The following is a 67,456-nucleotide window of genomic DNA, read 5'->3' on the forward strand; positions in this document are numbered from 1 at the left end:
AGGACCTGTTCACACATACAACCTTTCCGGAAAATTGCCGGCAATTTTCCGGAAAGGTCTGTATGTGTGAAAGGGGCTATTCTCTCTAAAAATGTAAGGTCATGACTTATTATTTGCAAATAATAAAATCATATTAGCAGCAAATGACTGTCACAGTACATTGAGGTAAAGTTGGTTTTATATTTACACGTTCGTTCAGTGACAGCTCCATACATTGTTTACCATGGTACTTTGAACATAGGGTGTAAAATCACATGCAAGTATGACTTTAAAACAACATTGGCACTATTTAATTGACTGTCAACAATGCTGCACCTTGATGACTGTTGACTGCTAATGTGATTTTACTCTTTAGAATTACCAATTAAAAAAAAACCAACTTTACCCCAATTCAAAGTAAAGCGTTGTTCACAGTCAATTGGGCAGTGCTGATGTTGTTAACAAGTCAAACTTGCATGCTAATTCCGGTTGAATATTCAAAGTAACACGGTAAACAGTACAGATACTGCTAAATGCACGAATGTGCGATCATAAAACCAACTTTACCTCCATCATGTTGCAAATCAGATTTCTCAGATAATCGGAGGAAATCTGATCGAGGTAAAGTTGCTTTCGTATTCACGCATTCGTCCGTTTTTGAAGAGTGACAACTTTGAATGGCGTAAAGCCTACATTGTTTAGGCTATTATCATGAACAATATATGAATCTGAAATCGCCGGTGAGACTGATAGCAACAGAGCACCACCAAGTAACTTCATTGACTGTAAACATGTCTCATATGCTAATATGATTTCTCCACTTAGACTTTGCAAAGAATCCTGCCTGAAATCATATTGGAACGGTCAAGGTCCGAATGTGTGAATATAAAAACCAACTTGACCTCAGTGGAAAGGTGCCCATATTTCATAATTAAATCGGCGACAAACAAAAAAACAAACAACCAAATTGTGTTTTCTGCGACATATAACAAAGTTTGTGAGCAACGCGGGTGATCTGTTTTGCCAAAAAGTTTGGGCAAAATCTCATTTTAACAATTTAAAGGTCAAAACAATTGTTTTATTTACTGTAATCAAATTACCTCAGGTCGACACGGTGGGCAGAGTCAATAGATTTGATTGACAGCCTGAACAAGATTTACTAACAAGCTTTTTTTTTTTTTTGATGTTTTTGCCTAATCTATATTTGTAAAACAGACCGCCGTAAAAGGTGAACGACAGCATTGATTTATTCATGTAAAAAAAAAACAACAACAAAAAGGTATGCACGTCGCAGGTTAAAGGCATAGACTGTAAAACATATGGACGTAGTATCCGTGACTTTACCCATAGGTTTCTGAAGAGTGCAAAAGAAGCCACAAGTAGGCGCGGTTAACCATCGCCATTTTGTTTTTACAAGGGCAAAGAGGCGAAGAGTGAGCTGAGCTACAGACACTGTGCTGATTCGCCTTTATTTAATCACCCTAATTAAACAAAGATAAAATCAGGATCCTCCCTTTGCTATATTTGTTAGCTAGAGTTCAGTTAAAAGATCGTCTTTAGAATGTATTTTGCAAAAGAACAAATAAGATTCATACTTTACCACACAGGGTAACTTTGATGGGTTCTGGAGAATGAATTCAATGTCCACTCCAGTAAAGATAAGAAATAAAATATACTTTTATTAATAAAATTAAATCTAGGGAAAAAGTAGAATAAATAAAAAACCAATAACAGAAACAAAATCCTTACTTTATCCACCGTTGAGGATAAAGGGCAACCAACCCCAGTATACAGAAGTCGGAAAAGCGCAAAGCTGATGAGTACATGTCAGCTTTTATACCCAGTGTCGCAGTGACAGTGTTTATAAATCAACCCTAAACAAAGGTGCACAAACTACTTAAATCATACATTCAAGGAGCATGCTAAATCACTTGAACAGTAAGAAGACAGATATATAGTCAACAGAGTACATTATATCATATAAATCAACATTTAGGCAATTTAATATCAGCCTTGATTTATAATGTTCTATAAAGTTATGCACTTAGATTCAGGTGTGCGAACTCGGTAGAAAGTTCTGCAAAAGTACGAGTAGGGAGTTCATTTAGAGTTTGACTACGAGCAAGAGGGTCATCAGAAGTAGCAAAGGGTTCACGGAGAGTTCGTCCAGCTGGTTTGTTGGCTCGACGCGCCCTCTGCCGGAGACGCCTCTCCTTCCTCTTACGTTTCGCTTCATCATTAAGAGTTGTGCTTTTACGCATAGGAATATCAGAATACATCAGTGATTTTTTGTGTCTCATATGATTAATGTCATCAGACCAATCAGACATGACAACGGATGCCTAAAATGTTGGAAACGCATCACACCTTAAGTCAGTGAAGAAAAAGAGCACAGCTTGCAACTCTGGTGGGACTCAAACCCACAACCTTTGAATGGCTCAGCTCACAGCCTAGAAGTCCAATGCAATATCCATTGCGTCAGAGAGCCTGAGTACTCTGCTGCCTCTAGCACTGTTGCAGAGAAAGCACTTTTTGGTACTCTCTGGCCTATGAAAAAACAGCCAACTGCGGACAAGGAACTGCTGGAATTCAAACCTAGGATCTCCTGTTTACCAGACAGGCGCTTTGACCAACTAAGCCACAGCACCAAACAACCTTGACAGGGGCTAATTGTTTAATCGAAAAAAGAAAAAAAGTAACAACGGTAGCGCTGCATGTGTGAATGTCTGGACTTGAAATATTAAAGTCCAATTGGTTAGGCATTACCACACTATGCTATATAAAGCCATCATCCAAAGCCCTCTTGAACAAGCAGTGTTCTTAAGGATTTGAGTTTTGTTAAAAAAACGACTGCAAAACATCTCGCTGCGTAAACACTCGTAACTCTTAACAAAAAGCAACCCTGGCACCTGTACATTAGGCACTGCTGGGATTTGACCCCCAGATCTCCTGTTTACGAGACAGGCGCTTTGACCAACTAAGCCACAGCGCCAAACGACCTTGACAGGGGCTAATTGTTTAATCGAAAAAAGAAAAAAAGTAACAACGGTAGCGTTGCATGTGTGAATGTCTGGACTTGAAATATTAAAGTCCAATTGGTTAGGCATTACCACACTATGCTATATAAAGCCATCGTCCAAAGCCCTCTTAAATGAGCAGCGTTCTTAAGGATTTGAGTTTTGTTAAAAAACCAACTGCTAAACATCTCGCTGCGTAAACACTCGTATTTCTTAAGAAGAAGCAACCCTGGCACCTGTAAATAAGGCACTTATTTTATTTTATATTAAAGTAAACAGGTACTTTGACCAACTAAGTCAAAAGAAGTTAAAAGAAGGCAAGACGTTTTTGCACACAGAGACTAAAAAAAGACAGCAAGTCTAAAATGGCAATCAAAGAGGTTGTTTAACTCTATTTGTCGCACTATTAATTAGGCCTCAAAGCTATACAATTTTATTATGCATTCCGGTAAGCTCTGTAAAACAAGCACATTCACCACCTGGACTAAGGCGCTGATAGGATTTGAGCCCAGGATCTCCTGTTTACAAGAGAGGCGCTTCGACCAGCTAAGCCACAGCACCACAATAAATGACCTTTGGAGACATTTGCCCGATAACAAAAATCGAAGAAGAATAAACCAATACACAACAAAAACCAGCATGTCAGGATGCAGAAAATGCTGACAAGACAGACGTGGTCTTTTAGAGTCGGGATGATCCTGTCTCAAACCTGACCAGTAACCTGGCCTCTGTTCAAGATCAAAGCAAAAAATGCATTGATTTATTTTTTATTAATCTACCCTTAATCATGTGTTAAGTGTTTTTTGGAATCTCCAGTTTCATTACATCCAAACCCAGATTCAGCTCGGAAAATGGAAATCTGAGGGAAAGGTGCAATTTGGATTTGAACCTAGGACCTGCTGTTCCCAAGACAGGTGCTCTGGCCAACTTAGTCTTAACACTAAAAGAAAAAACCTCTGCATACGATACTTCCAAACGCAGTTTCATCTAAGACAGTGGGGGAAAAGCAAAATTTACTATGCTTTCTACTTAGTTACTTTGCACATGGATAAAGAGGCTCTTGTACGACAAATCCAAAAGGCTTGATCTCAACAATAGGTGGTAGACACTTTTGCCCAAAACCACAGGTTGCCTTTGAGTCATTCCTTAAGCTTACTTGGTCCTGCACCGTTTTCTAATCTCCCTTATTTAAAACAGCTCAATTAAGTCATCGGCTTCATTGTAGAGTACCCCTAGTATCTGAGCCTGCACTGCGCAATGAAATTAAAAAGCAGAACAGGATGGACAGATGCCAAAAATGTTGGAAACGCACCACTCCTAAGTCAGTAAAGAAAAAGGGCAAAGCTTGCAACGCTGGTGGGACTTGAACTCAAAACCTTTAAATGACTCAGATCACAGCCAAGAAGTCCAATGCACTATCCATTGTCTTAGATGAAATGATTTCCATTTTCCGAGCTGACTCTGGGTTTGGATGTAATGAAACTGGAGGTTCCAAAAAACACTTGACACATGATTAAGGATAGATTAAATAAAAATAAATTAATGCATTTTTTGCTTTGATCTTGAACAGAGGCCAGATTACCGGTCAGGTTTGAGACATGATCATCCAGACTCTATAAGACCACATCCATCTTGTCAGCATTTTCTGCATCCTGACATGCTGGTTTTTGTTGTGTATTTTTTTCTTCTTCGATTTTTGTTATCAGGCAAATGTCTCTTACAATTAATTTTTGTGGAGCTGTGGCTTAGCTGGTCAAAGTGCCTACCTTGTAAACAGGAGATCCTGGGCTCAAGTCCCAGCAGCGCCTTAGTTCAGGTGGTGCGTGTGCTTTTTTTTATAGAGCTTAACGAAATGAATTATAAAACTGTATAGCTTTGAGGCATAATGGATAGTGCGACAAATTGAGTTACATTTGAGAGCTCATCTGATTCACAACTAGTTGACTGCACACCCATGTTTTTAAGTTGTTTATCTCCCCCTCCATATTCTCTATTCCTCAAACCTATTGAGGATATTTTTCCTGACTGGAGATGAAAAGTGTATGACCGAAATCCAAACACACGTATACCCCTTCTCCAAGCTATAGCAGTTGATGCTTTTCGTGGCTGGATTTGCCATGCAAGGTGACCTTTCCCCCACTGCTTGGCCACACCAATACAGAAAAGAGAATGCAGTATAGCTGTTTTTTTATTTTTTATTTTTATTTTTTATTTTTTTACTGTAACTGTATTTAGTAAATACTTCTGTTGATGGTATATGTAGACCACAGTTGGTTGGGATGAACACTGTGTACGCTGTTTTTGTGAGGAAAATACAGTAAAATATATTTGGTATTTGTTTGTTTTGTATAAAAACAATTTTCGAAAAATTTTACAATGCACTTCTGTAGGTCTATGTACTGTCTGTAGTAAGTGTAACACTGAACAGAAGAAGGCTTACAGAAAGTCATTATGATGAATAGAGTAGAAGTGGTCATAGTGTTTTACATTAAGCACATTAGTGTTCAACTGATCTTATGAATGTCTATTAATGTGATGGCTTGTGTGTGTCATTTGAAAACAAAATAACTTTTTGAGAAGAAATCACATTGTTTTGAACTTATAGTTTCATTTTGCAGAAGAATTGACGAGTTTTGCCCAATGTGTGTGTGTTTTGTGATTTGTGTGTAGAGTTCTGACAATATGACACATGCTTTCAGAAAATGTGTGTAAACAACTGGAAAAAACTGTAAACAACCTCTTTGGTTGTCATTTTAAGACCTCCAGGAACAAGTTTGGTGACCCCTGGCTTAAAAGCATAGTTCTCTCAGACAGCAACTTTACAGGGCAACACTATATGCTGAATGGCTCAACCGAAATTTTAACCTGTTATTTCTCACGGAATGAACGAGAATCATACTCCTAGACAAGCAAGCCACTATGCAAAGTAATGTTTTGTGGCGACACTATATGCTGGCAAACTGGAATTCTTCGAAAGACATTTTTATGAAAGACATAATGTGCTGTAAAACGCAGGACACCTGCAAGGTCTCATCCAGTATTTGAACCTGGGACCGCTCACACCCGAAGCGAGAATCATACCCCTAGACCAATGAGCCCCTAAAGTGACAGGATTTCACATGGTGTCAGGAGCATCAGATAGTCAGAAATCTTTCTCTAAAGGGAATCAAGGGCACCCTAAGCGAGAATCATACCTCTAGACCAGGGGTTTTCAAAGTGTGAGGCGCGCCTCCCCAGGGGGGCGCCAGAGCATGTCAGGGGAGGCGCGGGAAAAAATATTATATAATAAAAATATAATTATTAAGTTGAATTATTATATCTATTTTAATATATTTAAACGTTTTAATTAAACAAAGCTAAAAAAAATAATATGTCAAAATAAGAATACCTTTTTTTACCCAGAAGGCCATAGCTGTGAGTTCGCTTCTGTTTGGCAAGCCCGCCAATACAGATATAACGTTATGCCTTTTAATAAAATGGATCGGTTTCTGAGACCCCCCGATTCAAAACCTTCAAGTTCAGGGCTTAAGCCCAAGAGACGACGATATGACGATCAGTATCTGAGTTTGGGATTTACATGGACAGGACCAGCTGATGAACCACGACCTTTATGTGTGGTTTGTCAAGATATTTTGGCTAATGACAGCATGAGACCCGCTAAACTTCGGCGACACCTTGAAACCAAGCATGATGAGGTAGCAGGAAAACCTCCAGAATTTTTCAAGAGAAAACTTCAAACCCTTCAAGGTCAGAAAAAAATTGTGGAAGATTTTGTCAAATTAAATGGAAAGGCCACTGAAGCTTCATATCGCGTTGCATTGCGTATTGCCAAGGCAGGCAAAGCACATACCACCGGGGAGACGTTAATTCTGCCGGCAGCTAAAGACATTTGTTCTGTGATGCTAGGAGAGGCAGCGGCTTCTAAGATCGATTCTGTCCCACTCTCTGACAACACAATAAGTCGGCGCATCTCAGATATGGCACAGGATGTGAAGGAACAAGTTTTAGACAGCGTCAGACACAGCCCATTTTATGCACTCCAGATCGACGAATCCACAGATGTGGCCAGCTGCGCTCAGCTGTTAACATATGTGCGGTACGTGAAAAACATGGACATTCACGAAGAGTTTCTATTTAGTAGTCCTTTGCCAGCCCACACAACAGGTGAACAAATTTTTAACCAGCTGAACGAATTTGTGAGAAAGAACGATGTAGAGTGGGAACGCTGCTGTGGCATATGCAGCGATGGGGCAAAATCAATGACGGGCCGCTACAGCGGTCTCATGTCGAGAGTTAAAGAGGTAGCTCCGAATGCCATATGGACCCACTGCACTATTCATAGACAAGCCTTAGCTGCCAAGAAGATGCCAAATGATCTTCGGAGTGTCCTCGACGAAGCTGTGAAAATTATTAACCTGATAAAAGCACGACCTCTAAATGCTCGTCTTTTCCACATTTTATGCGATGAATTGGGAGCGCATTACAAACAGCTGCTTTTGCACACCGAAGTCCGCTGGCTGTCTCGGGGCAGAGTTCTATCATGACTTTTTGATTTGCGTGAGGAAGTACTACTTTTTCTGTCAAATGTGCAATCCACTCTGGTGCAGCACATGAGTGATTTGAGCTGGATCGCAAGGTTGGCTTATTTGTCGGACATATTCGAACGCCTCAACGCGCTTAATTTATCATTGCAGGGCAGAGACTGCAATGTGTTTTCGGCATTTGAGCAAGTTTCCTCGTTCCGGAGAAAGCTAGATCTATGGGCCACTCGTGTGGAGAAAGGATGCTTAGACATGTTTCCCACGCTGGCTGACTTTATGCAAGAGGCAGGGTCAGTGGTTCATATTCAACCTTTGGTCGCTGAACACCTAAGGGGGCTGTGTCAGCAATTCACACACTACTTTTCCAACGAGACAATACTGGATGAGTGGATTCGCAATCCATTCAAGTTCAAGCCAGCAGAAAGTGACGTACTGTCTATCCAAGACGAAGAGGCTTTGATTGATCTGACTAGTAATCATGAACTGCAGCAAATGATTACACAATCTTCCATTGAACATTTCTGGCTCTCCGTTCAAAATGAATTTCCTGAACTTACACAAAAAGCACTGAGGAAACTTTTACCATTCGTTTCAACGTATTTGTGCGAATCAGGATTTTCTGCTTTGACTTTCATCAAGAACAAATATCGTTCACGTCTTCAAGTGGAGGATGACCTTCGTCTCTTTCTGACGTCACTACAACCACGAATTAGTCTTCTCTGTGCAGCAAGGAAACAACTGCATACTACCCACTAAGGTAGGAATATAATTATGTAAGCATATTAATCAATAGTAGAGATATTTAAATTTTGGCATTGTTTAAAGTTCTTTCCCCACTCTGTTACAGATCATCTGACTGTTTTGACTGGGATGGACAGTTCTTGGATCAGTTCTATTCATATTAAACCATTATCCTAGTTTTAAAAACATATTAAAATACTTGTTATTACTCTGTAAATAATTGCACTTTCATTGATGATAAAAGTGAGTTAACAGTCTGACATCTGTCTGTGTCTTTATATATATATATATATATATATATATATATATATATATATATATATATATGTGTGTGTGTGTGTGTGTGTGTGTGTGTGTGTGTGTGTGTGCGTGCGTGCGTGCGTGCGTGCGTGCGTATTTGGGAGGAGGGGGGCGCCAATGGATAAGTTGTGTCAAAAGGGAGGCCCACTGTCTTAGACTTTGAAAAACCCTGCTCTAGACCAACAAACCACAAAAGCTTGAATATTTCACAAGACTTCAGAAGCAACAGATGGTCAGAAATCCTTATCTAACAAACATTGAAGCAGGGCTTTTGCTTTATTTGGACCCGGGACTTCTGCAATGGTTCGTCCAGGATTTGAAAACGGGACCTCTCGCACCTTATGCGAGAATCAAGCCCGTAGACCAACGAGCCACTGCAAGACAGCCACTTTACATGGCAACACTATCTGCTGACAAACCGGCATTCACAGAAAAAAGGCCTCTGTGTAAGCCACAACGCCCTTACAAAACAAAAGACAACTGTAAGGGTTCAACTGAAATTTGAACCTAGGATTTCTCATGGCATGAACGAGAATCATACTCCTAGACCAGCAAGCCACTATGCAAGAAATATTTATGTGGCGACACTATCTGCTGACAAATTGGAATTCTTTGAAAGACGTTTTTACGAAAGACATAATGCCCTGTAAAACACAGGACACCTGCAAGTGCTCGTCCAGGAATTGAACCTGAGACCATTCGCAACCGAAGCGAGAATCATACCCATAGACCAACGAGCCACTAAATTGGGAGAATTTCACAAGGCGTCAGTTAGTCAGAAATCTTTCTCTAACGAATCAAGGGCACCCTAAGTGAGAATCATACCCCTAGACCAACGAGCCACTGCAAAACAGCAACTTTATATGGCAACACTATCTGCTGACAAACTGGCATTCTCAGAAAAAAGGCTTCTGTGTAAGCCACAACGACCTTACAAAACAGCAGACAACTGTAAGGGCTCAACCGAAATTTGAATCTGGGATTTTTCATTGCATGAACGAAAATCATACTCCTAGACCAGCAAGCCACTATGCAAAGGTATGTTTTATGTGGCGACACTATCTGCTGACAAACTGGAATTCTTCGAAAGACATTTTAATAAAAGACATAGTGCCCAATAAAACACATAACATCTGCAAGGGCTCGTCCGGGATTTGGACCCGGGATCTCTCACACCCAAAGCAAGAATCATACCCCTAGACCAACGAGCCACTAAATTGAATTAATTTCACATGGTGTCAGAAGCATCAGATAGTCAGAAAACTTTCTCTAATGAATCAGGGGCACCCTAAGCGAGAATCATACCCCTAGACCAACGAGCCACTGCAAAACAGTAACTTTATATGGCTACACTATCAGCTGACGAACTGGCATTCTCAGAAAAAAGGCCTCTGTGCAAGCCACAACGCCCTTACAAAACAGCAGACAACTGTAAGGGCTCAACCGAAATTTGAATCTGGGATTTCTCACGGCATGAACGAAATTCATAGTCCTAGACAACCAAACCACTATGCAAAGGAATGTTTTATGTGCCGACACTATCTGCTGACAAACTGGAATTCTTCTAAAAACGTTTTTTATGAAAGCCATAATGCCCTGTAAAACAACAGAATAACTGCAAGGGCTCGTCCGGGATTTGAACCCGGGACCTCTCGCACCCTAGGCGAGAATCATACCCCTAGACCAACGAGCCACAAAAGGTTGAATATTTTACAAGACATTAGAAGGAACAGATGGTCAGAAATCCTTATCTAACAAACATTGAAGCAGGGCTTTTGCTTCATTTGGACCCGGGACTTCTGCAATGGTTCGTCCAGGATTTGAAAACGGGACCTCTCGCACCTTATGCGAGAATCAAGCCCGTAGACCAACGAGCAACTGCAAAACAGCCACTTTACATGGCAACACTATCTGCTGACAAACCGCCATTCTCAGAAAAAGGCCTCTGTGTAAGCCACAACGCCCTTACAAAACAAAAGACAACTGTAAGGGTTCAACTGAAATTTTTTTTCATGGCATGAACGAGAATCAAACTCTTAAACCAGCAAGCCACTATGCAAGAAATATTTTATGTGGCGACACTATCTGCTGACAAATTGGAATTCTTTGAAAGACGTTTTTACGAAAGATATAATGCCCTGTAAAACACAGTACACCTGCAAGGGCTCATCCGAGAATTGAACCCAAGTCCTCTCGCAACCGAAGCGAGAATCATACCCATAGACCAATGAACCACTAAATAGAGAGAATTTCACAAGGCGTCAGATAGTCAGAAATCTTTCTCTAATGAATCAAGGGCACCCTAAGCGAGAATCATACCCCTAGACCAACGAGCCACTGCAAAACAGTAACTTTATATGGCAACACTATCAGCTGACGAACTGGCATTCTCAGAAAAAAGGCCTCTGTGTAAGCCACAACGCCCTTACAAAACAAAAGACAACTGTAAGGGTTCAACTGAAATTTGAACCTAGGATTTCTCATGGCATGAACGAGAATCAAACTCCTAGACCAGCAAGCCACTATGCAAAGGATTGTTTTATGTGGCGACACTATCTGCTGACAAACTGGAATTCTTCGAAAGACATTTTAATGAAAGACATAGTGCCCTATAAAACACATAACATCTGCAAGGGCTCGTCTGGGATTTGAACCTATGACCTCTCACACCCAAAGCGAGAATCATACCGCTAGACCAACGAGCCACTAAATTGAATAGATTTCACATGGTGTCAGAAGCATCAGATAGTCAGAAAACTTTCTCTAACGAATCAAGGGTACCCTAAGCAAGAATCATACCCCTAGACCAACGAGCCACTGCAGAACAGTAACTTTATATGGCAACACTATCAGCTGACGAACTGGCATTCTCAGAAAAAAGGCCTCTGCGTAAGCCACAACGCCCTTACAAAACAGCAGACAACTGTAAGGGCTCAACCGAAATTTGAATCTGGGATTTCTCACGGCATGAACGAGAATCATAGTCCTAGACAACCAAACCACTATGCAAAGGAATGTTTTATGCGCCGACACTATCTGCTGACAAACTGGAATTCTTCGAAAAACGTTTTTTATGAAAGCCATAATGCCCTGTAAAACAACAGAATAACTGCAAGGGCTCGTCCGGGATTTGAACCCGGGACCTCTCGCACCCTAAGCGAGAATCATACCCCTAGACCAACGAGCCACAAAAGCTACAAAATTTCACAAGACATCAGAAGCAACAGATGGTCAGAAATCCTTATCTAACAAACATTGAAGCAGGGCTTTTGCTTCATTTGGACCCGGGACCTCTGCAATGGTTCGTCCAGGATTTGAAAACGGGACCTTTCGCACCTTATGCGAGAATCAAGCCCGTCGACCAACGAGCAACTGCAAAACAGCCACTTTACATGGCAACACTATCTGCTGACAAACCGGCATTCTCAGAAAAAAAGGCCTCTGTGTAAGCCACAACGCCCTTACAAAACAAAAGACAACTGTAAGGGTTCAACTGAAATTTGCACCTAGGATTTCTCATGGCATGAACGAGAATCAAACTCCTAGACCAGCAAGCCACTACGCAAAGGAATGTTTTATGTGGCGACACTATCTGCTGGCAAACTGGAATTCTTCGAAAGACATTTTAATGAAAGACATAGTGCCCTGTAAAACACATTACACCTGTAAGGGCTTGTCCGCGATTTGAACCTGGGACCTCTCACACCCAAAGCGAGAATCATACCCCTAGACCAACGAGCCACTAAATTGAATTAATTTCACATGATGTCAGAAGCATCAGATAGTCAGAAATCTTTCTCTAACGAATCAAGGGCACCCTAAGCGAGAATCATACCCCTAGACCAACGAGCCACTGCAAAACAGTAACTTTATATGGCAACACTATCAGCTGACGAACTGGCATTCTCAGAAAAAAGGCCTCTGTGTAAGCCACAACGCCCTTACAAAACAGCAGACAACTGTAAGGGCTCAACCGAAATTTGAATCTGGGATTTCTCACGGCATGAACGAGAATCATAGTCCTAGACAACCAAACCACTATGCAAAGGAATGCTTTATGTGCCGACACTATCTGCTGACAAACTGGAATTCTTCGAAAAACGTTTTTTATGAAAGCCATAATGCCCTGTAAAACAACAGAATAACTGCAAGGGCACGTCCGGGATTTGAACCCGGGACCTCTCGCACCCTAAGCGAGATTCATACCCCTAGACCAACACGCCACAAAAGCTTGAATATTTCACAAGACATCAGAAGCAACAGATGGTCAGAAATCCTTATCTAACAAACATTGAAGCAGGGCTTTTGCTTCATTTGGACCCGGGACCTCTGCTATGGTTCGTCCAGGATTTGAAAACGGGACCTCTCGCTCCTTATGCGAGAATCAAGCCCGTAGACCAACGAGCAACTGCAGAACAGCCACTTTACATGGCAACACTATCTGCTGACAAACCGGCATTCTCAGAAAAAAAGGCCTCTGTGTAAGCCACAACGCCCTTACAAAACAAATGACAACTGTAAGGGTTCAACTGAATTTTGAACCTAGGATTTCTCATGGCATGAACGAGAATCAAACTCCTAGACCAGCAAGCCACTATGCAAAGGAATGTTTTATGTGGCGACACTATCTGCTGACAAACTGGAATTCTTCGAAAGACATTTTAATGAAAGACATAGTGCCCTGTAAAACACATAACACCTGTAAGGCCTCGTCCGGGATTTGAACCCGGGACCTCTCACACGCGAAGCGAGAATCATACCCCTAGACCAATGAGCCACTAAGTTGAATTAATTTCACATGATGTCAGAAGCATCAGATAGTCAGAAAACTTTCTCTAACGAATCAAGGGCACCCTAAGCCAGAATCATAACCCTAGACCAACGAGCCACTGCAAAACAGTAACTTTATATGGCAACACTATCAGCTGACGAACTGGCATTCTCAGAAAAAAGGCCTCTGTGTAAGCCACAGCGACCTTACAAAACAGCAGACAACTGTAAGGGCTCAACCGAAATTTGAATCTGGGATTTCTCATTGCATGAACGAAAATCATACGCCTAGACCAGCAAGCCACTATGCAAAGGATTGTTTTATGTGGCGACACTATCTGCTGACAAACTGGAATTCTTCGAAAGACGTTTTAATGAAGGACATAGTGCCCTGTAAAACACATAACATCTGCAAGGGCTCATCCAGGATTTGAAGCCAGAACCTCTCACACCCGAAGCGAGAATCATACCCCTAGACCAACGAGCCACTAAATTGAATCAATTTCACATGATGTCAGAAGCATCAGATAGTCAGAAAACTTTTTCTAACGAATCAAGGGCACCCTAAGCGAGAATCATACCCCTAGACCAACGAGCCACTGCAAAACAGTAACTTTATATGGCAACACAATCAGCTGACGAACTGGCATTCTCAGAAAAAAGGCCTCTGTGTAAGCCACAGCGACCTTACAAAACAGCAGACAAGTGTAAGGGCTCAACCGAAATTTGAATCTGGGATTTCTCATTGCATGAACGAAAATCATACGCCTAGACCAGCAAGCCATTATGCAAAGGATTGTTTTATGTGGCGACACTATCTGCTGACAAACTGGAATTCTTCGAAAAACATTTTAATGAAAGTCATAGTGCCCTGTAAAACACATGACACCTGCAAGGGCTCGTCCGGGATTTGAACCCGGGACCTCTCACACCCAAAGCGAGAATCATACACCTAGACCAACGAGCCACTGCAAAACAGTAACTTTACATGGCAACACTATCTGCTGACAAACCGGCATTCTCAGAAAAAAGGCCTCTGTGTAAGCCACAACGACCTTACAAAACAGCAGACAACTGTAAGGGCTCAACCGAAATTTGAATCTGGGATTTTTCATTGCATGAACGAAAATCATACTCCTAGACCAGCAAGCCACTATGCAAAGGATTGTTTTATGTGGCGACACTATCTGCTGACAAACTGGAATTCTTCGAAAGACATTTTAATGAAAGACATAGTGCCCTATAAAACACATAACAGCTGCAAGGGCTCGTCTGGGATTTGAACCCGGGACCTCTCACACCCAAAGCGAGAATCATACCCCTAGACCAACGAGCCACTAAATTGAATTGATTTCACATGGTGTCAGAAGCATCAGATAGTCAGAAAACTTTCTCTAACGAATCAAGGGCACCCTAAGAACGAGAATCAAACTCCTAGACCAGCAAGCCACTATGCAAAGGAATGTTTTATGTGGCGACACTATCTGCTGACAAACTGGAATTCTTCGAAAGACATTTTAATGAAAGACATAGTGCCCTGTAAAACACATTACACCTGTAAGGGCTTGTCCGCGATTTGAACCTGGGACCTCTCACACCCAAAGCGAGAATCATACCCCTAGACCAACGAGCCACTAAATTGAATTAATTTCACATGATGTCAGAAGCATCAGATAGTCAGAAATCTTTCTCTAACGAATCAAGGGCACCCTAAGCGAGAATCATACCCCTAGACCAACGAGCCACTGCAAAACAGTAACTTTATATGGCAACACTATCAGCTGACGAACTGGCATTCTCAGAAAAAAGGCCTCTGTGTAAGCCACAACGCCCTTACAAAACAGCAGACAACTGTAAGGGCTCAACCGAAATTTGAATCTGGGATTTCTCACGGCATGAACGAGAATCATAGTCCTAGACAACCAAACCACTATGCAAAGGAATGCTTTATGTGCCGACACTATCTGCTGACAAACTGGAATTCTTCGAAAAACGTTTTTTATGAAAGCCATAATGCCCTGTAAAACAACAGAATAACTGCAAGGGCACGTCCGGGATTTGAACCCGGGACCTCTCGCACCCTAAGCGAGATTCATACCCCTAGACCAACACGCCACAAAAGCTTGAATATTTCACAAGACATCAGAAGCAACAGATGGTCAGAAATCCTTATCTAACAAACATTGAAGCAGGGCTTTTGCTTCATTTGGACCCGGGACCTCTGCTATGGTTCGTCCAGGATTTGAAAACGGGACCTCTCGCTCCTTATGCGAGAATCAAGCCCGTAGACCAACGAGCAACTGCAGAACAGCCACTTTACATGGCAACACTATCTGCTGACAAACCGGCATTCTCAGAAAAAAAGGCCTCTGTGTAAGCCACAACGCCCTTACAAAACAAATGACAACTGTAAGGGTTCAACTGAATTTTGAACCTAGGATTTCTCATGGCATGAACGAGAATCAAACTCCTAGACCAGCAAGCCACTATGCAAAGGAATGTTTTATGTGGCGACACTATCTGCTGACAAACTGGAATTCTTCGAAAGACATTTTAATGAAAGACATAGTGCCCTGTAAAACACATAACACCTGTAAGGCCTCGTCCGGGATTTGAACCCGGGACCTCTCACACGCGAAGCGAGAATCATACCCCTAGACCAATGAGCCACTAAGTTGAATTAATTTCACATGATGTCAGAAGCATCAGATAGTCAGAAAACTTTCTCTAACGAATCAAGGGCACCCTAAGCCAGAATCATACCCCTAGACCAACGAGCCACTGCAAAACAGTAACTTTATATGGCAACACTATCAGCTGACGAACTGGCATTCTCAGAAAAAAGGCCTCTGTGTAAGCCACAGCGACCTTACAAAACAGCAGACAACTGTAAGGGCTCAACCGAAATTTGAATCTGGGATTTCTCATTGCATGAACGAAAATCATACGCCTAGACCAGCAAGCCACTATGCAAAGGATTGTTTTATGTGGCGACACTATCTGCTGACAAACTGGAATTCTTCGAAAGACGTTTTAATGAAGGACATAGTGCCCTGTAAAACACATAACATCTGCAAGGGCTCATCCAGGATTTGAAGCCAGAACCTCTCACACCCGAAGCGAGAATCATACCCCTAGACCAACGAGCCACTAAATTGAATCAATTTCACATGATGTCAGAAGCATCAGATAGTCAGAAAACTTTTTCTAACGAATCAAGGGCACCCTAAGCGAGAATCATACCCCTAGACCAACGAGCCACTGCAAAACAGTAACTTTATATGGCTACACTATCAGCTGACGAACTGGCATTCTCAGAAAAAAGGCCTCTGTGTAAGCCACAGCGACCTTACAAAACAGCAGACAAGTGTAAGGGCTCAACCGAAATTTGAATCTGGGATTTCTCATTGCATGAACGAAAATCATACGCCTAGACCAGCAAGCCATTATGCAAAGGATTGTTTTATGTGGCGACACTATCTGCTGACAAACTGGAATTCTTCGAAAAACATTTTAATGAAAGTCATAGTGCCCTGTAAAACACATGACACCTGCAAGGGCTCGTCCGGGATTTGAACCCGGGACCTCTCACACCCAAAGCGAGAATCATACACCTAGACCAACGAGCCACTGCAAAACAGTAACTTTACATGGCAACACTATCTGCTGACAAACCGGCATTCTCAGAAAAAAGGCCTCTGTGTAAGCCACAACGACCTTACAAAACAGCAGACAACTGTAAGGGCTCAACCGAAATTTGAATCTGGGATTTTTCATTGCATGAACGAAAATCATACTCCTAGACCAGCAAGCCACTATGCAAAGGATTGTTTTATGTGGCGACACTATCTGCTGACAAACTGGAATTCTTCGAAAGACATTTTAATGAAAGACATAGTGCCCTATAAAACACATAACAGCTGCAAGGGCTCGTCTGGGATTTGAACCCGGGACCTCTCACACCCAAAGCGAGAATCATACCCCTAGACCAACGAGCCACTAAATTGAATTGATTTCACATGGTGTCAGAAGCATCAGATAGTCAGAAAACTTTCTCTAACGAATCAAGGGCACCCTAAGAACGAGAATCAAACTCCTAGACCAGCAAGCCACTATGCAAAGGAATGTTTTATGTGGCGACACTATCTGCTGACAAACTGGAATTCTTCGAAAGACATTTTAATGAAAGACATAGTGCCCTGTAAAACACATAACACCTGTAAGGTCTCGTCCGGGATTTGAACCCGGGACCTCTCACACCCAAAGCGAGAATCATACCCCTAGACCAACGAGCCACTACAGTGATAAAATTTCACATGGCGTCAGAAGCATCAGATAGTCAGAAAACTTTCTCTGACGAATCAAGGGCACCCTAAGCCAGAATCATACCCCTAGACCAACGAGCCACTGCAAAACAGTAACTTTACATGGCAACACTATCTGCTGACGAACTGGCATTCTCAGAAAAAAGGCCTCTGCGTAAGCCACAACTCCCTTACAAAACAGCAGACAACTGTAAGGGCTCAACCGAAATTCGAATCTGGGATTTCTCATGGCATGAACGAGAATCATAGTCCTAGACAACCAAACCACTATGCAAAGGATTGTTTTATGCGCCGAGACTATCTGCTGACAAACTGGAATTCTTCGAAAAACGTTTTTTTATGAAAGCCATAATGCCCTGTAAAACAACAGAATAACTGCAAGGGCACGTCCGGGATTTGAACCTGGGACCTCTAGCACCCTAAGCGAGATTCATACCCCTAGACCAACAAGCCACAAAAGCTTGAATATTTCACAAGACATCAGAAGCAACAGATGGTCAGAAATCCTTATCTAACAAACATTGAAGCAGGGCTTTTGCTTCATTTGGACCCGGGACCTCTGCTATGGTTCGTCCAGGATTTGAAAACGGGACCTCTCGCACCTTATGCGAGAATCAAGCCCGTAGACCAACGAGCAACTGCAAAACAGCCACTTTACATGGCAACACTATCTGCTGACAAACCGGCATTCTCAGAAAAAAAGGCCTCTGTGTAAGCCACAACGCCCTTACAAAACAAAAGACAACTGTAAGGGTTCAACTGAAATTTGAACCTAGGATTTCTCATGGCATGAACGAGAATCAAACTCCTAGACCAGCAAGCCACTATGCAAAGGAATGTTTTATGTGGCGACACTATCTGCTGACAAACTGGAATTCTTCGAAAGACATTTTAATGAAAGACATAGTGCCCTGTAAAACACATAACACCTGTAAGGGCTTGTCCGGGATTTGAACCCAGGACCTCTCACACCCAAAGCGAGAATCATACCCCTAGACCAACGAGCCACTAAATTGAATTAATTTCACATGATGTCAGAAGCATCAGATAGTCAGAAAACTTTCTCTAACGAATCAAGGGCACCCTAAGCGAGAATCATACCCCTAGACCAACGAGCCACTGCAAAACAGTAACTTTATATGGCAACACTATCTGCTGACAAACCGGCATTCTCAGAAAAAAGGCCTCTGTGTAAGCCACAGCGACCTTACAAAACAGCAGACAAGTGTAAGGGCTCAACCGAAATTTGAATCTGGGATTTCTCATTGCATGAACGAAAATCATACGCCTAGACCAGCAAGCCATTATGCAAAGGATTGTTTTATGTGGCGACACTATCTGCTGACAAACTGGAATTCTTCGAAAAACATTTTAATGAAAGTCGTAGTGCCCTGTAAAACACATGACACCTGCAAGGGCTCGTCCGGGATTTGAACCCGGGACTTCTCACACCCAAAGCGAGAATCATACCCCTAGACCAACGAGCCACTGCAAAACAGTAACTTTACATGGCAACACTATCTGCTGACAAACCGGCATTCTCAGAAAAAAGGCCTCTGTGTAAGCCACAACGACCTTACAAAACAGCAGACAACTGTAAGGGCTCAACCGAAATTTGAATCTGGGATTTTTCATTGCATGAACGAAAATCATACTCCTAGACCTTCAAGCCACTATGCAAAGGATTGTTTTATGTGGGGACACAATCTGCTGACAAACTGGAATTCTTCGAAAGACATTTTAATGAAAGACATAGTGCCCTGTAAAACACATAACACCTGTAAGGGCTTGTCCGGGATTTGAACCCGGGACCTCTCACACCCAAAGCGAGAATCATACCCCTAGACCAACGAGCCACTAAATTGAATTAATTTCACATGATGTCAGAAGCATCAGATAGTCAGAAAACTTTCTCTAACGAATCAAGGGCACCCTAAGCGAGAATCATACCCCTAGACCAACGAGCCACTGTAAAACAGTAACTTTATATGGCAACACTATCTGCTGACAAACCGGCATTCTCAGAAAAAAAGGCCTCTGTGTAAGCCACAACGACTTTACAAAACAGCAGACAACTGTAAGGGCTCAACCGAAATTTGAATCTGGGATTTCTCATTGCATGAACGAAAATCATACGCCTAGACCAGCAAGCCACTATGCAAAGGATTGTTTTATGTGGCGACACTATCTGCTGACAAACTGGAATTCTTCGAAAGACATTTTAATGAAGGACATAGTGCCCTGTAAAACACATAACATCTGCAAGGGCTCGTCCAGGATTTGAACCCAGAACCTCTCACACCCGAAGCTTTGACCAATGGAAAAAGGCCTCTCATCCCAGAGGGAAGATACCGCCCCCTGTGCTGAAGAGTTCAAAACTTTTCAACTCGCAAGCAAAAATTTAAGATCCGCAAAAAAATCTGACCCAACAGAAAGCAAAATGAATAAAAACCCTACTGGTAACTGAATAAAATGGCAAGTTTATTTTTTGCAATGCAGATCTTTTTTAACCAATGACATTTTTTAATTAAATGTTTTTTTTTCTTTTAATCTTTTATTTTTTACTTAGTTTTGGTCTAATACTAAATATGTTTGTTTGAATAATAAAGACACAAAAATTACTCTAGCATACAGTGGTTCAAAACTTTTCAACATGCAAGCAAAACCTTTCAATTCGCAAGCAAAGATTCTAGATGTGCAATAAATGACAGCAAAACAGAGAGCAAAATGAATGAGTGTGCAATGAAAATTGTGCTTACTGCATAGTTTATTTTTTGCGATGCAAAACATTTTATTATCACTGACATATTTTTTTGAATGAAATGTTTTTTTATTTGCAATCTTTTATTTTTTAATTACTATGTGCCTAATTTTTCCTTTAAAGTAAATATTTTGGATTAAATAATAAAGAAACAAAACTAGCTCCATACAGATGTATCCTGAAATATTACTGGCTCCACTGACATGAATATTCATGAGATTCTCCTGACTGTGGGCGTGTCCTCGAGACAACACTGGAGCTGAAGATATCTGTGCAGCTTCTCTGAGCTCGAGTGTGTTGAAGGAGGATTTCGAGAAAGTTTTAAGAAAACAAATGAGTGTTGGAGCTATAAAATTAGAATATAGATAACATTATGGGTCTATATATGAATATGGGTCTATATATGAATACAGCACTTACAGATCTCTGTGTTAGTTCATATATTCTACAGGACACTTTACAATAAGACCCACATTAGATCAGTCAGTACTGGAACTGATATAACAAGCAACTCAAGATGATCAGGATGCTGAAACTAGCACAGAATATTACTGTTAGACACAACATTAGCTGAACCCAGTGAATATACAAGGGATAATCACATCAAGTGTTAATAAAGATGAAGAATCAAGAGAAAATAAGACTTTAACTTCAGCTGAAATGTTGTTTTATTCAATATCTCATTTGACTTTACAGTAAAATTCAGTTTTCTTTATCAAATACAAACTCATACACACGACAATATCCAGTGACATGCTCATACGACCAGCCATGACCTTAAACACAACAAGATTATAGATGAGAAATAAATGACTGAATGAAATAAGAAATAAAATATAGACAAACTTTAGTCATAGGAGATATATCTGTAGAGAATAAAATCAACACATCCAACCATCCTGGGCGCTGCCGAGAGCCCTGGTGCCGTTGTCCTCCACGTGGGGACAAACGACACCGGGCTCCGGCAGTCGGAGATCCTGAAGAAGGACTTCAGGAGCCTGATCGAGACGGTTCGACGCACCTCGCCCGCCACGCAAATCATCGTTTCTGGGCCGCTTCCTACCTACCGCCGAGGAAATGAAAGGTTCAGTAGACTTTTAGCTCTGAATGAATGGCTAATAACATAGTGTAAAGAACAGAAATTGCTCTTTGCTAATAACTGGAATCTTTTCTGGGAGCGTCCTAGGCTCTTCCGTCCTGACGGCCTGCACCCCAGTCGAGCCGGAGCTGAACTCCTGTCGGACAACATCTCCAGATTACTTCGCACCATCTGACTAGCAGGTAAAAATTCACAAAATTCACATTATAGCCACCTAGACTCTTGTTCACCCCACTTAAACATCAGTAACGCATATCTGGCAAATCCTATAGAGACTGTGTCTGTTCCTCGTATTATTAGATTAAGAAATAAACGTACTGTGTGCTCCAGAAAAAATCTAGTAAGAATCAAACCAGAAAAACCAGTTGACAGTGAAAATACAAATTTCGTAAAACTTGGTCTCCTAAACATCAGGTCACTTGCACCTAAAGCACTTATCATTAATGAAATAATAATAGAAAACAATCTTAATGCACTCTGTCTCACTGAAACCTGGCTGAAACAAAATTACTATATTAGCTTAAATGAAGCAACTCCTCCAGGATTCTTATATAAACATGAGGCTCGTCAAACTGGTCGTGGTGGTGGAGTTGCATCAATCTTTAGTGATTTCCTTAATATTAAACAGAGAAACGGACTTATGTTTAGCTCCTTTGAAGTATTATCGCTTAATGTTCAGCTTCCAGATACTATACAAAAACCTATGTTATCTCTCGCATTAATCACCATATACAGACCCCCAGGACCCTATGTCAAATTTCTAAAAGAATTTTCTGATTTTATTTCTGACCTACTTGTCAAAACTGATAAAATGCTAATTGTAGGTGACTTTAACATCCACATAGATGACGCTAATGTTACATTAGGACTCGCGTTTATGGATTTAATACACTCACTTGGGATAAAGCAAAACGTTGTGGGTCCAACCCATCGCGTAAAGCATACATTAGATCTAATTCTGTCTTATGGAATCAAGGTTATTGACGTAGACATTATACCACAAAGTGATGATATTACAGATCACTACCTCTTACTATATAAGCTGTGTTTACCTGAAATCAGCAAACCCGCTCCAATACTCCGCCCTAGTAGAACTATTGTTCCGTCAACTAAAGATGAATTTATAAATAACTTACCTGATCTTTCTCTATTTCGTAATGCACCCGCAAACTCAAATGATCTTGATGTAGTAACAAGCAGTATGGATGTCATCTTTACTAGCACACTAAATACTGTGGCACCCATCAAATTAAAAAAGGCTAGAGAGATTAAAACTATACCATGGTATAATAGTCATACTCGTGCGCTCAAAACAACAACCCGCGCCCTGGAACGTAAATGGAAAAAAACTAATTTAGAGGTCTTTAGAATTGCGTACAAAGACAGTATGTCCAGCTATAGGAGGGCTCTAAAATCTGCCAGGACCGAGCACCTGCGCAAACTGATAGAAAATAATCATAACAATCCTAGATTTTTATTTAACACCATCTCTAAATTAGCTAATAATCGGTCATCCTTGGAACAAACTACTCCACCGCAAATTAGTAGTGATGACTTCATGAATTTTTTCAGTAATAAAATAGAAGGCTTTAGACAAAAAATAGGAGATGCCAAACTTTCTGCACCGGCTTATACTCCAAATCCTGTAAATATTTCATTAAATCATAATAATAACCTACACTGCTTCAAAATCATAGAACATGAAGAGTTAGTAAAAATTATAAATAGCTCTAAACCAGCTACGTGTATGCTGGACTCAATTCCAACAAAATTACTGAAAGAGCTGCTACCTGCTATAGGAGAACCTCTTCTTAACATTATCAACTCTTCTTTATCTATAGGCCATGTTCCAAACTCTTACAAGCTAGCTGTTATTAAGCCTATTATTAAGAAACCGCAACTAGACACCAACAACTTAGCTAACTATAGGCCTATTTCAAATCTTCTATTTATGTCTAAAATACTAGAAAAAGTTGTTTCTACTCAATTATGCTCTTTTCTGCAGACGAACAATATTTTTGAAGTGTTTCAGTCAGGTTTCAGGGCTCACCACAGTACAGAAACCGCCTTAGTGATAATAACCAATGATTTACTCTTAGCTGCTGACCGAGGGTGCGTCTCGCTATTAGTTTTACTCGATCTTAGTGCGGCATTTGATACCATTGACCACAATATCCTCATAAATCGCTTAAAGTCTACAGGTGTCCAGGGACAGGCTCTACAATGGTTTAAGTCATACTTAACTGACCGCTACCAGTTTGTGAATATTAATGGACAGCCTTCACAAGTCAGCCCAGTAAAGTATGGGGTGCCTCAAGGATCAGTTTTAGGCCCTTTACTGTTTACAGTTTACATGCTACCTCTGGGAGACATTATTAGAAGACATGGGATCAGCTTTCACTGCTATGCAGATGAGATGATACTCAATTATATATTTCAACTAAACCTGACGAGACGTCTGAACTTTCTAAACTAACTGAGTGTATCAAAGACATCAAAGACTGGATGACCAACAATTTTCTTCTCTTAAACTTCGACAAAACAGAATTATTACTTATTGGGCCTAAATCTTGCACACAGCAGATCTCGCAACTCAATTTACAATTAGAGGGATACAAAGTTAGTTTTAGCTCTACTATAAAAGATCTGGGTGTCATATTAGACAGCAATCTAACTTTTGAAAACCATATATCCCATGTCACAAAAACTGCCTTCTTTCATCTGAGAAATATCGCTAAATTACGAAGTATGCTATCCATCTCAGATGCAGAAAAGCTAGTCCATGCTTTTATGACTTCGAGACTGGATTACTGTAATGCTCTATTTGCTGGCTGCCCAGCATCCTCTATTAACAAACTTCAATTAGTACAAAATGCAGCAGCCAGAGTTCTGACCAGGTCTAGAAAATATGATCATATAACCCCAATTTTATCCTCCTTACACTGGCTGCCTGTTAAGTTTCGTATTGATTTTAAAATATTACTTCTCACCTATAAAGCTCTAAATAATCTAGCTCCTGTTTATCTAACCAACCTTCTGTCTCGCTACAAACCAACTCGCTCTTTAAGATCTCAAAATTCAGGGCTTCTGGTAGTACCTAGAATAGCAAAATCAAGTAAAGGAGATCAAGCCTTCTCTTTCATGGCTCCTACACTCTGGAATAGCCTTCCTGATAACGTCCGAGGCTCAGACACACTCTCCCAGTTCAAAACTAGATTAAAGACCTATCTGTTTAGTAAAGCATACACTCAATGCATCACCTAGCGGGTTCCACACAGGCTTCTGCATCTTATTTATATACACTATGAACAGCAGCTACGCTAATTATTTTCTTTATTCTCTATTTTCACCTGGGGATACTCATCCCGAGGTCCTCAGATTATGCGGAGTTACTGATTGGATCCAAGATCAGCGACGAGATGATGCCAAGGATTCCATATCCGGGACCAGGCCATATCCTGAGCTGCTGCTGCGCTGATGGTCGTGGGGAGTGGAGAACATGAGTCTGATTCCAGCGACGCTCCAGGGACAGACGAGTCTACGCTGAGGCCATCTTCCAGCCTAAACCACGGCAAATGAAGCTCTGCACAAGACTTTTGGCCAGCGGAGAAATTAAAATGGTCGTGCCCAACTCAGTCTGGTTCTCTCAACGTTTTTTTTTCTTCACTCCCATCAGGTGAAGTTTTTTTTCCCTCTCCGCTGTCGCCACTGGCTCACATGGTTCAGGATTGGTAGAGCTACGCATCGATGAATTTGCTCTTCAGTGTTTGAACTCTCAGTAATGATTAAATCAAACTGAACTGAGCTAAACTGAACTGAACTTAAACACTAAAACCTGAACCACACTGTTCCAGTTACTATGACCATTTATGTGAAGCTGCTTTTACACAATTTACATTGTAAAAGCGCTATACAAATAAAACTGAATTGAATTGGATTGAACAACAAAAAGGCAAAACACAACATCGGTCAGCATTGGTGGTTCAGTGGAAGAATTCTCGCCTGCCACGCGGGAGACCCGGTCCGATTCCCGGCCAATGCATTTCCTGTTTTGTGTTGCTACTCTTCCAGCTCTGGGTAACAGCCTTGCAGCAATCACACCCCAATAGGGATCGAGTATAAGCATATCAGCATTGGTGGTTCAGTGGTAGAATTCTCGCCTGCCATGCGGGAGACCCAGGTCCGATTCCTGGCCAATGCAAGTGTGGTTTTGTGTTGCTACTCTTCCAGCTCTGGAAAAACAGCCTTGCATCAATCACACCCCACTAGGGCTGCAGAATAACCATATCAGCGTTGGTGGTTCAGTGGTAGATTTCTCGCCTGCCACACGGAAGACCCTGGTCCGATTCCCGTCCATTTCAATTCCTGTTTTGTGTTGTTACTCTTCCAGCTCTGGGTAACAGCCTTGCAGCAATCACAACCCACTAGGGCTGCAGAACAAGCATATCAGCATTGGTGGTTCAGTGGTAGAATGCTCGTCTGCCACGTGGTAGACCTAGAGTCGATTCCCGGCTAAAACGTGCGGTTTTGAGTGGCTCCTGTTTAAGCTCTGGTTGATGGCCTTTTAGCACTCACACAACATAAAGGCAAGGTACACCATGGGTCAGCATTGGTCGTTCAGTGGTGGAAGTCTTGCCTGCCACGCGGGAGACCCAGGTTCGTTTCCCGCCCAATGCACCTTCTGATTTTGGTTGTTACTCTTCCAGCACTGGGTAACAGCCTTGCAGCAATCACACCCCACTAGGGCTGCAGTAAAACCATATCAGCATTGGTGGTTCAGTGGTAGAATTCTCGCCTGCCACGCGGGAGACCCGGGTCCGATTCCCGGCCAATGCAAGTGCTGTTTTGTGTTGCTACTCTTCCAGCTTTGGGTAACAGCCTTGCATCAATCACACCCCACTAGGGCTGAAGAATAAGCATATCAGCAATGGTGGTTCAGTGGTAGATTTCTCGCCTCCACCGTGAAAGACCCTGGTCATATTCCCGTCCATTCCAATTCCTGTTTTGTGTTGCTACTCTTCCAGCTCTGGGTAACTGCCTTGCAGCAATCACAACCCACTAGGGCTGCTGTATATGCATATCAGCATTGCTGGTTCAGGGGTAGAAATCTCACCTGCCACGCGGGAGACCTTGAGTCGATTCCTGGCTAATAGTAATGCAGTTTTGTGTGGCTCCTTTTTCAGCTCTGGTTGACGGCCTTTTAGCACTCACACAACACAAAGGCAAGGAAGAACTTGGGTCAGCATTGGTGGTTCAGTGGTAGAAACCTTGCCTGCCACGCGCGAGACCCGGGTCCAATTCCCAGCCAATGCTTTTCCTGTTTTGTGTTGCTACTCTTCCAGCTCTGGGTAACAGCCTTGCAGCCATCACAACCCACTAGGGCTGCAGAACAAGCATATCAGCATTGGTGGTTCAGTGGTAGAATGCTCGCCTGCCACGTGGGAGAACTAGAGTCGATTCCCGGCTAAAACGTGCGGTTTTGAGTGGCTCCTGTTTAAGCTCTGGTTGATGGCCTTTTAGCACTCACACAACATAAAGGCAAGGTACAACATGGGTCAGCATTGGTCGTTCAGTGGTAGAAGTCTTGCCTGCCACGCGGGAGACCCAGGTTCGTTTCCCGCCCAATGCACCTTCTGATTTTGGTTGTTACTCTTCCAGCACTGGGTAACAGCCTTGCAGCAATCACACCCCACTAGGGCTGCAGTAAAACCATATCAGCATTGGTGGTTCAGTGGTAGAATTCTCGCCTGCCACGCGGGAGACCCGGGTCCGATTCCCGGCCAATGCATTTTCTGTTTTGTGTTGCTACTCTTCCTGCTCTGGGTAACAGCCTTGCATCAATCACACCCCACTAGGGCTGTAGTATAAGCATATTAGCATTGTTGGTTCAGTGGTAGATTACTTGCCATACAGAAGACCATGGTCGGATTCCTGGCCAATGCAATTCCTGTTTTGTATTACTACTCTTCCAGCTCTGGGTTACAGCCTTGCATCAATCACACCCCACTAGGGCTGCAGGAAAAGCATATCAGAATTGGTGGTTCAGTGGTAGAGTTCTCGCCTACCACGCGGCAGACCTAGAGTCGATGACCGGCTAAAACAAGTGCATTTTTTGTGGCTCCTTTTTCAGCTCTGGGTGGCAGCCTTTTAGCACTCACACAACACAAAGACAACTATCAACATGGGACAGCATTGGTGGTTCAGTGGTAGAATTCTCGCCTGCCACGCAGGAGACCCTTGTCCGATTCCCGGCCAAGGAAATTTCCAAGGAAATTCCTCTTCAGCTCTGGGTAACAGCCTTGCAGCAATCACACCCCAATAGGGATCCAGCATAAGCATATCAGCATTGGTGGTTCAGTGGTAGAGTTCTCACCTACCACGCGGCAGACCTAGAGTCGATGCCCGGCTAAAACAAGTGCATTTTTTGTGGCTCCTTTTTCAGCTCTGGGTGGCAGCCTTTTAGCACTCTCACAACACAAAGACAACTATCAACATGGGACAGCATTGGTGGTTCAGTGGTAGAATTCTCGCTTGCCACGAGGGAGACCCAAGTCTGATTCCCGCCCAATGCAAGTGTGGTTTTGTGTTGCTACTCTTCCAACTCTGGAAAAACAGCCTTGCATCAATCACACCCCACTAGGGCTGCAGAATAACCATATCAGCGTTGGTGGTTCAGTGGTAGTTTTCTCGCCTGCCACGCGGAAGACCCTGGTCCGATTCCCGTCCATTCCAATTTCTGTTTTGTGTTGCTACTCTTCCAGCTCTGGGTAACAGCTTTGCAGCAATCACACCCTACTAGGGCTGCAGTGTAAGCATATCAGCATTGGTGGTACACTTGTGAAATGCTCGCCTGTTACGTGGGAGACCTGGGTTCCATTCCCAGCTAATTCAATTCCTATATTGTTTTGCTAACCTTCCAGCTCTGGTTGATGGCCTTTTAGCACTCAGACAACACAATGGCAAGGAACGAGATTGGTCAGCATCGGTGGTTCAGTGGTAGAATTCTTGCCTGACACACGGAAGACCCTGGTCTGATTCCTGTCCATTGCATTTCCTGTTTTGTGTAGCTACTCTTCCAGCTCTGGGTAACAGCCTTGCAGCAATCACACCCCACAAGAACTGCAATCTTTTGCAGACGTCTGTGGCGTTTTTGGCAGAGGGACGACTCAGGAATGTAAGGTGCCTGCAGCGGGAGGTTGTTCCGTTAGCGCTTCCGCTTTCGTCAGTGAAGTTCTTTTGCGAAACGTTTGTAGATCCCGTCGTGCTCTTCAAGCTATGTCGTTTGAGCACTGTGCTGATAGGCTGACGTAAGAAAACAGGACACGAAATATACAAGGCGAGAGTGCAAAGAGCGAGAGAGCTCTAGGCAAAGGCGGTCCGAACTGCAGCAAAGCAGGAGGTCGACATGTCCAAATAGACGAAATCAGAAACTAAGCAGAGAAAAACGGCATTTGTAGAGAAAGAAAACAGATGGAGGAAAAGAAAGAAAGAACAGGAGGATCCCCTCCCCTCCCCCCATAGAGGGTCTGTTATCCCCAGATCGAGTGCGTCCAGTGGAATCCATGTGTTGGCAGCCCCAACTGATGACAAAACACAAAGCAAGCATCTGGAGGAAGCTCAAACTCTTCATGCGTTGCCACAGTTACTAGCGAGTGGTTTGCAAGCACAGGCACGTCTGCTGCAAGTACAGCGCCGTCAGGAGACAGGGGTTGCTGGCCCATTCCCCATGCTTGTTGGCTGGGCATCACCGCCCTGGAGTACGGCCGATAGAAAACGGCGGCTGCCATTTGCGCTGCCCGGCAACTCATACTTACCTGGCAGGGGAGATACCATGATCAAGAAGGTGGTTCACCCAGGGTGAGGCTTTGGCCATTGCACTCAGGCCACGCCGACATCTGCGAACGGCGATCGACCTGTACGGCGTGCAAATTTCATTTTAGAAGTGTAGGCAATTACAGCACCTGATTGGTTGATTGAGTTTCAGCAAACCATGAATGAACTGCTTTTGCGAGTGAACAACCCCCTGGTGATGTCATCAAAACAAATAGTAGTAACTGTCAGGACACGTTGCATATGATGTGGTGCTTTTGAAATTAAAGCAAACAACCCTAACTGTGCATAAAAGTGAACCATGAAATGATCATTTAATAAGTTTGTTATTAAAATTTAAGTTGCTTTTTAAATTAAATTACTTTTAATTGTTCACTCAAAATCCCCATAAACCTCAACAAATGGAATATATAAATTAATATATGTAATATCAGTTCTATAAATAAAATATTCATATGTAATAGTAGTAATTAAAGGTCAAACTTATTTATAAATGCATAATGTTTAGTAGAATTATTCTTAAATATGTTTGTATAACAAAAAATGGAAATATTTAGCATCTGTTCTATTATATTATACAGATATACCATCATATTTCTAATAGCAGTAATACAATTACATAAAATGAATAATAATCCCTTACTTTGTTACTGGGTAAGTATTTTAATTATAGTAACTAACTACTTTGTAACAAATTACGACAGTTCTATTTTGAGAGTGTAATGTCATAGGATATTTGAATAATGTACTGTTTTTGTATTTGTGTGTTGCAGGTGTAGCTTGATGTTGGAATGTGGTTTAAGGATGAATCCACTGGCATCCCATCTGACGGCAACAGGATAAGCTGTCATCGACTCCAGAGCTGGACTTGGAAAAACACAGAGGAGCAATAGACTTTTCAGAGCGCCTGTACCAGAGGTTACTATTAAAATGGACTGCATATTATTGTCATAGACTTAGATAATGATTCTAAATTAAATTCAAAATCAGAAGATTTAGTCAATTTTTAAAAACCAATGAAGTCCTTCCAACACATACAAAAAGAAACACGAGATTGTATTTTATTATCCAAATTTATTAAAAGTGCAAAAGAAAAGTTCTAAACATATTGTTAGACCTGCCTGACATAAAAATGTATACTATAGATATACTTTGTACATAATAAAAAACACATTACTATTACAATCATTAGTTTTAATATTACTGATAGCAGTTATAGATATAAGAATATATTTGTATACATAAAAAAATACTGCCAGGTCAAGCATTTAGATATAAAAAATAAAAAAATAAATAAATCCTCTTAAAAAAAAAACAAAGCTAACAATTAAAGTATATAAAGCAACATTAGTTATCACAAAGTAATAATTAAAGTACTTTAAATAACATAATGATAATATATACTTAATAAACATAAATAAATAAATAAAAACAAGAAAACAATTAAAGAAATACTGTAAACTCTAAAACAATAAACTGTTAATATAACATACATTTCTGGAACAAAACAGTGTTACAACAATCAACAAATTAGTGTAAAACACTGTAAACTTAAACAGTCAAATGTTAATATAAAATTTGTTTCTACAACAATCAACAAATTAGTGCAAACTGTAAAAAAAAGCTGCACTTTTGTAAATTAACAATAAGTTACAATCTACAAATTAGTATAAAACGATGTATACTCTGAAACAGTCAACTGTTAATATTGCGAACATTTGTGCAACAATAAGTGTAAAAAACAGTCAACAAATTAGTGCAAACCGTAAAAACCTGTAAACTTTTAAAAAATCAACTGTTATTATAACATACATTTTTGCATCAATACCAGTGTTACAACAATCAAAAGATTAGTGTAAAACACTGTAAACTTTCAAACAACCAACTGTTATTATAACATATCCATTTTTGCAACAATAATACTGTTACAAGTCAAGAACTATGAACCGCAACATGGATAGAGGTCCAGTTAGACAGACTCGGAGGCCTGAGACTGAGAGCCCAAGAGAACGTCCACAGCCCTTTTAAAGTCTTCAAAACAGTCAAACGTCTGCCCAGCAAGGTTTGTGGACGTGGAGGCTTTGGAGCTCTCACAGTAGCTCTTCTTTCTGTATTTCTTGTGGCCTTGAGTTGGTTGGCCACACAGAGCACAGATGTAAACCTTCACTGAGGTTGGATGTCCAGAGCCACTGAGTTCTGCCTTTTTCCTCTTGTAGACTGTTGATCTTGAGGGCAACAGTAGCGGAGTGGATGCCTGCGGCAAGGAAACAGCGGGAGGTGCAGTCAGCAGAGTGTGTGTGTGCCGGAGTCCTGCGGGCATCGAATGGGCCGGCGCAGGAACTGGTTGAGCAAGAGCAGAGGGAGGGACAGGTAAGATTTGCGGGAGCCTTTGCTTCAACTTTCGGGTGCCGGCCAGAGAAGTGGTGATGGGATACTGCACTGCAGGCCGGCTGGTATGGGGTCTTTCCTCTGGAAGCTCCTCAGCGGGGGGCTGGCTGGTGCTGGAGACGCTCTGGTGACGACGGAGGACAGACAGACCCTGGTCGGTGACGTTTGTGGCTGACAGTGCCTCCTGCCTCCTGATGAACTCGCTCACGCACTTTGAATTTATTTTCAGGATGGGAATCCCGAGTTTGCGGAGCTGATCATCGTCCACCGTCACTCTCTGCTGCACACGCTGGTACAGTTTAGTGATCTGCTGTTTCAGCGGTGACCCTTTAGCTTTTCCTCCAACACCAGGATGAAGCCACAGCTGTTTGACCAGGCAGTACATCAGCCGGTTCTTTCTGGAGTCCACCAAGTGTGCGGCTGAGTACCGCTTGCTGAACTTGAGCTTCTGCACCAGGGACGCCTCAGTCGGATCTCCACTGGTGCGGCCAAACAGAGCATTGCCCCAGCGTGCAGAGTAGAGGCTGTCGAATTGTTGGATGCTGCGGTCATGGAGGTCAAGCTTGTTCCAGGCGCTGATGACCTTTTGCCTGGTCGACTCATTTAAGGCAAGTTTTCCTTCCTCCAGGGCGATCTCAACAAGGACTTTACACAGATCCTCTACGTGCTGGTACCCAGGCAGATGATTGGGACCGCACACGTCCTCCACACAGGGGTCAAATTCAGCAGCCACTGCCTGATCGGTGAGGCACAGACGGTTCCTCAGAGGAGTCAGGCTGTCCCTCTCGCGGTCTGAGGAGTAGCCCACATCATCATCTTCCTCCTGCAGCTCTTCCTCTTCCTCTGCCACCCCAGCAGGAACATCTTCGTCCTCATCCTCATCTGCCTGAAGTGTCTCTCTAGTCTGAGCGTAATGATCAGGAGCACTGAAGGGCTCTGAGGACTGGGAAAACAGGTACTCCAGACCAATGCGCTCATCACCAGCAGGAACTGGAGGCCTGTAGTTTGCCTCCTCCACCTCCCCAAATAGCTCCTGGCACCTTTGGTTTAGGCGATGGACCAGAGGAGACATGTACACCATATGTTTCCTCCCTTTCCGCCCTTGGACGCTGGCTGACTCCCTGTTAGAGTTCCAGCGTGCGATGCCAGCCAACAGATAGACTTGAAACGGGACGGCAGCACAGTGGGGTCCCGGGATCATGTCAGGCAGAAAGGAATGAAAGCCCTCCAGACTGTTGCTTCCTCTCACCGTACTGTACCGCGCAAGACGAACACCGTTACGGGTCACATACTTGGTGATGGTGTACATGTTCCTCCCTGGTGGATCCTGGATGCATTCAAGGTGCTTCTGCTGGTTCTCCCAGACGTGGTCGATGGCTGCAGAGTCCTTAAACAGATGCACCTGATTCTCATCCATCCCTGCGGCTCCCTTCAGGAGATCAATGGCGCACTGCACGCGCGCACATGTTTCCTGTGCACCAACTGTGATCCTCCTGACGTAATGGCTGAGGTCATATTTACTGACACGCAGCTCGATGATCTGGCTGTCAGTCAGGGAGGCATAGTTGGTTGGGTGACCGGCACGTATCGCCTGTACCAGAAGAGCCATGTCGTCTTTGTTGTAGGCAAAGACGGCAGCAGAGAGGGCAGACTTGAACAGGGCATACTTTGGATGATGATCTGTCCGTAGGGCTGCATCGAATCGATGGATCCAATGAAAGATGTCCAGCCGTACCAGCATGCCCCTGTCCGTCCAGTCACTGAAGAGCTGCTCAACCGAGGACACGGCGTGGACGCGACAGCAGCCACGATCCACATACATGAGCTCGGGCGGTGCCTCATCAGCTCTCCTGTACCTCTCCATGAGGCCTTCAGCCATCGGCCTCATCTTCTCCAATGACTCCTCACAGGTGAGAACAGATATGAGGATCTGCCCCTGCTCGTTGGCCACATTGGTACACCACTCTGCAGTGCCTTTTCCATCGCCGGAGAGTTTCTTGCAGATCTGATAACAAATACAACACAAACAGATTTAAACATTTTTGTATTTTGTTTTTTTTTTTTTTTTCTGCACCAGACCAAGAAAGTAATAGTCACTAATATTCAGTAATGAATTAATAATGTGTTTTTGCATTGCAGCTCATTAGATTTCGGATGCAGAGCATGCAAGAGGAAACCTGAAGTGAAGAAAACGACACACAAAGACGTAGGTTATTGTGATTAATAATCTGGTGCGTGTGATGGTGACAAACAGGATTTTAAAGCACTAGTAACCCATATTAGATATTAATTTATTGATAATTATTTATTATTAAACAATTAATAATACTTTACTTATCAATTGTCATTAATAATTAATGATTAAAATGTCCCATGATACAAAAGTGGACAATAATATTTTAAGGATAAAATCTCTCTGATAAAGGATTTCCTGAAAGAATAACAGTAAAAAGGTTTTGCAATATGTTTACAAACTGACTTTTTTCCATTGTGTTAAATTTACCTTCTTGGTGGAGTCGTACTTCAGGACTTGCCCAAATGTGGACATAATCTGAGTACGGTAGTCCTCGATGTTATCTGCCTCTGAGATAAGGAACGCCTTTCTCATCAGTCTGGCAGATGGCGGCTCTCTCCGTGCTGGTGGTCGCTGGAACTGCTGGCACAAACTCCCTAAAAGCAGAGAAAACAGACACTTTGCTGCTTAATCTTTGAATAAATGCTCAAAAGGATAGGAATTTAAAAATAATAATTATTTCATCATTTGCTGATCCTTTTAATGATTGTAAACCATTATGGGTTTCTTTTAAACACTAAACAAGATATTTAGAAAAATGTCAGAAACCTGTAACCATTGACTTCCATAGTATTTGTTTGTTTTTTTTTACAATGGAAGTCAATGGTTACAGGATTTCGGCTTTCTTCAGAATATCTTCTTTTGTGTTTAACAAAAGAGAGAAACTCATAAAGGTTTAAAACTACTCATTTCTGGGTGAACTATCCCTTAAAGAAAACAATTAACTCTGACTTACGAGTGATCTTCCCAGGTTTGTTGTACTGGCTGAGAAGAGTGGTGTACAAGTCCTTTCTCTGCAGATAGTCCTCGCAGTGGCTCTCCTGCACCTGTCTCCAAACCTTCACCATGGTGTTTCCCTCAGTGCGATCCCTCATCAGGCGGATCACCTGCTTGTCCACGCCACGCCTAGAATAATAGGAGCAACACAATCATTAGATGATGGTGAGTCTTAACTTTTATTAGACTCTGAATAATTTTACAATGATTTGTATTCTGCTAGAGACTCACCGTAGCGTCAAGACAGCAGGAAACACCGCTCTGTGAGCTGGACTGAGCTGATTAAGGATGCACTGATCCCATGACAGGAAACGACCAATAGTATGCTCTTCCGACTCCTTTGCAGCCTTTCTACAGGCGTTGCATGCCAGGACCTCAGTCAGCATGGAGTACCAGCCAGACATGTGGCAGATCTGTCTTACCGTGGATGAATACCCACAACGGTAGAGAAAAGCCTTCTGATTGGTGCGTGCTGGGCAGTCAGACCTTGGGCACCGAAGACTGTAACGCCACACACCGACTGGTCTCCAGAAAAAAACGGAGCTGTGAAAAAAGGAGTCTGCTGAGGGGACTTTTCCTTCCACCACTCCAGGAAATTCTGGAGGGTGAAACCACATCCGGTCATCCTTCAGGACTTTCCTCCACTTTCTGTTTCCATGTTTGTCTTTATAAGCCATGGCCCTCTGAAAGAGTCCCCTTTCAGCATCCTCCTTAAGCCACAGTATGTCTGCACTGGGCAGCCCATGAAGACCAGACTCCCACATCTTGTGCCAACCCTCAAATAACACCTGGTAATTAGAATAACCGAGACAAAACTGTTAAAATCAATTAAAGTTTTAGTATTAAAGTATTAATTTTTCTTATCTTCACAACCACAGAGTTCTTTGACAGTTACCTCAGAATGTGCTGGGTCACTGTGTGTTGACCCACCAGATGACCTTCTAGGTTGAACGTCAGAAGCTGACACAGAAGCTGATGCAGGAGCCGATGAAGAAGCCGAGGCAGGAACTGACGAGGCTGATGCAGGAGCCGAAGAAGAAGCCGAGGCAGGAACTGACGAGGCTGATGCAGGAGCCGATGAAGAAGCCGAGGCAGGAACTGACGAGGCTGATGCAGGAGCCGATGAAGAAGCCGAGGCAGGAACTGACGAGGCTGATGCAGGAGCCGATGAAGAAGCCGAGGCAGGAAATGACGAGGCTGATGCAGGAGCCGATGAAGAAGACTGGCCAGGAACTGATGAGGCTGATGCAGGAGCCGATGACGAAGACTGGCCAGGAACTAATGAGGCTGATGCAGGAGCCTCCAATAAAGAAGTCGACGCAGGAGCCTTCAACAAAGTAAGTATAATAGTTAAAACCTTTTTCATTGACATATTCATACTTTTTGCACGGCCTCCCCATCTATGCTCACAAAACTGTATTCAGGAGTATATACACCACCTAATTGTGATGTACAAACGATAAACTTACAGCAGACAGTGGAGAGTCTGAGTGTGGCTTCTGTGACAGATCTTCACAGGAACGTTTTCTTCTCTTTGCTTCCCCGGCTCCTAAATGAGCACAGTTGTGATTATCAGAAGACAGTGTCTTAGTGTGATGAATTTTATTTATTAATGCATACAGTTGAAGCCGGAATTATAAGCCCCCCTGTTAAATTTGAGTTTATTTTTCACAATTTATGTGTAATGGAGAGAGGACTTGTTCAGGCACATTTCTAAACATAATAGTTCTAATAACTTAATTTCTTATAATTTATCTTTGCCATGATGACAGTATATAATATTGGGTCACACTTTACAATAAGGTTTCATTAGATAATGTATTTACTAACATGAACTAATTATGAACAATGCTTGTACAACATTTTTAATCATAGTTCAACATGTACTAATGCTTTATTAAAATAATATTTAATGCTTAGTTGATGGACTGTGAGTTGGCATGGATGACTGTAACACGAACAAATACTGTATTAAGTGTATTGTTCATTGCTTGTTTGTGGTAGTAAATGCTTTGACATTAACTAATACAAACTTATTGTAAAGTGTCACCCTTTAAGGTAACACTTTAGAGTAATAGTCCATTAGTTAATATTAGTTAATGCATTTACTAACATGAACAAGAAATTTAATACATTACAGTATTCATTCATCTTTGTAAACGATTTAATGTTATTTAAATTAATTAACGTTAGTTCATTAATGCACTGTGCATTAAGTAATGTCAACAAGCACAACTTTGTATTTTAATAATAATTTTAATAATGCATTAATGTTGAACTGTAATTAATAAATGCTGCACAATGTTGGCGACACTTAGTGTTAGTAAATTGATTAACTAAAGGACTATTATACTAAAGTGTTACCATATTCAGCGTGAGAAAGTAAAGGCTTAACTAGCTTAACACTGTTTGTTCTGTAGCCGATAGAAAAACATAAATAATAAAACGAATAAAACTTTCTTCAGAAGATAATAAACTATCCTAAGTACTGTGAACATGTCCTTGCTCCATTACCTTTAATAAATATTTCACAGGAGGGCCCTCAGCTGTAGTTCATGCTACAACAGTATGAATAAATGTTAATAAGTGACATTTATTATGTGATATACCTTGTCTTTCAGGGAAGCTGAGTGGTTTCTTCGGCAGACTGCCTTTGTCCTCAACTGCTAAAGAAGGACAAAAAAAAACACAAGATGGGCAAAAGTCAGTGTCAAAGCAGCAAGAAGACAATCTCATCAGCACAGTGTTTTGATATTGTGTGTCATTGATTTATTTATTAATAAAAGATTTATGCTATGGTACATGAACAATTAAAGACAATAATAAAAGGGATATACACCTTGTGCTTCGAAAGCACTGAGGGCTTCCACCAGTAGCGCATCATCCGCCCATCCACCATCACCTCTAGATCCCGACGAGCTGGAGCTGGCCGCCGCTGCAGGAAGAGGCCTGTCTTCTAGGGGTTTCTGCGAGTTACAGGTTGTAGTTTGCATGAAATGTTGCCAGCATGATATATATATTTTAATAAAGTCACATTTAAAAGAAATAAATAAAACCTACCTCTTTGTTGAGAATGTACTGCCGGAACCGCTTCAGTGTCTTGACGCTGATGTCCTCCTCCTTCATCGTCAGCCACTGCCGCACAGAGCAGAACGCCTCCTGTGCCATCTTCTTTTCTTGGGCACTACCAGCTTGTGGATCCGCCTGCAGGGTCTTGTGCAGGCTGTACCACTGCCACATCTCCAGGAACGTGAAGGATCTGAAGCGGCCCTGACCGTAGATGGCACTGTCGACGTTGACCTCGAGGTGGCAGGAAACCTGTGGAAACAGTTGCACATACTGTAACAGAAGATCCTTTATATACTCACCTGGGCCCTCTTTTCTTCCTTGATGGCGACGCTCCTTGATGTGTAGATCCAGCACACTGAAATTTCAAAAAGATAATTAATTTGTGTAAAAACAGCTTATACAAATGTATAGCAACATACTTACTATTTAATGTAGCCAACGTCGTTCTCCACCAGCCATTTAAAACTTTGTCCATTGTACTTGCCAAAGTTTAGAATGAGCTGGCCGAGATACTGGACCTCAGATGGCGCACAAGTAATGTGCTGGCATCTTTTTTTAGCTAAGACATAAAATAACATTAATGCAAATAACAGTCTGCAGTGTACGCATATGACAGAAACGCACAAATCAGATATTACCTTCCTCACAAGCAGTTTTTTTGTCCTGGCTAGTGTTCCGCTCGAAGCACCTGTTGCGAGAGGCCAGGGTCTTGGCGTCCTTCGATGCTTTAAGAAAGCACTGTTGTCTGTCCTGTGGCACACTGGTGTCAACAATGCTCAGGGTGGGCAACAGTGGATCCATGTCTAATTCACCTGTAAGAAGTATTCTTATAAACATCACAAATATAGAGAGGGAATATGGTCTTAGCTCTGAGCTCATGATAAAGTATTAAAAAAACATTTTGTGTGTTAAGTCTTTTTTTTTTCCATTTTTACATGTTTGATAATTAACAAATAAATGAAATATCATCAACATAAATTATCTGACAAGGGTTAACAATGCTGACAGAGATGATGCATTTGACAGTGGCAATGAAAACATGAATTATCATATCAATTGCTCTGTTATACATTTTTTTCAAATGCTTACAGTTGTATTGTGTTTTTCAAGGAGCAGCTATTATTATCAACCTCCATATGGCTGATATAAGGTAAGGTAAAATACATTCTAAGCATGTTAAATACATACTCTCATTAATATGATATCATTTACACATATAATACTTGAAATAACATAACAAATCATATTTAATGTATGCACATTTTCATTTTAAAGCTTATAGCAGTAATTGCTGAATATGTTTTTGTCCCAGGCCTTGAGAATCAGTGATATATTATTCAGTCTATGGCAATAACGATTTTACTATATTCTTATGATAACAAATACAGGTATTGGTCATATGTTTTGTCCCAGTTAAGATCTTAAGATGTTCTTCACTTCTCATAGTTACAACTAATGATAACAATCGCCATGGTAACATATATTGCTACATATAAAGGGATATTTATTTATCAGCATGTTTGTTTCTATATTATAATGAAACATCTGTGTATTCTGAGCTATCAAACCGACGCGATCGTCGAAAATAATACAAAAGCTAAACTTTTTCAGGTTTTGTGCAGCCAAATATGCATTTAAATAATATCACAGTATAAAAACAACTTACCACACGAAATATCTTGGAAAGGTGAACTTTCTGACGGCACAGCGTCACCAGCACAGACCAAACACTGCACAAAGAGTGAGAGATTTCAAACGTGATGTGATCTTAGCAATATAAAAATAGCTTCCCTGCTGAAAAAACCAGCATAGACCAGCATTGCTGGTCACCAGCAAGACCAGCATATGTTGTGTTTTGGTGCTGGTATGCTGGTGACCAGCATGGGATGCTGGTGCTGTGATGCTGGTGTAATGCTGTGATGACCAGCATGAGATGCTGGTGCTATGCTGGTGACCAGCATGGGATGCTGGTGTTATGCTGTGGTGACCATGGGATGCTGGTGCTGTGATGCTGGTATTATGCTGGTGACCAGCATGGGATGCTGGTGCTGTGATGCTGGTGACCAGCATAGGATGCTGCTGCTATGCTGGTGGCCAGCATACAAGCACCAGCATCCCATGCTGGTCACCAGCACCAAAACACAACATATGCTGGTCTTGCTGGGATTTGGGTGCTATGCTGGTGACCAGCATGAAATGCTGGTGCTGGGATGCTGGTCACCAGTATGAAATGCTGCTGGGATGCTGGCGCTGGTATGCTAGTGACCAGCAATCCCATGCTGGTCACCAGCATCCCATGCTGGTCACCAGCACCAAAACACAACATATGCTGGTCTTGCTGGGATTTGGGTGCTATGCTGGTGACCAGCATGAATTGCTGGTGCTGGGATGCTGGTCACCAGTATGAGATGCTGCTGGGATGCTGGCGCTGGTATGCTAGTGACCAGCAATCCCATGCTGGTCACCAGCATCCCTTGCTGGTCACCAGCACCAAAACACAACATATGCTGGTCTTGCTGGGATTTGGGTGCTATGCTGGTGCTGGGATGCTGGTCACCAGTATGAGATGCTGCTGGGATGCTGGCGCTGGTAATATGCTAGTGACCAGCAATCCCATGCTGGTCACCAGCATCCCATGCTGGTCACCAGCACCAAAACACAACATATGCTGGTCTTGCTGGGATTTGGATGCTATGCTGGTGACCAGCATGAAATGCTGGTGCTGGGATGCTGGTCACCAGTATGAGATGCTGCTGGGATGCTGGCGCTGGTATGCTAGTGACCAGCAATCCCATGCTGGTCACCAGCACCAAAACACAACATATGCTGGTCTTGCTGGGATTTGGGTGCTATGCTGGTGCTGGGATGCTGGTCACCAGTATGAGATGCTGCTGGGATGCTGGCGCTGGTAATATGCTAGTGACCAGCAATCCCATGCTGGTCACCAGCATCCCATGCTGGTCACCAGCACCAAAACACAACATATGCTGGTCTTGCTGGAATTTGGGTGCTATGCTGGTGACCAGCATGAAATGCTGGTGCTGGGATGCTGGTCACCAGTATGAGATGCTGCTGGGATGCTGGCGCTGGGATGCTAGTGACCAGCAATCCCATGCTGGTCACCAGCACCAAAACACAACATATGCTGGTCTTGCTGGGATTTGGGTGCTATGCTGGTGACCAGCATGAAATGCTGGTGCTGGGATACTGGTCACCAGTATGAGATGCTGCTGGGATGCTGGCGCTGGTATGCTAGTGACCAGCAATCCCATGCTGGTCACCAGCACCAAAACACAACATATACTGGTCTTGCTGGGATTTGGGTGCTATGCTGATGACCAGCATGGAATGCTGGTGCTGGGATGCTGGTCACCAGCATGAGATGCAGCTGGGATGCTGGCGCTGATAGTGACCAGCAATACCATGCTGGTCACTGATAGCAAATTACATCTGGCCCAGATATGGCCCACATACCGCGCGGAATGACGGCGATGACTCAACCTGATTGTGGCTGTCATAACCCAGATAGCATACAGTTCTGGGCCACATCTGGGCCAACTAAGGCACATATGGCTCACTTCTGGCAATGGCAGGAGACATATGGGCCACATCTGGCCCATATGTTTCACACCAGGTGTAGTGTGAGTTGTGGCCTGCTGTATGTGGGCCAGATGTGGCCCGTGTGTGACACCCCGGGTGTAGTGTGAGTTGTGGCCTGCTGTATGTGGGCCAGATGTGGCCCGTGTGTGACACCCCGGGTGTAGTGTGAGTTCTGGCCTGCTGTATGTGGGCCAGATGTGGCCCGTGTGTGACACCCCGGGTGTAATGTGAGTTCTGGCCTGCTGTATGTGGGCAAGATGTGGCCCGTGTGTGACACCCCGGGTGTAGTGTGAGTTCTGGCCTGCTGTATGTGGGCCAGATGTGGCCCGTCTGTGACACCCCGTGTGTAGTGTGAGTTGTGGCCTACCGTATGTGGGCCAGATATGGCCCGTGTGTGACACACCGGGTGTAGTGTGAGTTGTGGCCTGCCATATGTGGGCCAGATGTGGCCCGTGTGTGACACACTGGGTGTAGTGTGAGTTGTGGCCTGCCATATGTGGCCCAGATGTGGCCCGTGTGTGACACAGCGGGTCTAGTGTGAGTTGTGGCCTGCTGTATGTGGGCCAGATGTGGCCCGTGTGTGACACATCGAGTGTAGTGCGAGTTGTGTATTTTTAGTTCCGGTTTAACTATAAATGAACGGAAGCCTTTGAAGTGGTTACAAATTATTAGAAATTGAAAATCAAAGTTAATTTGTCTTTCTAAGTCTGAACACTTTCGTTTTATGAAGTAGAAAATAGAAAATAAATATTGTAAATTAATGTAATGTGATGCAAGGATTTACATTTTTCCGACCGGCTACTTCTGCCTGTGGACTGCATACCTAATAAGTGGGAGGGGCTTGCTGCTCAAACATTGCACAGACTCTGATGTGAAGCAGCAGCAGTTCTGTGTTTCCTGTGTTTTATTAACATTATTGTCCCTCATCAGGCAGTGAGAGCGCTACACCTTCTCTGAAAATAATAACATTGCATGTTCTAAATAAGACTTTCTGAGATTGAAAATTATTCTTTAGGTTATTAAGAATAGGAATAAGCTATTGCTTATCCGGGAAAGTATATGTTTGTAACCTTATCACATATTAATTCAGTTTATTTCCTCAATAATGGATTTATTTTTACTTTAAGGCTGCTATGAATATAAATTTATATTATCTGTTATATGTAAATGTTCCAGCATGAGTAAAATTCTTTTTTTTTTCATATTACCTGGTATGTCTATAAATGTCTATAAATGCAATGAGTTTCATCATTTATTATGTTTTGATCCATTAATGTTTTGTTCAGTTTCTCCATTTGAATGAATTCAGACAGTGTCCTACCGCCACCTACTGGGTGGATTTAATTTGCTATTAGTACTACTTTTTAATGAACAATTTTACAAATGAATTCATAATCTAATAATGCTGAATTAAAGTGCTGTTTTCTTGGTGTTATTTTTTGCAATTCTACATTTTTACAATGATTTTGTTTGATTAAATGCCACATACAACATTGTTCTTTTTTATTTAATTTGAATATTAAATAGACAAATGTTTTGTTTATGAATAAAATAACTATATAAAAAAATGTCAGAGAACTGAGCAGTAGAATGTGAATAACATGAATGTGTTCGTGAATAAGCTGATCTTTGTAAACAACACAAAGTTTTATTTACTTATTCTACAGAACACAAAAAATAATAAAAAATAAATCTGACCAATTTTAATGCGCACACCTAACCCCGCTCCTAACCCGACCCCTCACTTTGATGTCACTAGCTCTATTTGAGTGCATTGTTTCTGACATTGCATGTCAAACTGTATGTCTCAGCTTGCATATCCAAGTCTGCAATCAGATACTAATGCTTCTGCAACACAGCCCTGAGGGTACAATCCTCAGTGCTGGGAAACACCACACATTATCTTAATCACAAACTACAGCAAATTTAGTTCATCCAAAATTCACTTATACTGCAAATTTTTGTACTATAGAAGAAACTGGAGGAAACCAACAGAAACAACATGAAACAAACTCAACATAGAAAGGCCCAAAAGTCTATCCTGGTTCTGTGTGTGTGCACCTGTAACAGCGTCAACAAATTTTATAGACAATATGCTATTAATAAGCATGTCAATTAGCAATTAGTTAATTGTAAATATATCTTAAAGTGTTATAGTTTTTATATAACAAGCTACTGAATATTAAAATTAACAGTAAATATTTTAGAATTACAGCATGTTACATAACAGAGCAAGGACATGTTCACAATGTGTCTGATAATATCTTTTCTTCTGGAGAAAGTCTTCGACTTAAATAAAAGCAGTTTTTAATTATTTTAAAAATATCATATATTTTTATATATTTTTTATATTTTTAATATATATATATATATATATATATATATATATATATATATATATATATATATATATATATATATATATATATATAATAACTTGCCTAATTACCCTTACCCTAATATATATATATATATATATATATATATATATATATATATATATATATATATATATTTATTTATTTATTTATTCATTTATTTAAAAACATAATCATAAAACTGCCCCCTGGTGGCGAATATGTGTTTCGCTTCATCATTGCATTACGGTGGAGTGGGCGGAGCCTCGTGAATGACGGTTATTTTTTTCAAACGAGGAAGTGAAGTCAAGTCCGCCATTTCATCTTCTTCTTTATATCGGGTAAGTTATTATTTTAAAATCATATTTGTGAGATATTTGTCGTCAGGTAATGTTTTTATTTTTTAGAAAAGCTCCTGTTTTGAATAGTGATAAAACTGTAACTTATATGTGGATAATATGGCTAAAAACGGCCAAGAATGATGGCAGCCGTTAGTTCAGTAACGTTAATCTGTTAAATTGATTGTGCTCGGGGTTTTAACAAATTCATTTAAGTTAAATTTGTCCTTTTATTCGCTCGTTATTCCCAAATAAATGATCAATAAGACATGTTATATGAAGAATAAGACATGTTATATGAAGAAAAGCGTCGAAACGGGAGCTTGAATTAATGAATCATATGGTGTCCGTTTTATACAGTTGTAATTGGTGCCGAGTTCTGCTTTTGTACTGGTTTTAGCTCAAACACTGAACGAACAGTCTCTTTTTGGTAAGTTAATGTGTTTTATCAAGTTTCAGCAAAAGTTTGCAGAGTTATGTGGTTCATGCTGGCCACTGTTGAGACTGGTCTGCATTAAAAAAAATTTAAAGCCAAAACGTTTGAAAAAAAAAAATCCACAGTTGAAACATGATGTGTTAAATGACTTATGAAGGAAATTAATTAGCTAAAAAAGAAGGCTAAGTGTGTTATTAAATATTAAACCTTGTTAAAAAATAAAATCAATTGTGTTAAATAAGCTTAAAAACCATATCTTATGTTTTATATTACATCAAAACAGCCTGGAAACTGATTTGCACCATTAATCTTGTACTTATGTATCAAGTCCAAACAAATGGTTTTGTGGCAAGTAAAAATAATATTTTTATAAATTGATTGTATTGTATTAATTTGTTACAGAAAAGCTGAAGGAAAGGACAACTCTCACATCAGTGCATTACTAATTGTTTGACTTCATCATCAAGCACACCAGGTACAATATTGTACATATTTTGAAACTTGTATATGTCAGACTGGTTGTTGGGTACTGAAATAATATATTTTATGTTTTATTTATTATTAAAATATTACAAGATTTATTGCTGCTATTTTATCACTGTGTGAGGTCATAGCTTATTTAAAATATCTATTATTAAAAAAATCAAATTTGAAAGAAAGTCTAAATGTTTCCACAAGGTAATTTATTGAATTGTTTTCTGAAAATGTAAAATTTGAAAGTATTGGTGAGCTGGAAAAACACAGTCTGTTGACGTAACTTTTATTTTTATCTTAACTTTTTATTTTATGTTAAAAGTAGATTAATTTACCTTGGATCGCATGTTTAAGTTATAATTTCAGAGTGAAAAATGTAAAAGAAAACCATTGAAAACAATGGCATAATGATTTTGCTTGATCACAAGAGGTACTTGATTTATTTTTAATGTAGTGAAACATATGTTTTTAAGACTAATGCTTGACACTTGAATTTTAAAGGGATAGTACACCCAAAAATAATGACATCTTTTATCCTCCACTTGTTTCAAAATATTTTTTATGTTCTGTTGAACAAACTCAGGCGGTGCGGTGGAACAGTGGATAGCTCTGTTGCCTCCCAGCAAAAATGTTGCTGGTTCGAGCCTCGGCTGGGTCAGTTGGCATTTCTGTGTGAAGTTTGTATGTTCTCACCGTGTTGGCGTGGGTTTCCTCCGGGTGCTCCAGTTTGCCCCACAAGACATGCGGTACAGGTGAATTGGGTAAGCTAAATTGTCCATAGTGAATGTGTGTAAATGAGAGTGTATGGGTTTTTCCCAGTGATGTGTTGCAGCTGGAAGAGCATCTGCTGCATAAAACATATGCTGGATAAGTTGGCTGTTCATTCCACTGTGGTGACCCCAGATTAATAAAGGGATAAAGCTGAAAAGAAAATGAATGAACACAAACCCAGTTTTTCCTACTATGTATATCAATAGTGGTATCAATTAGTGTTTAACAGATTCAAATTGCTTTGAAACAAGTAGAGGATGAATAAATGGTGGCAGAATAGTAAACTATATCTTTAAATGTTTTATTCTGTATGTTATGTGTATTCATATTTGTCTTGTCTTTTATCATATTGTCCTTCTAGTTCAGATTGTGATGGACCTGGAATGCGACACCAGTTACTCTTAAGTCAAGAACCAAATGAAGCACCAGAGTACAGATTATGGAGGTATCTGAAGTTGAACTAACTGGAAGCAGGGAACCATACTAATAAAGTTCCTTAAGGTAAAAGCACCTGCTTTATTTTGATAGGAAGTATTTTTATTTTTTAGGAGTTCTATTTTTTTATTCTTATTCTAATTTTATTTTATTCATATACTGAATGGAAGTCATTCAAATTTCACAACAAATGATTTTCAGATTGAATATAAACTATAATGACATTAATACATTATTTCTTTTGGTTATTATTTACATCTATATATGGGCAAGTATTTAATCAATGAAAATAATTTTAAACAACTTAACTAACCAAATTACTCTGTTGGACCCTAATATTTAAAATAGCAAAATCCTCAAACTAACACACACTCTTGTGAATGCATTCTCACATTCATACACTCAAAAACACACATTCATACAACAGTCTGTCTCAGTCTGACTCACACACAACATCCTCTCTCACAGGTTTTTCTAGCAAACCTCCACCACAAGCTTGTCCTTTTATGCTGCTTTTATTTCAAACATTTTAGAGCATGATATAGTCCAGGTTTTTATCACTAAGTATTTTTTTCCATTCAGCAGGTTCCTTGTAAAGATTAACCCAGGGAAGGATCGAAAGTGGAGAAGACCAGATCAAGAAAGACCACATCAAGATCTGCGGTCAGTTCAAAGGTACTTTCACTAATTACCAAGATTTCAGACAATGAATTGATGGAGAAAACTTTGAGTGTCAGATCTTCCTACAGTCTGCGCAGACATCTATAGTCATCTTAACGTGAGCGCTTTAATGGTCAAATAGGTGTAAAAACGCAGTGTTTAGTGAATATTCATATCAAGCATCGTTTGTGTAATAAACAAACGAGTTGAGAATCAAAATAGATGCGAAAGAGAAACTATTAAAGAGACAGCGTGCTATAATCCTTCTGCCGCCTGTTTTTATGATTATTAATCAAACAACAAATGGTGAACATGCCTCTGCTCTTGACTGAAGGACTTTTGTAGCTAAAGTGTTTCTTAAAGTGAAGATGCTTAAAGCACAGTTTGTTTTATATTTTTATTCTATTGTATTTATTTCTCTTTCCTTTGCAGGGTGTAAAATAACTGTATACAGTTGAAGTCAGAATTATTAGCCCTCCTGAATATTAGTAGCCCCCCCCCCCCCCCCCCCCCCCCCCCCAATTTCTGTTTAATGGAAAGAAGATTTCTGAACATAATAGCTTTAATAACTCTTTTCTAATAACTTATCTATTTTATCTTTGTCATGATGACAGCACATAATATTTGACTAGATATTTTGTCAAAATACATGCATTCAGATTCAAAGTGCGATTTAAAGGCTTAATTAGTCTTATTAGACAGGTCATTGTATAACAGTAGTTTCTTCTGCAGACAAATCAAAAATATATTACTTAAGGGGGCTAATATTATAGACTTGCTTGAAAAAACCTGCTTTTATTCTAGCCAAAATAAAAATAAAAAAAGCCTTTCTCCAGAAGAAAAAAATATAAGAGGAAAATTCTCAGGAGCGCTAATAATTTTGACTTTAACAGTAATCGTTTTGAATAATCGTGACTTCAATTATGACCAAAATAATCATGATTATGATTTTTCCCAAAATCGAGCAGCCCTACTGTTGTTACATTTATCAAAATAAACAATAAGGCTCCTAAAACACTGCTTTGAAAAATGTAGAAAATGTAAAAAAAAATATTTCAAATACCTCAAATGAAATAAGTCATTTGTTTTATTATTTTTAAAATATATTTTTTTGTAAAGTTATTTGTTTATAATTATGTAAAAAAAAAAAAATCCAAGTACTATAAAAGTTATTTAAGCAACAAATTTGCCAGATTGTAAAGGCAGACACAAAATGAGCAAACAAGAAAAACCGTGTAAAATGTGTAAATAAAAGGCTACATTTTAAATTTTTACATATTTTCATCATATACGTAAAACCTTCCTAAGCTTGAAAATAAATTTCCTTAAAATAAACTTCCTTTGTTAGTTGTCCTTAAACAATTAAACCATTTAAACAAGTTTACACTTAAAAAAGGTCCGTAATTAAAATCCGATTTTTTTTTCCAAATGTAACTAACTAAAATAGTACCATGTACTTTTACTCTGTATTAGTATTATTTATTAAAATTTGTTTTATTTTAGCAATATAATAGTATTTATTGTCCTTTAATTTAATGTAATTTAATTTTCAGTTCTCTTTCCATCTACGAAAACATTAAAAAAAAAAATTCACAAGCACATTTAAAATAGGTTTAATACCATGAAATATTATATTAATATTATTTTTTATTTTTTATAAATCGATAGGTAGTTCCAATGGAATGTTTTTATGTATTGCTGAGAATACATTTTAGGTGTTCAATACGTTGCTTGTCAGTCTTAAAAATAAAAATAGGTGCTTAAAAAAGTGCTTAAGTCCTTAATTTTAACAGCACCTTTTAATTGTTGTCTTCTCCTATTTTCAGGATTTTTTTGCATTGGACTGTTTTTTTTTTTTTTGGCTTTGACCCTTGCTCGCCCCTGACCTCACTCTTGGACTGCCCTGTTGGATTTTCAGTTTATTTTATTTTATTTTTTTTGGGTTCTGGGTAGATGCTAATAAATATTTAGTTGTAATTATTTAAATAATATGTTTTTTGTTAAATATGCGATTTCTGTGTTTGTTCTGTCTACTCGTACTTGTTTATCTTGTTTCTGTAATTATCATTTGTTTATTTGACTCTTGCCTCGCCTCTGATCTTGTTTTTGGATTGCCCTTTATATATCTTTTTAATTATTGGTTCTGGTTATATGGTTATAAAATATTTGTTAATTTAATTAATATGCATTTCATAAAAAATATATATATTTTCTTTGTTTATTCTGTATCTATTTATCTAATTTGTATATACATTTGTGTTTGTATGTTCTTCTTATTCTGTATATACCTAATTTTAACTTTTATATATATTTATTTGCATTTAATTTGTGATAATTCTGTATGCATTTATTTATCTAATTCATATTTATTTGTATTACATTGATCAATCTGTTGTTGTTTTTTTTGTATGCATCTATTTATATAATTTATATAAATTATACATTTGTATTTATCAATTTATATGCTTCCTTTAAAGCATTTTTTTAAATAAAGCAATTTAAACTAAGCATTCCTTTTAATGTGATTTATATAGCTACCAAATGTAGATGTGAGCCACACCTAACCCAAAAGTCAGCCGCAACTGAACCAGATCTGGGCCAGATCTGTGAAATTGCATGGGCCGCATCTGGGCCAGATCTGAGAAACTGCATGGGCTGTATGTGGGCCAGATCTGAGAAAGTGCATGGGCCGCAGCTGGGCCAGATTTGAGAATGTGCATGGGCCGTAGCTGGGCCAGATCTAAGAAAATGTATGGGCCACATCTGGCCCAGATATGGACCATGCTTTTTCTGAGATATGGCCCAGATCTGGTTCAGTTGTGGCTGACTTTTGGATCCTTATGTCAGCCACAATCAGGTTGAGTCATCGCCGTCATTCCGCGCGGTATGTGGGCCAGAAGAAAATGGGGGATGTGGGCCATATCTGGGCCAGATGTAATTTGCTATCTGGGAAGGATCCAAAAGTCAGCCACAACTGAACCAGATCTGGGCCATATCTCAGAAAAAGCTTGGTCCATATCTGGGCCAGATGTGGCCCATACATTTTCTTAGATCTGGCCCAGCTGCGGCCCATGCAAATTCTGAAATCTGGCCCAGCTGCGGCCCATGCAGTTTCTCAGATCTGGCCCAGATGCGGCCCATGCAATTTCACAGATCTGGCCCAGATCTTGTTCAGTTGCGGCTGACTTTTGGGTTAGATGTGGCTGACATCTACATTTGGTAGCTATATAAATCACATTAAAAGGAATGCTTAGTTTAAATTGCTTTATTTAAAAAATTGCTTTAAAGAAAGCATATAAATTGATAAATACAAATATAGAATTTATATAAATTATATTAATAGATGCATACAAAAAAAACAACAACAGACTGATCAATGCAATACATATAAATATATGAATTAGATAAATAAATGCATACAGAATTATCACAAATTAAATGCAAATAAATAAATATAAAAGTTAAAATTAGGTAAGTGGATATACAGAATAAGAAGAACATACAAACACAAATGTATATACAAATTAGATAAATAGATACAGAAAAAAAAAACACAGAAAATATATATATATTTTTTTTATAAAATGCATATTAATTAAATTAACAAATGATAATTACAGAGACAAGATAAACAAGTACGAGTAGACAGAACAAACACAGAAATCGAATATTTAACAAAAACATATTATTTAAAAAATTACAACGAAAAAGAATTTGTCTGATGAAGAGCCGGCGGCTCGAAACGTTACACGCTCTGTGTCAGCCTTTTTAATTTAATAAATTTGTATTTTTGGAGCCTTGGTGTTGCCGCCTTTGATTTACATTAAATAATTACAATTAAATATTTATTAGCATCTACCCAGAACCAAATTTTTTTTTTTAAATTAAATAAACTGAAAATCCAACAGGGCAGTCCAAGAGTGAGGTCAGGGGCAAGCAAGGGTCAAAGCCAAAAAAAACAGTCCAATGCAAAACATCCTGAAAATCGGAGAAGACAACAATTAAAAGGTGCTGTTTGCAGAGTATATACAGGCACAACTCGATTAAAATTAAGGACTTTTAAGCACTTTTTTAAGCACCTATTTTTATTTTTAAGACTGACAAGCAACGTATTGAACACCTGAAATGTATTCTCAGCAATACATAAAAACATTCCATAGGAACTACCTATCGATTTATAAAAAATAAAAAATAATATTAATATAATATTTCATAGTATTAAACCTATTTTAAATGTGCTTGTGAAATTATTTTTTTTATGTTTTTGTAGATGGAAAGAGAACTGAAAATTAAATTACATTAAATTAAAGGACTAGAAATACTATTATATTGCTAAAATAAAACAGATTTTAGTAAATAATACTAATACAGAGTAAAAGTACATGGTACTATTTTAGCTAGTTACATTTGGAAAAAAAAATCGGATTTTCATTACGGACCTTTTTTAAGTGTAAACTTGTTTGAATGGTTTAATTGTTTAATTACAAGACTACATAAAAAGGAATTTGCACTAACAAAGGAAGTTTATTTCCTTTAAGGAAGTTTAGTATATTTTCAAGCTTAGGAAGGTTTTATACTTCCTTATAATATTATTAATATTATAAAATATTTGAAATATTTTTTTTACATTTTCTACATTTTTCAAAGCAGTGTTTTAAGAGCCTTATTGTTTATTTTGATAAATGTAACAACAGATTGCTTTGACCTGTAATGCCTGTACAATTTAGTTACGCTTTAAGACAGACTATGTATAAATCATACAAATACCTCATTCAAAAACTTTTCCAGCATACCAACCCCGTGACGTCAGACACAGCAATATTCCAAGTTGGGGGTGCCTTTGTGCTAAAAGCTCTAGTAAAACATGCCCTTTTCATCAAAATTGTTACATTAATCAAGTTTGGTTAATATATTTTTTATTAAATCAGAAAGCAATTTACGAAATAATGTAAACTCGATTGACTGCATCACTTCTACTACAAGACACTGGGAAGAATTTTTGCTAGGCGATGTAGGAAGATCTGACACTCAAAGTTTTCTCCATCAATTCATAGTCTGAAATCTTGGTAATTAGTGAAAGTACCTTTGAACTGACCGCAGATCTTGATGTAGTCTTTCTTGATCTGGTCTTCTCCACTTTCGATCCTTCCCTGGGTTCATCTTTACAAGGAAACTGCTGAATGGAAAAAAAAAATACTTAGTGATAAAAACCTGGACTATATCATGCTATAAAATGTTTGAAATAAAAGCAGCATAAAAGGACAAGCTAGTGGTGGAGGTTTGCTAGAAAAATCTGTGAGAGAGGATGTTGTGTGTGAGTCAGACTGAGACAGACTGTTGTATGAATGTGTGTTTTTGAGTGTATGAATGTGAGAATGCATTCACAAGAGTGTGTGTTAGTTTGAGGATTTTGCTAGGGTCCAACAGAGTAATTTGTTTAGTTAAGTTGTTAAAAATTATTTTCATTGATTAAATACTTGCCCATATATAGATGTAAAGAATAACCAAAAGAAATAATGCATTAAAATGTCATTATATTTTATATTCAATCTGCAAATCATTTGTTGTGAAATTTGAATGACTTCCATTCAGTATATGAAGAAAATAAAATTAGAATAAGAATAAAACAATAGAACTCTATAAAAAAATACTTCCTATCAAAATAAAGCAGGTGCTTTTACCTTAAGGAACTTTATTAGTATGGTTCCCTGCTTCCAGTTAGTTCAACTTCAGATACCTCCATAATCTGTACTCTGGTGCTTCATTTGGTTCTTGACTTAAGGCTGATTTATACTTCTGCGTCAAACGCCGGCGTATGCTATGGCGCTGACGCATAGCCCTTCGATGTGGCCGTCGCCGTCACTGATGTGCACTTCTCAAAAAATTTAACTACACGTCGCAACGACGCCTAGCGTAAGCTCTGTGATTGGTCGGCTTGGTAGCGCTGACAAGTCTGGGCGGGACCGAGAGCAGCGCGAATGTAAGCGAGCGATTGTTTACAAGTGTGGAGTACCGTGAAGGAGCTCCGGATGGAAAGTTTTGTTTTGTGTTTACCTCATAGTTAAAGTTGTTGTACGTCCACCGGTTCCTGCCTCAAAATGAGCGAGTTTGAGCCACTTGTACATCCCGGAAGTGTTCAGGAAAAGCAAAAAAGTAGCGAAGAAACTCGACACAGAGGAACATTTACACCTCATTGCCAACTAGCGTTTCGGAAGTGTTAATGCAGACCGACAGAGACAGCGCGCAGAAGTATAAATGCACAGCCACGCGCGTTGCATGCGCCGTTGGTTACGCCGGTCCCCTGACGCAGAAGTATAAATCAGGCTTTAGGAGTAACTGGTGTCGCATTCCAGGTCCATCACAATCTGAGCTAGAAGGACAATATGACAAAAGACAAGACAAATGTGAATACACATAACATACAGAATAAAACATTTAAAGATATAGTTTACTATTCTGCCACCATTTATTCATCCTCTACTTGTTTCAAAGCAGTTTGAATCTGTTAAACACTAAAGCAGATATTTTGAAGAATGTTAGAAACCTGTAACTATTGATTAACATAGTAGGAAAAACTGGGTTTGTGTTCATTCATTTTTTTTTCAGCTTCATCCCTTTATTAATCTGGGGTCACCGAAGTGGAATGAACAGTCAACTTATCCAGCATGTTTTACGCAGCAGATACTCTTCCAGCTGCAACACATCACTGGGAAAAACCCATACACTCTCATTTACACACATTAACTAAGGACAATTTAGCTTACCCAATTCACCTGTACCGCATGTCTTGTGGGGGAAACAGGAGCACCCGGAGGAAACCCACGCCAACACGGGGAGAACATACAAACTTCACACAGAAATGCCAACTGACCCAGCCGAGGCTCGAACCAGAAACATTTTTGCTGGGAGGCAACAGAGCTATCCACTGTGCACCGCACCACCTGAGTTTATGTTCAACAGAACAAAAAAAATATTTTGAAACAAGTGGAGGATAAAAGACGTCATTATTTTTGGGTGAACTATCCCTTTAAATTTTAGTGTCAAGCATTAGTCTTTAAAAACTTATGTATCACTACAGGAAAAATAAATCAAGTACCTCTTGTGAACAAGCAAAATCATTATGCCATTGTTTTCAATGGTTTTCTTTTACATTTTTCACTCTGAAATTATAACTTAAACATGCGATCCAAGGTAAATTAATCTACTTTAAAGTTACGTCAACAGACTGTGTTTTTCCAGCTCACCAATACTGTCAAATTTTACATTTTCAGAAAACAATTCAATAAATTACCTTGTGGAAACATTTAGACTTTCTTTCAAATTAGATTTTTTTAATAATATATATTTTAAATAAGCTATGACCTCACACAGTGATAAAATAGCAGCAATAAATCTTGTAATATTTTAATAATAAATAAAACATAAAATATATTATTTCAGTTCCCAACAACCAGTCTGACATATACAAGTTACAAAATATGTACAATATTGTACCTGGTGTGCTTGATGATGAAGTCAAACAATTAGTAATGCACTGATGTGAGAGCTGTCCTTTCCTTCAGCTTGCATCCTTGCATGATTCATTTCTTTTCTGTAACAAATTAATACAATACAATCAATTTATAAAAATATTGTTTTTATTGCCACAAAACCATTTGTTTGGACTTGATACATATGTACAAGATTAATGGTGCAATTCTGTTTCCAGGCTGTTTTGATGTAATATAAAACATAAGATATGGATTTTAAGCTCATTTAACACAATTGATTTTATTTTTTAACAAGGTTTAATATTTCATAACACACTTAGCCTTCTTTTTTAGCTAATTAATTTCCTTCATAAGTCATTTAACACATCATGTTTCAACTGTGGATTTTTTTTTCAAACGTTTTGGCTTTAATTTTTTTTTAATGCAGACCAGTCTCAACAGTGGCCAGCATGAACCACATAACGTTACTCTGCAAACTTTTGCTGAAACTTGATAAAACACACATTAACAAGCAAATCAAGATCATTAAGATTAACGGTAACTTACCAAAAAGAGACTGTTTGTTCAATGTTTGAGCTAAAACCAGTACAAAAGCAGAACTCAGCACCAATTACAACTGTATAAAACGGACAGCATATGATTCATTCATTCAAGCTCCCGTTTCGACGCTGTTCTTCATATAACACGTCTTATTGATCATTTAATTGGGAATGAGGAGCGAATAAAAGGACAAATGTAACTTAAATGAATTTGTTAAAACCCCAAGCACAATCAACTTAGCTAACAGATTAACGTTACTGAACTGACGGATGCCATCATTTTTAGCCGTTTTTAGCCATATTATCCACATATAAGTTACAGTTTTATCACTATTCAAAACAGGGGCTTTTCTAACAAATAAAACATTACCTGACGACAAATATCTCACAAATATGATTTTAAAATAATAACTTACCCGATATAAAGAAGAAGATGAAATGGCGGACTTGACTTCACTTCCTCGTTTGAAAAAAATAACCGTCATTCACGAGGCTCCGCCCACTCCACCGTAATGCAAGGATGAAGCGAAACACATATTCGCCACCAGGGGGCAGTTTTATGGTTATGTTTTTAAATAAATAAATAAATAAATATATATATATATATATATATATATATATATATATATATATATATATATATATATATATATATAGATATAGATATATATATATATATATTTATATATATATAAATATATAAATAAATATATATATATATATATATATATATATATATATATATATATATATATATATATATAAAAAATATAATATATATTAGGGTAAGGGTAATTAGGCAAGTTATTTTATAACAATGATTTGTTCTGAAACTGTCGAAAAAATATATAGCTTAAAGGGGTTAATAATTTTGACCTTAAAACACTTTTTAAAAAAATTAAAAACTGCTTTTATTCTAGTCGAAGACATTCTCCAGAAGAAAAAATATTATCAGACACACTGTGAACATGTCCTTGGTCTGTTATGTAACATGCTGTAATTCTAGAATATTTACTGTTATTTTTATTATTCAGTAGCTTGTTATATAAAAACTATAACACTTTAAGATATATTTAAAATTAACTAATTGCTAATTAACATGCTTATTAATAGCATATTGTTTATAAAATTTGTTGACGCTGTTACAGGTGCACACACACAGAACCAGGATAGACTTTTGGGCCTTTCTATGTTGAGTTTGTTTCATGTTGTTTCTGTTGGTTTCCTCCAGTTTCTTCTATAGTGCAAAAATTTGCAGCATAAGTGAATTTTGGATAAACTAAATTTGCTGTAGTTTGTGATTAAGATAATGTGTGGTGTTTCCCAGCACTGAGGATTGTACCCTCAGGGCTGTGTTGCAGAAGCATTAGTATCTGATTGCAGACTTGCATATGCAAGCTGAGACACACAGTTTGACATGCAATGTCAGAAACAATGCACTCAAATAGAGCTAGTGAAATCAAAGTGAGGAGTAGGGTAAGGAGCGGGGTTAGGTGTGCGCATTAAAATTGGTCAGATTTATTTTTATTATTTTTTGTGTTCTGTAGAATAAGTAAATAAAACTGTGTTGTTTACAAAGATCAGCTTATTCACGAACACATTCATGTTATTCACATTCTACTGCTCAGTTCTCTGACATTTTTTCTATATAGTTATTTTATTCATAAACAAAACATTTATGTCTATTTATCATTCAAATTAAATAAAAAAGAACAATGTTGTATGTGGCATTTAATTAAAAAAATAATTATAAAAATGTAGAATTGCAAAAAATAACACCAAGAAAACAGCACTTTAATTCAGCATTATTAGATTATGAATTCATTTGTAAAATTGTTAATTAAAAAGTAGTACTGATAGCAAATTAAATCCACCCAGTAGGTGGCGGTAGGACACTGTCTTAATTCATTCAAATGGAGAAACTGAACAAAACATTAATGGATCAAAACATAATAAATTATGAAACTCATTGCATTTATAGACATTTATAGATATACCAGGTAATATGAAAAAAAAAAGAATTTTACTTATGTTGGAACATTTACATATAACAGAAAATATAAATTTATATTCATAGCAGCCTTAAAGTAAAAATAAATCCATTATTGAGAAAAATAAACTGAATTAATATGTGATAAGGTTACAAACATATACTTTCCCGGATAAGCAATAGCTTAATCCTATTCTTAATAACCTAAAGAATCATTTTCAATCACAGAAAGTCTTATTTAGAACATCCAATGTTATTATTTTCAGAGAAGGTGTCGCGCTCTCACTGCCTGATGAGGGACAATAATGTTAATAAAACACAGGAAACACAGAACTGCTGATGCTTCACATCAGAGTCTGTGTATTGTTTGAGAGAAAAGTCCCTCCCACTCATTAGGTATGCAGTCCACAGGCAGAAGTAGCCAATCGGAAAAATGTAAATCCTTGCATCACATTACATTAATTTACAATATTTATTTTCTACTTCATAAAACGAAAGTGTACAGACTTAGAAAGACAAATTAACTTTAATTTTCAATTTCTAATAATTTGTAACCACTTCAAAGGCTCCCGTAAAGTTAAACCGGAACTAAAAATACACAACATGCACTACACCCGATGTGTCACACACGGGCCACATCTGGCCCACATACAGCAGGCCACAACTCGCACTACACCCGGTGTGTCACACACGGGCCATATCTGGCCCACATACGGTAGGCCAGAACTCACATTACACCCGGTGTGTCACACACGGGCCATATCTGGCCCACATACGGCAGACCACAACTCACACTACACCCGGGATGTCACAAACGGGCCACATCTGGCCCACATACGGCAGACCAGAACTCACACTACACCTGGTGTCACACACGGGCCACATCAGGCCCACATACAGCAGGCCACAACTTACACTACACCCGGCGTGACACATACGGGCCACATCTGGCCCACATACAGCAAGCCACAACTCACACTACATCCGGTGTGACACATACGGGCCACATCTGGCCCACATACAGCAGGCCACAACTCACACTACACCCGGGGTGTCACACACGGGCCACATCTGGCCCACATACAGCATGCCACAACTCACACTACACCCGGTGTGACACATAAGGGCCACATCTGGCCCACATACAGCAGGCCACAACTCACACTACACCCGGTATGACACATACGGGCCACATCTGGCCCACATACAGCAGGCCACAACTCATACTACACCCGGTGTGACACATACGGGCCACATCTGGCCCATATGTCTCCTGCCATTGCCAGAAGTGAGCCATATGTGCCTTAGTTGGCCCAGATGTGGCCCAGAACTGTATGCTATCTGGGAAAGGTTTTCCATATAAAAGCACACTCAAACACCACATGATAAGTCACACAGGAGAGAAGCCGTTTGCATGTGTTCAGTGTGGAAAGAGCTTCACAACCAAAGCTAGCCTCATGAACCACATGAATGGTCACACTGGAACCATAGTGTTCAGATGTGATCAGTGTGGAAAGAGTCTCACACACAAAGACTCCATTAAGAACCACATGAAGACTCATTCAGTAGAGTGTTTTAGATGCAGTAAATGTGGAAAAGACTTTAAACATAAAAGAAGCCTCAACACTCATATGAAGCTTCACAATGGAGAGCAGAATCCTCAAAAATGAGCCCTTGTCCACACAAACACGGGTATATTCAAAACGGCAGCTTGTTCATGTAGTTTTTCTGTTCATTTAGTGAGGTTTATTTATGAGCTACTTTCAAGAGGATCACATGCTTATGATTGTTCACGGCTGGTCCTGCATTAGCTAACACAACTCAATACAAATAACTAGAGTTTTTTTTTTTACCTCAGTTATCTTCTTCTTGAAGAATCCCCCTACTCACCCTCCTTTCTAGATTGGGTGACACAGAGACCTGGTAGTTAGCACTGTTGCCTCACAGCAAGAATTTCACAGGTTAAAGTCCCTCTGAACCAGTTGACATTTGTGTGAAGTTTGCTCGTTTTCCCTGTGCTCACATGGGTTTCCCCCATGTTCCCCCCACAGCCCAAATACACATGACCCAAGTAAACTGAACATTCAACAACACATTATTTATTTGATAAACTCTTCTCTTCGTAAGAACTTTGGTCAGCTTACTTATTTCATGTTTTAGAGTCATCAATGTAAGAATTTACTGAGCTGCATTTCTCCTCCTAACCAGAGGGAGGTGCTCCTGACCTTTCACACACCAGTATCCAATTTCTACACACCTTCCAGAACATTGGATGGCACCACTTTCCCACCATCTGCTGTGTGCCACCAGTCAAGCTAGATTAGCAACACTTGTGTTTTGCCCTATCAAAGTTTGTGTGTAACAAGCTAGTGTTCATTCATTTTCTTGTCGGCTTAATCCCTTTATTAATCCGGGGTCGCCATAGCGAAATAAACCGCCAATTTATCCAGCAAGTGTTTTTTACACAGCAGATGCCCTTCCAGCCACAATCCTTCTCTGGGAAACATCCACACACACACTCATACACTACGGACAATTTAGCCTACCCAATTAACCTGTACCACATGTCTTTGGATCGTGGGGGAAACCGGAGCACCCGGAGGAAACCCACGCAAAGGCCACACAGAAACACCAACTGAGCCGAGGTTCGAACCAGCGACCTTCTTGCTCTGAGGCGACAGCACTACCTACTGTGCCATTGCCTCGCCCCTCGTGTGTTCAGTCTTCAGCCATTATTGTTCTCCTGATTCTCTTGAGAAGCTAAAGGACACTTTATTGTTGTGTTTTTTTGTCAGATTTGTTTTGCCTGTTTACTGGAAGCTCGGCTTCAGTCATTTCTGTTGTACTTTGTATTCTTTTTTTCAAGTAAAGATCAGTTGTTTGTTTTTTTTTTTTTAAACTAAATGCCTCAAGTTCCATTATTAATTTTCTGCTCTTGGGTTCATAAGTTTAGGAGTTAGCTCAGCTGGGAAAAGCCCCAGCTTTGAGTCCAAGAGACCTGGCTTTAATCCTCACCTAAATCTTATAATCTATATGTACATTTGAGTCAGATTATGAAATTTTGACTTGATCAAATCTTGATGTGTTGTGGGTAACAAATAAGGACTTTGGTTTCAAAACACATTTGTTTTGATTGAATAATTTGAGAAAAGAAACAAGTTTCCTTTTTGAAGACAATTAAACTTTCTGTAGACAACTGTTTGCCTTTAAAGATATGTTCATGTGAAAACTCCCACATTACTACAAATAAATTGTATAAATAAACAGCACATTAGAGCAGATGTACAGTTGCATACTAAAATAGCATATTCGTTTTGTAATGATTCCAAGCAAAAAAACAGCATATGCAAACATTAATTAAGTTTTTGAAGAAACTTTTTTTTTAAATTACTTACCATCAACACAAACACTCCACAGTTATTTGAGCAATGTTGTTTGGGAATGCCCTGGTAATACAAAAAAACAAAAAGAACACCACCATTAACAACAACAATTAGTAAAAAAATAAATAAAAATAAAGTGAAAACATTAAGTAGTTAAGGAACAATGTTTATGGGTGATGCTTACTGGAATTTCATCAGCACTGTACTCACCCCATGTGTCTGAACATGCATGCTGTGCTAGTTTTCTGTAGAGAACAATATTAAAAGAAACAATCATACAAAACATTAAACATTTAAATTGAAAGCTCTCATATCACAGGGCCTACAGTCCGTCAGACATTTAGATGGGACTGATTAAAATAATATCAATGAACATATAAAGATAGATAAATCAAAACAAAGAGGAAAAAAGTGAAGAAAAAAAAACAGGGATATGTGGTTTAAAACAGAACTACCATTATCCCGAATTCTTAACTTTTCACTCATAAACCAATAACTGCTCAAGTAGCGTGTATCATTGAAGCTCCGTCCAGAGAGGGAATCAAGCCAATAGATCTCCCTTTTTTTTTCTTCATGATCTATGACAGTGCAACTTTAACATTACATTTCATGAACTGAATCCTTTTCAGGTTTTATATTTAAAATAAGTGGAACAGTTTAATATTTTCTATTTATTTACTTGACATTATGTATTATATTGTCACATACACCGATCATCCAGTGAATGCTCGTCCAAGAAGGTAGTAAAATGATGTCATGACTTGCCAGATTTTCCTTAAACAAAATCATAAGAATTTTTAAAGAAATGTAGTATTTACAACACAAACACTAAATGACTTATTCTACACTGCCTCAGTTACAAAATCACACAATAACACTCACAGGAACATTAGACAGTGAACACATGGACTGTTATACCCTGTTAAGTGAAAATAAATTAAAATACAATTAAACAAGCAGATACAATCCTTTACATTAAATACAGAGTTTTTTTGGTCTAGGTCATTCTTTGCATTACCTGAAGGCCAGCAACATCCTTTATTACAGAAAGGCAAGCATTCAAAATCTGTAATCATTCAAGGATAAATTTATTCTACTACTTGGGTTAAGGTATTAATATACCAAAATGTGTTTGCAGAATCTTACTGTCGCCTCTACATCTTGAAGTAGTCCCAATGTTTGGAAATACAACCTGGTGAGGACTGTGCCTCCAACAGATGCTAGGAATTCATTTTTTGGCCCTCTCTCCAGTAAGGCATGGTTTAACTATGAAGAGAACATACTATAATATTCTGCAATACAATATCTTTCTCACTGTTCATCTTTATGCATTTTAGTTAAAGTATTTTTAATGATCGTCTAATGAATAAACATGTTTCATGATATATAAATCTAACCTTCTCCAGCTGGACTGGACTGGGTGGCTGGGTCCAGCATGCCTTGTTTGGCTGCACACATTCCAGAGTGAAAATACTCCCAGTGGAAGTTTGAACAGGCACTACAAAATATATAAAATTGAAATAATTAGCAACAACACCCCATTTAAAATGACAACCAATATGAAAGAAAAAATATAAACAATTTAAATTCTTACAGTTGTTGCGTTGGTTCACTAAGGATCTCTTATCAGTCTTAACAGAGGGTGGAAGTGTGCCTTTAGATTGAAAAACAGTTGATGCATATGTATAAAAGGTACACTGCAAAAAAATGCTTTTCTTGCTTAGATTTTTTTGTCTTGTTTCTAGTGTAAATATCTAAAATTTCTTATATCAAGAGGCAATTTCTAGATAAGCAAAACATATTTTCTTGTTTTGAGAAATAATATGCCAATAATAAGTGAGTTTTTCCTTAAAACAAGCAAAATAATCTGCCAATGGGGTAAGCAAAATAATCTTGTTTTTTTCTTTTGACGTAAGATTATTTTGCTTGTTTTAAGGAAAAACTCACTAATTATTGGCATATTATTTAACACTGGCTCATGATCAGGTACAATCTCCAAGTCAGAAAACACATGCTTGTCCGGGAATCTGTGGGCTAAGACAAACAAAAAATAATAAGAAAAAAAAGGTTAAATGCTGTTAACTATGTTGCCCTTTGAGGTAGTCATTAAAACTTTAATAAAATATTTACACAAGTATGAAGAATATTTAAAAAAATTATGACCTTACCATTAAAATCAGATTCCAAAGTACGGTTGCCATGGAACAATTTATTAAAATGTTCCATTTTCTTTTGGTTATGTACAAGATTCTGGTGGTGGAGAATATTTTGTGCCAGAAAGATGTGTGCTGCTGGTCTTAACATATTCATAAAGTAGTTGTTTTTCTTTACTTCTGAAAAAAGCTGCTTTGCACACTGGCTATTAACTTTTCCAGCCAGCTCTGGCATAAGACCAATAGTGCGGAGCACATCTCTCTTGTCCATACTGCTGCTTTGGTGGAAAACTACAGTAGTGCTTGGACGGACCGGTCACAGGGTGGCAGTCAGGATCTGCAGGGTTTTTTTTTTTTTTGTGTGTGTGTGTGTGTGTGTGTGTGTGTGTGTGTGTGTGTGTGTGTGTGTGTGCCAGCCAAGGAAAGTGAACTTTTAGTTTTCCTTCTTTTGCTTGTTTAATATTTTCAGCAGAGGGATCTTGCACTCTGCCCTCAAATGGGTGGAAAGGTGGACATCTTTTATTTGTGCTTGCAACTAAGCCTCGAGGGTAATCATAGATTGTGACATTAGGAAAATTTTTTCCATGACAGCAGAAGGTCTGTGAAATCACGTGGACTCTCAGCTCTGAGGTTAAATTTGATTGAGTAAACAATCCCACATGGACACATGATTACACCCACACCACCTATAAACACAGAAAAATAAAAAAAATTAACTAAATTATTGAAACACTAAATTAAACATTTCAACAATAATATAGAACATTTTAACGTGGATCAAAAACCTTTCATAAATTATCCTAAAACTATTGAGCAGCAACCTTTCATATATTAGGATAATTTTAAAAACTTTGATCCACTTCAAATGTTTAACATATACTGTACACATGTGGGCATATATACATATACAGTACTTATACATGCAGATACATACATGCCATAACTCACCTGAAGCACCCCAAATCTTTTCAAACACCTTGTTGTATGTCACTCTATTTGACATTTAATCAGAAAGTCTGAGGATGAGATCCATTTTGGAACCAACATTATCAACCCCAAACTGTCGACACAGCTTTTTGAAATCTGCAATCTAATCATAAGCAAATTTCAGAGTAAGTTTAGCAAAAAGTGAATTAATTATTTATTATTAAATTAATTTTAAAATACAAATCAGGCATGTCTCCATTTTCTCCCTTTTCGTTTTGTTCAATTCTTTCCACCCATTCCTGTGGTATTGCTCTTTTTAAATCCTCAAACTGTTTTACAAGTGTTCCTTTCCCTTAATTCACTTCATTTTCAGATAACATGTCTTCGATTACCTGTAATGGAAGATAGCCATTTATCACCTCATAGAGCACATCCTTCACTTGCCTAATTCCAGCTTTCCACCATTTTTTTATAATATATTACATTTCCATCTTTCTTGACATTCATGTTTAAAAACAAAGGTTGTTCTAAGAGCTGGTTTCTTCCTTTAGGTACAATGAGCATATTTTCTAAAAAGTTTCCCCAAGCTTCTAAAACCTGTCCACATTTCTTTTTTTGTTTTCATACATAATACACTACATCCCTTATTTACTTGACCACATTTCTTTAAAAAATAGCCCATGACACTTTTCCACACTGCTTTACTCTTAACATCTACAAAACATTTTACCAATTTTGTCCTTAATGTTTTCATCCTTAAAAGTGGGTATGTCCTTAAAACGTGTCGTATGCTATTTTTGCTCTTCCTTTTTCCAATAAGAAATCTAAAACAAATTTTCAAAATTCTTTTATAGTAATCAAAAGGCAATGGGGTAACACTCAGCACATACCACATTTTTGAGAGTTGAAAAGAGTGTGTGTATGAGAATTGGAAGGGCAGATGGATGGAACTTAGATGGAAATTAGATTGAGATATTGGAAACTGAGAAACCTGACATTGAAGGCAAAGGTTTTATTGATTAATTCTCTAATACATTAATCTTAGCTCCAGTTCCTTTACAATACCTCTTTAAAATCCCCATTGCCTTTGTTACACTTTGGATGTCTTCAACCAACAAAGTTGTGTCATCTGCATACTAGTAAATTGGCTCAACTTTGGTTCTTTCTTCTATTTGTATTCCTTTTATTCCATTGACTGCTTTTATTGCAAGTCCTAATGGTTCAGCTACTAATGTGTACAGTAGTGCAGATAGTGGACATCCTTGTCTTATAGACCTTGTTGGTTGAAAACATTCCGATAAAAAAACATTGCATTTAATACATGTCAAAATATTATAATAAAAAATGTTGATCCATTTCCTAAAATTCTCCCCAAATCCAAAGTTTTTAATCACTTCAAACAAATAGTCATTTTCTCCGTTCCTTGTTTTAATTCTCCATTTTTATCCAACACCTCTTTCATTAAGTCTCCTTTCTGTCTAGTCTTTTCTAAGTTAAAGAAGTATTTTGTACTTCGATCTCCTTCAACAGTGTACTTTGCTTTGCTTCTAATTATATTATTTTACAATATTTTATTGAACATTTTTTATGTCTAACTTCATGTTGTCCCACTATATTCTTTTATCTTTCCTATACATTCTATCCAATTTACTGTTTACAATTATTTGTTGATTTTTTTTTCTTTGTATGTCTCATGCTTTAAAATTGTTGCGTTCAAAATCCATACACCTAATCCCCTTTCAACTTTTACACAATCTAACTTCACACAAAAAATCGAATGATCACTAAATCCAAGGTTTTTGTAAAATACACTTTTTATATAGTCTTTCATTTCTACATTACATAACATATAATCAATCCTACTTCACCTCATTTAAAACCAGTTGCATTCTTGAAAATTTCCTCTTTCTTATTTCTCTCTCTCCACACATCTATTAAATTGCATTCTGTCATCATTTTCAGTAGCTCCTTTCTCCCCTTGTCTTTTCTATATACCATCTTACTCCCCAGATCTAATTCTGTGAAAACAGTATTAAAATCTCAAACTACAATAACATTCTGCCATTTTTTACATTTATACTAACGTTTTTAAAGAAGTTCACTTTTTAATTTTTTTCATTGGATGCATGAATATTATGAAATTATGAAATTATCTTCAACTTTTTCTAATTTCATCGCCATGCTTTTCCCAACTCCATCCTCAAATATTACCTTTTCTTTTTCAAATCACTACTCCACAATCCACTTTATCCTCTCTATTGTTAAAATATATTTGACCATCCCATTTACTTTGAACCATTTTAACCATTTTGAACCACTTTAATTTTTCCAATTTTTTTCTTGCAAAACAATCATGTCAGCTTCTTTACATAACACCAACATTTTTTCAAATTTCTCCACATTCAATAAACCTCTTGCATTCCATGATAAAAGGTTAAAAAACGCTTGTGTCCACTGTTCTTGTTCTGACGTCTGTTTTTCGTTCACATTTTTTCCTCTCCCCTTATATTGTTTGTTTCCTCCTCCATTACCCTTGTTTTTAAATCTTCTTCTTCCTTGTTTCTTTCATGCACCTGTCCGTCCTCTTGTTTTGTTCCCCCCTTCCTCTCCTTCCATCCAACATTCACACTTGTTTAAAAATTGTAAAATTCTGGATGTCACAGTGTAAAACTAAGACACTGTGACTAACAAACACACATCACATTCATACATACTTTTAAACATGGACCTTTGTGTTATTTGTATTGTGCATGTGTGTGTTTGTGTAATGTGTACATGTTATTTTTTCTGTCAAGATTAGCATTGTGTTTATGTAAAAATTTCACTTTTATGTCAAACAATAGCCCATATCAACACTGAAATAACCACAGACAAATTTTCTTTCAAACTTCATTTATTAACCAAACATAGAGAGTTTACATATACTTACCAGTTTCCATTTCTCAGCACCAAACCTGTTTAACTTTCAAACAAAGCCATTTATACAGATTTTTCCCGCCTTCACTTTGGAGCAGCCATTTTTCATAACATCATCAGGGTCACAACCCCCTGGTCAGTAAATAAAAATCACAGTTTTGTTGTTTAAATTTGTATTGGTTATTTGTTGTGTTGTATTTTGAGTTTTGTATGCATATTCATTTACTTGCATTAATTTATATTTCTATTGAATGTCTTTTTATGTATTTTTTTTTGTCTACATGGTAACCCACTACCAGTAAAATGGTTTAACCCATGGGCGGGGCCAATACAATAAAATGGCCCCAAACATCCACTTGGAGTGGGTAGTTGTAGGAGAAGGTTGTTTGTGTCAGTATTGTTAACAGATTTTGTTCAGGTCATTTACTTGATTTAGCTGAACAAGCCTGTATATACATTGTAAATATAGAATAGTTTATTTTTCTTTATTGTTATTTTGTCACTTTCACCTGTTTTGCTGGATTTTTGTTTTCACTTTGTGTAAATAAATCACTCTTCACTTTCACCAGCGGCTTCTGTGACACTTTTTTGCCTCCATCCACCTGGTCAATCGTAACAGTTGGTGTCAGAAGTAACTCGGGTGAGTGTCACAGAATTACCAAATATGCCGCCTAAGAAAAAAACTCAGCTAGCAGTTGATGTGGATGTCAATCGTAACACTGGACATTTGACAGTATTACAATTCCTTGCAAAGTGTCCCTTTTCTTCACATTTATAGCACTTAAAATCTGTGCAATCCATTAACAGGTGCTTTTTTTTAAATCTTCATATTACATTAACATTTAAAAACTCCAGAAATTTCACAAAACAAATACATTAAAATAAACATTCTTCATAAAAGAATATCCTCTTTGGGCATCTTCCACTTTAAACCATTTAAAACATTATAAACTTCATCATTAAACACATCATAAAAGCTTGGTAACATATCTTCTTCTTTAAAATACCAGTACAGTCTTTCTATGCATCTTTCCATTTTTCTTTTTATTACATTCCACACATTAACAGGTGCCCAGGGCTCATGCACAGCCTAAAGG

General features: G+C 39.1%; 1 protein-coding gene, 3 long non-coding RNA genes and 15 other non-coding genes across 21 annotated transcripts; 6 read left to right on the forward strand and 13 right to left on the reverse strand.

Annotated features, from left to right (window-relative positions):
• Positions 1-2,897: 2,897 nt before the first annotated feature.
• trnat-cgu (transfer RNA threonine (anticodon CGU)) lies at positions 2,898-2,971 on the reverse strand. The gene has a single exon. It is a non-coding gene; the product is annotated as a tRNA-Thr (tRNA).
• Positions 2,972-10,199: 7,228 nt separating this feature from the next.
• trnap-agg (transfer RNA proline (anticodon AGG)) lies at positions 10,200-10,271 on the reverse strand. Its single transcript has one exon. It is a non-coding gene; the product is annotated as a tRNA-Pro (tRNA).
• A 1,422-nt stretch (positions 10,272-11,693) lies between these two features.
• Positions 11,694-11,765, reverse strand: trnap-agg (transfer RNA proline (anticodon AGG)). The gene has a single exon. It is a non-coding gene; the product is annotated as a tRNA-Pro (tRNA).
• A 2,478-nt stretch (positions 11,766-14,243) lies between these two features.
• Positions 14,244-14,315, reverse strand: trnap-ugg (transfer RNA proline (anticodon UGG)). Its single transcript has one exon. It is a non-coding gene; the product is annotated as a tRNA-Pro (tRNA).
• Positions 14,316-14,612: 297 nt separating this feature from the next.
• Positions 14,613-14,684, reverse strand: trnap-ugg (transfer RNA proline (anticodon UGG)). The gene has a single exon. It is a non-coding gene; the product is annotated as a tRNA-Pro (tRNA).
• Positions 14,685-16,905: 2,221 nt separating this feature from the next.
• On the reverse strand, positions 16,906-16,977 carry trnap-ugg (transfer RNA proline (anticodon UGG)). The gene has a single exon. It is a non-coding gene; the product is annotated as a tRNA-Pro (tRNA).
• Positions 16,978-17,274: 297 nt separating this feature from the next.
• trnap-ugg (transfer RNA proline (anticodon UGG)) lies at positions 17,275-17,346 on the reverse strand. Its single transcript has one exon. It is a non-coding gene; the product is annotated as a tRNA-Pro (tRNA).
• A 224-nt stretch (positions 17,347-17,570) lies between these two features.
• trnap-ugg (transfer RNA proline (anticodon UGG)) lies at positions 17,571-17,643 on the reverse strand. Its single transcript has one exon. It is a non-coding gene; the product is annotated as a tRNA-Pro (tRNA).
• A 965-nt stretch (positions 17,644-18,608) lies between these two features.
• Positions 18,609-18,680, reverse strand: trnap-ugg (transfer RNA proline (anticodon UGG)). The gene has a single exon. It is a non-coding gene; the product is annotated as a tRNA-Pro (tRNA).
• Positions 18,681-19,088: 408 nt separating this feature from the next.
• Positions 19,089-19,160, reverse strand: trnap-ugg (transfer RNA proline (anticodon UGG)). Its single transcript has one exon. It is a non-coding gene; the product is annotated as a tRNA-Pro (tRNA).
• Positions 19,161-19,457: 297 nt separating this feature from the next.
• Positions 19,458-19,529, reverse strand: trnap-ugg (transfer RNA proline (anticodon UGG)). Its single transcript has one exon. It is a non-coding gene; the product is annotated as a tRNA-Pro (tRNA).
• A 6,134-nt stretch (positions 19,530-25,663) lies between these two features.
• On the forward strand, positions 25,664-25,734 carry trnag-gcc (transfer RNA glycine (anticodon GCC)). The gene has a single exon. It is a non-coding gene; the product is annotated as a tRNA-Gly (tRNA).
• Positions 25,735-26,298: 564 nt separating this feature from the next.
• On the forward strand, positions 26,299-26,369 carry trnag-gcc (transfer RNA glycine (anticodon GCC)). The gene has a single exon. It is a non-coding gene; the product is annotated as a tRNA-Gly (tRNA).
• An 881-nt stretch (positions 26,370-27,250) lies between these two features.
• On the forward strand, positions 27,251-27,321 carry trnag-gcc (transfer RNA glycine (anticodon GCC)). Its single transcript has one exon. It is a non-coding gene; the product is annotated as a tRNA-Gly (tRNA).
• A 2,018-nt stretch (positions 27,322-29,339) lies between these two features.
• LOC137494503 (U1 spliceosomal RNA) lies at positions 29,340-29,497 on the forward strand. The gene has a single exon (XR_011014453.1). It is a non-coding gene; the product is annotated as a U1 spliceosomal RNA (small nuclear RNA).
• A 923-nt stretch (positions 29,498-30,420) lies between these two features.
• On the reverse strand, positions 30,421-39,733 carry LOC110439604 (uncharacterized). Of its 2 annotated transcripts, none has more exons than XM_021475728.3 (12): positions 39,557-39,733; positions 38,529-38,702; positions 38,314-38,449; positions 37,882-38,245; positions 37,661-37,787; positions 37,431-37,484; positions 36,291-36,370; positions 35,717-36,148; positions 35,053-35,609; positions 34,781-34,950; positions 34,255-34,421; positions 30,421-33,756 (listed from the first exon to the last, which is right to left on the reverse strand). In XM_021475728.3, exons 2-12 carry the CDS (start codon positions 38,689-38,691, stop codon positions 31,333-31,335), a joined length of 4,674 nt encoding a protein of 1,557 aa, XP_021331403.1. In that variant the 5' UTR covers positions 38,692-38,702; positions 39,557-39,733; the 3' UTR covers positions 30,421-31,332. The 2 variants fall into 2 exon arrangements, with proteins under 2 accessions (XP_021331403.1, XP_021331402.1); XM_021475727.3 differs by having other exon boundaries at positions 37,431-37,487.
• LOC141381716 (uncharacterized) lies at positions 34,047-37,859 on the forward strand. The gene is made up of 5 exons (XR_012402344.1): positions 34,047-34,986; positions 35,168-35,612; positions 35,700-35,792; positions 35,883-36,158; positions 37,443-37,859. It is a non-coding gene; the product is annotated as an uncharacterized lncRNA (long non-coding RNA).
• A 6,494-nt stretch (positions 39,734-46,227) lies between the features above and the next one.
• LOC141381994 (uncharacterized) lies at positions 46,228-46,909 on the forward strand. Its single transcript, XR_012402932.1, has 2 exons — positions 46,228-46,367; positions 46,884-46,909. It is a non-coding gene; the product is annotated as an uncharacterized lncRNA (long non-coding RNA).
• Positions 46,910-50,540: 3,631 nt separating this feature from the next.
• Positions 50,541-52,773, reverse strand: si:dkey-222o15.2. 2 transcript variants are annotated; one of them, XR_012402332.1, is made up of 3 exons: positions 52,643-52,760; positions 52,045-52,137; positions 50,541-50,939 (listed from the first exon to the last, which is right to left on the reverse strand). It is a non-coding gene; the product is annotated as a si:dkey-222o15.2 (long non-coding RNA). The 2 variants fall into 2 exon arrangements; XR_012402333.1 differs by having other exon boundaries at positions 50,802-50,939; positions 52,045-52,134; positions 52,643-52,773.
• Between the last annotated feature and the right edge of the window lie 14,683 nt (positions 52,774-67,456).

Source organism: Danio rerio, chromosome 4 (assembly GCF_049306965.1).
Source record: "Danio rerio strain Tuebingen ecotype United States chromosome 4, GRCz12tu, whole genome shotgun sequence".
Classification (NCBI taxonomy): domain Eukaryota; kingdom Metazoa; phylum Chordata; class Actinopteri; order Cypriniformes; family Danionidae; genus Danio; species Danio rerio.

What these genes read in the sequence shown, in the direction of transcription:
- LOC110439604 (XM_021475727.3), bottom strand. Translation starts at nt 38,691, where the DNA reads ATGGATCCACTGTTGCCCACCCTGAGCATTGTTGACACCAGTGTGCCA. An exon ending in CAGCTTCCCTGAAAGACAAG is followed by an intron (nt 36,371 to 37,430) that starts GTATATCACATA and finishes GTGCTCATTTAG; the next exon opens with GAGCCGGGGAAGCAAAGAGA. An exon ending in AGTACGACTCCACCAAGAAG is followed by an intron (nt 33,757 to 34,254) that starts GTAAATTTAACA and finishes ATTTGTTATCAG; the next exon opens with ATCTGCAAGAAACTCTCCGG.